The 71,919-nt window shown below is 40.2% G+C and overlaps 4 protein-coding genes across 4 annotated transcripts; all 4 read right to left on the reverse strand.

Moving 5' to 3' along the window:
• Positions 1-25,034: 25,034 nt before the first annotated feature.
• Positions 25,035-29,782, reverse strand: LOC148837673 (TOG array regulator of axonemal microtubules protein 1-like). The gene is made up of 7 exons (XM_088911130.1): positions 29,671-29,782; positions 27,364-27,487; positions 27,101-27,206; positions 26,718-26,953; positions 25,995-26,129; positions 25,834-25,886; positions 25,035-25,191 (listed from the first exon to the last, which is right to left on the reverse strand). Exons 1-6 carry the CDS (start codon positions 29,780-29,782, stop codon positions 25,841-25,843), a joined length of 759 nt encoding a protein of 252 aa, XP_088767256.1. The 3' UTR covers positions 25,035-25,191; positions 25,834-25,840.
• On the reverse strand, positions 27,481-39,324 carry LOC148837674 (uncharacterized). The gene is made up of 5 exons (XM_088911365.1): positions 39,261-39,324; positions 31,567-31,669; positions 31,076-31,176; positions 29,675-30,706; positions 27,481-27,859 (listed from the first exon to the last, which is right to left on the reverse strand). Exons 1-4 carry the CDS (start codon positions 39,280-39,282, stop codon positions 30,492-30,494), a joined length of 441 nt encoding a protein of 146 aa, XP_088767491.1. The 5' UTR covers positions 39,283-39,324; the 3' UTR covers positions 27,481-27,859; positions 29,675-30,491.
• A 1,994-nt stretch (positions 39,325-41,318) lies between these two features.
• Positions 41,319-44,400, reverse strand: LOC148837675 (uncharacterized). The gene is made up of 3 exons (XM_088911132.1): positions 43,578-44,400; positions 42,921-43,089; positions 41,319-41,451 (listed from the first exon to the last, which is right to left on the reverse strand). Exons 1-3 carry the CDS (start codon positions 44,398-44,400, stop codon positions 41,319-41,321), a joined length of 1,125 nt encoding a protein of 374 aa, XP_088767258.1.
• Positions 44,401-61,004: 16,604 nt separating this feature from the next.
• On the reverse strand, positions 61,005-62,888 carry LOC148837676 (TOG array regulator of axonemal microtubules protein 1-like). The gene is made up of 5 exons (XM_088911133.1): positions 62,753-62,888; positions 62,425-62,548; positions 62,162-62,267; positions 61,779-62,014; positions 61,005-61,185 (listed from the first exon to the last, which is right to left on the reverse strand). The coding sequence occupies exons 1-5, from the start codon at positions 62,886-62,888 to the stop codon at positions 61,005-61,007; spliced, it is 783 nt and encodes a 260-aa protein (XP_088767259.1).
• Between the last annotated feature and the right edge of the window lie 9,031 nt (positions 62,889-71,919).

The following is a 71,919-nucleotide window of genomic DNA, read 5'->3' on the forward strand; positions in this document are numbered from 1 at the left end:
GATCTGAAAACAGACTACAAGGTGAGACTACTAGAAAGCCTTATCATGCACTGTTCATAATCTGGTAGAGAGGACAAAAACTTGGCAATATCAGAAGAAAAGACAGTGTGATTAGGGAATTAATTTCTTGGGACCATAAAACATAAGAAAGAAAAAAGGTATTTTGAAGTCATAAAGAAATTCAGTAGAGATACGGATTGTGTGTATTTCATGACATGGGTGACATTTTCTAGAAGAACTGGCACAAGAAGAACTAGACAGAACTGTTTTGAACTGCTAGATGTTTAGTATAGTGTTCTGTGACAGTCTTGTGGGAAAGACGTATTCTCTTAATACGATGTGTGGTTTTGGTGTAAAAAACAGCTCCTGGAAATGTACTCAGCAGTGCAGAAACAGACTTACAGTAGGTGAATGAAGTAAGTGTTGGCTTTAAAAAAACGTTTCTGTTGCTCCGTTCCCCGGCCATTGCTTGCGACTCCCATCTCTTACCGGCGGTCGCTTCGGTTCACCACGTGCTGGAAAGCGTCGCTACACCCCCATGCCCTCCCACGAGTTTTTACAAATCTTGAACTGTACAAATTTACATCTTTATTGATATACACATCGATTTTTATCAAACGAATTAGTTGCTTTCAGGATAGTAAAATGGGAGCTCTTTTTGGACTTTGCGCTCTCGTGCTTCCTCCTATGAGACGCGATCTGCGAAAATGACGTTCAGGCTAATTGAAAACAAATGCTCGGGTGAAAAAAATATTTTACCCGAAGATTATACAGTATTAATACAAATTAAAATAAATCTGCAACCTGGGAATCTGGAAAATGCAATTCCAATTACAAGATCCGACCTCGTTCATCTTTTTTGTGGAGTTAAGAGTCGCGTTTTTAGACGAAGAAGGTGGAGGAGCTGCCACTGCGATGAATGTTTCAGTGAGGAGGAGTGGGAGATTTTCTTTTTTGTATTGCTTCTTGACTAAAAAAAAGATGCAAATCTGTTATTTCAGCGTAGCACTATCAATGCTCCACCATCGTAATTATTCCCGTACTGCCCGTTCCACCGCTTCGGAAACGTTAGGTTTGAGCAACTTGCTCATCAACACATGACACTGTGCTCACTCATGTCTCCCACCGCAACAGAATGACGCGTGAGGACTCCTCAGCTTTTGAGGCGAGTACGGTTGCAAGCTGACCCTTGTGACCCACAAAGTTCCGCATTTTAACATAAAAGTGTCTCCTGTTGGAAGAGGTACTGATGTTTGCAGCCCTAGCAACACTGCATGTTAAAATATGTCCCGTTCAATTCAGTTCAACCATGATCTAAGACTCCACTGTGGAAGTAAGACTGAAAGAAAAAGGCGCTAGCTTTCTTGGGGTAGTTTTCAATGCTTCTGCATTTTAAATTTTTATTGATGTGTGTAAAATGTTACTTTGTTCAGTACATCTTCATTTATCCATAACAATCACCTATCCTACTCTTAGTCAGAGGTTTTGTACATACAGTAGGTTTTGTTTAGCGTGCTTCCAAGGTCATATCCTGCAGCAAAATGGATGACAACACATGAAAGGAAATGCAGGTTTATTCAACACCTTCTTAAAAGACAAAGCCCATTTTGTATTTTGTATGAGCCTGGTGCTTTCAAGAGTGAAACAGTTTCTTGTACTCCTTGGTTCAAACTGTTTGGCTGAAGGCTGAGAAGGGTGTTCTGATCATGGGCAGTCATGGCTTCGTAGCTGGACAGTTCCAGTGTGAAGGTGGCAGTGCTAGATGTCAAAGAGCGAAGGACGGTGGAGTAACCCTGTGAGAAAGATGAACAAAAGAAAAGTCATTTTTGTAAAGAAATGCTCACTTCCATCACACTCCATTGTTTCCTGATGAATATTTTGTTAAACAGGATTTTAAACAACAAAGCCCATATTGTAATGAAACCTGAAGGACAGACAAGCTTAAATGTTCTATAAAACATATAAACATTTATTCTGTCACTAAAAACCCTGTCTTTTGCCCCATCTATTCATTGATAAATTTGAATAGATTAAGACTAAATGCAGCAATAAACATTTAATATAGCATTTGATATTTGAGTTGTATTTTTAAATCAAATTGAAAGAAACCAAACTGATTTTATTGTTAGCATATTGGTTTAACAAAGCCAATTGTAAAAAACAGCACAACACTTCTTCTAACCTCTATGTATTGTGCCCTGGGCTACTCAGAACATTTAACAATTGCATCTTTAACTTCTGTCTTGCAATAAGCAATGACTTTTCTTTCTACATATATTTTTCTTATGTTTTCTTTTATCGGTTTATTCATTTTGGGGACTACTTTCTAGAAATCAGCCTTCCATCATGAGCGCTTGCTTCCAGTGCACTTAGTCAACAGCTCACATCCTGCTTTTTGTGAACTTTCTGATTTTGTTCTCTGTGGAAGTCTAACAGACACAAAGGTGGGAGAGTTGGTAAAGGTGGAAGTTGGCACCAGGATAGACAAACGGGCTGGGTGATCATGTACATGAAGCATACGGAATACAATACGTCCATCAATCAGTCAAGCAACATCACTGGGAGCCTCAAGCTCCAGCCCATCTGCATTTAATTAAGGGTGTACCAGAACAGGCCTGCCACAGTACTTTCATTTTTCATCTTTCACACAATTCAGTAATTGCTTTAATTCATTCACTGATTATGAATAACAGACATTTAAAAAAATAAAGTCGTTTTTAATTAGTGAGCGATACCTTTAAATACATTGGAAGCTAAACATATTCCAGATTAGTACTATAAATGTAAAAAGAATAACCTAAAATAAGCATTGGTAGAAATGTATTACAATATTTAATACTCTATAACTTTCTAGAGCACATACTACATGTAATATTCATTTTAATAAAATAAACAGTCTGACTATTAATGATGTATATTGTCCCCATTAAGTGTTTGTGAATGTAGATTGTGATTTTATACATTTTAGACCTACATTTTCAATTTAAAGGAAATGAAATGTTTCCGTTTTAAAATTAGAGCTGTACTGTAAAATACAGGACCGCAGACCACAGACAGTACCTTTTGCTCAAAGTCGGTGCTTCAGGGAAGACAGCAACCGCTTTCCAAAGTGTCTGAAATGACAAATCTTTGCATGAGACTCATTGCACTGGGGAGTTGCAAAGCTGGCTCCTTGAAGGAAATCACCATCTTACCCGTCTAGGAAAAGCGCGAGCTTGTACCTGGTTTCCTGGGAGGCGTCTTGTGCCAGCCGAGTGGCAGCAGGCAGGATGCGGTCGGTGAGGTCCCTGGGGAGGTTACGTGCGCCCATCCTCTCCACCAGGTCTGCCAGGTGATGTGCCATACATGCCCTCACTCTGGAGTTCAGGTGACTGTGCACACAGAACATTGTATTGTATATTACTGAGCTGTTACTTTGATTGAAACCATATCAGCTTGTCACCTAACCATTGGCAATGTGGACCTCATTTTCAAAATGAATGGATATTAGCATTGTAGTAAACATTCTTTATTACATGCTTTGATTTAAAGCTCCGTGAAACGTAAATGACCCTTCACAGCTCCTGGAGTCAGACCCTAAGATTCTGGGTGTTATTCTATTCTGTATATTTCTGCCCTCACCTCAGACCTCCATTCAGCAGTGAGTTCACTGCACGAGCAGGGGTACAGCTCTGCACCATGCAGTCCAGTGTGCTGTCTACACCTTGTCGGATGAAGGTGTTGGATTCTCCGGCTTTGTGTAGCAGCACCTTGACTGTGTTGCCCAGTTCCGGGTCCATCCCTCTCTGCACGTAGGTGAACATGTCTCCCAGACACACCACTGCCATCCTAGACACAGCTGATCGCAAGTTCTTCACCTGGGGAAAGGCAAACCACCGTCAGCACTGCAGAGCCTCGTCTGTGCCTCTCTCTTGAACCATTCTATATAAATGGTTCAGAATGGATACAAAAACAGTGAAAAACAATCATAAAAATGAACAATTAATATTTTGGAGAGCTCACACCTCCTGCACGAGCGCCAGGGAGACATCGTGCAGTCTGCTGATCAGGATGGCAGGGTGGTGCTGGGACAGACGCCTTATGAAGGTCAGTCCTTCAACCTTCCTCTCCCTGAATTCAGTGAAAGGAAAGAAATATATCAACCTGGGCAAGGAAAGAGGTCTAACTGTATAGAGCTATGGGCAACAAGGTCTGTATTTTCACTAGTCAGAACTGTATTCATAGAAAACGGAATAGTTGGATGCTGATTGTACTGCTCTATGCCTACCAGTCATCAGAGGCCAGAAACTGAAGGCTCTGGGTGAGGGCCAGCTCAGGCCTGGAGAAGCATTTCAGCCCAGGGTTCTCTGGAGCATTTCTCCTCTTCCCTTCAAGGGCAGGGGACAGCTCATCTAAAGGTCACAACAGAGTGGGGAAATGTTCTGTGATCAGTTTGGTCACCACTGATTTGACTAAAGCAGATCGTGAAAGGCTTCTGCCTCGGGGCATCAGTAAAAAAGCTCTAGAAGAAGGAATAAAACCTGACCTTGAAAGAAAGTGGTGGAAGAAAGTGAGAAAGAAAATCAGTGCACATGTGTGGGAGATGCTGATCTGACCTGCGATATGGGGGGTACTCTTCAGAGGCGGAAAAGAGATGTTATCCCTCTCCTCTGCAGTTCCATCCCCCCCTATCATGCGCAGGTGTTTTTTAACACCCCCAATGCTCCTCCACTGGTCCTGGACGTGCCCCATCTTGTGTGTCTGTAATAACAGACAAGCACAAGTTAACCCTGGGGAATCCTGGCCCAGCTCAGTTTTGAGACCAGCTGGACCAGTCTTGGTAAACGTTTTTACTTTGAGTCCTCTGAAATATTTACTGTAGGACCCCATGACATAAATTGTTTCACAGCACTGAATAGTGATTCATAGTATTCATATACATTTACTTCTACTTGCTCCACCTAAAAAAACAGTACTGATATATTGTCAGTATCAATGTCAGTGCCAGTATTAGCAAATTAGAAACAGAAATTGCAATTGTGTAGCCAGCAACAAAATCACCCTGGGAACAGGATAGTGACAGGATAGGATAGGATAGTGTTTAGAGTAATCAGCTGCTCAGATCTCAGCTAAAACTAAATTGCAAATTACCTACCTAGAATAATTTCGTTTAACCCATCTGGTTATTAGGCAGCCTCCTGGCCATAAGACAAGCAGTCTCGAACCCCAGTCATTTGAGTGAACCGAGGGGTAGCTGCAAGGTGGAGATGGGGCGTAGGAGGAATGCTTGAGATAAATGCGAAGGGAGGTGTTGGAGTTCAGTATACTGTATGTAGCTAGTTTTATAATGCTGGTGATTAGGAACTGCTGTGTGAGATTGACTTGTCGTTGTTATCCCTCCCGAACGTCAATTAATATCTTCCATAGTTTGCTATATCTGGCAAGCCTTTTTGATTTTATTTTGAGTTTCCTCTATATTTTGCTGCTGTAACATAACTTACAGCCATATGACAGCAACTCTATAATGCTGCTGATGTGCCTTGCCATGCAAGGATTTGATAGGTGTTTTCTAAAAGCAAGCTAAAGGCTTTCACAAGTTATCCACCAGAGTCTACAAAAAATGTAAAAATGTTTTAATTGCTGAGATAAATAACTGCGCCTGATCATTGTAGGCAATCTGGCCGGTCCCAAAATGATCAAATCCCTCAAATACCAAATATACTATAGATGGAAAAAGAAACATATTAGTCCTGTATCATTGTTATTTCCTATATAGTGAACCCCTGAACACATTTTTTGCTGTTTGTCATTATTGGGTCAATTCATTTCCAGGCTGTATTTTTATATCTAAAATACTCTAATATTCTATTCCAGAATACTGTCTGTATAGGGCTTCAAATACTATAGTTGTGAATATTAGGTCAGTACGTAGACAGGACTTGATCATAATATACTGTAGTTATACTTGTGTGCTATGGCATTACAATATACAGAGTACATATGCTGATGGAGACATTATTACTAATCTTGATTGTTTTTGATGTCTAAATTGTGATGTCTTGATGTGAAGTGTTTATAAATAAATATACTGTAGAAGGTATTATAAAAAACTAGGACATTGGTGAAACACAAAAATGAAAGACCTACAGAGCATTTTCAAACTCAAAAGTTTTGTTTGTAAAAAACTCAAAACAAAAGCAAAGAGAAATAAAGGCCTCTTACTCACCTCCTCGACGTAGGGGTGACTGTTGTGTTGGACTGCCTGCCAATAGACTCGCGCCAGGGGCTCGACACTTGTGTTGCCAGTGCTGGCGCCTTGCCCAGGGCACGACATCAGGCTCTGCTGAGAAGCAACTCGAGTGGAGCTCCCCAACACTCCTATAGAGACAAAGTGACCAAAGCAATGGCCCTGAGACTTAGACCTGCACTGAGCTCATCAGAACATATGAACATATTTCAAAACCAATATTAATAACTGCATCGCCTGTTTTATTTTTAAAGTGTTAGGGAGTTGGAATATATGATTTAATTACATGGTCTGACAGGCATCACTGAAATGGACGCAACAATATTAAAATAATAATGTGATAATAGCCAAATTCGACTGAAAGCAACTCACCAAATTGAGGCTCAGAAATTACACCAACAAATTGTTATGACTTTAAAAACATCACATATCTGCCTATGTTACACATTTGTTGACACAGAGTCTATCACAGTCTATCATCATGATCCAGAGTCACATTGACTACATTAGATTAGTTAAAGCCTGCATTCCCATCTGATAGTATCATTCCTCTGTGGGCTATCACATAATGCATCACATAACGCATAATTTAACAAAGTATCAAGGCTTAATAGTTAATTTTCCTCTGTTTTTCCTCAGAAAATAATAATAGGAGAAGAAATCACATAGGTTGTGTTCATGCATGGGAATTTGGCCAATTGGAATGGGATGTCTGTGTTTTTAAATTATCCTTCAGAGCCAGTCCTTGTTATCATTAGTGACATCTTAACCAATGGTGCAACCGACTCACGTCTGGGGATTCTGGACACTCTGCGGGGCACTCGGCCCGGGGGTGTGGCAGCAGGAGGGGACACCACTATCAGCCTGTCCTCCTCAGGCTCACCAGGCCCATTAGAATAGTTCAGCCACTGCCCCACTACACTCACATCCAAGGTCACCCCTGCAAAACAAAGTCCGCATTTCTCAACACCCTTCACCTATCAAAACCCACAGCAGCAGACACACTGACACTCATGCCGAAGTACAAATGCCAAAATCAACTGAGAAGAAATATAGGCAGGTGTTATTCTTTATTTCTTTATCTCTAAATAAGACCCAGTAGGCAGCAATAATGAACAGCTACTGTGTTTTCTGTGGACAAAGACAGTTTTTTCACTCAAGAAAATGACTAGGAAATGCAGTAATCTAGTCTAGAAAAGAAAAAAACTGAAATAGACTGTGCCCCATTCAAAACCCAAGCTGTAATGTTTAATTACTGTTCAGTTTTGCCCAGTCTCACGGCTGGTTTCTCAGCACACACTCATACACACAAGCAAACACATTCAAACAAATGACAGGCCAGAAGCTCCAGCTGTCAGCACCTTGGTTGGGGCTGTCCTCCACTCTGGAAGCAGCCATCAGCTTTCTGGAGGGGATTCCAGCCAAGCGAGGCCTTGCTACTAAAGGAGGGGAGTTATCGGAACTGCAGGCAAGACACAGAGACATAGAGGAGAAAAGTGAAAAAAATAATAACAATCAGCACTGCTCTGACAGTTATCTTTACAGAGCTGGAACAGAGCTGTCAATTTTGTGATCCCCAACCCCACAGGCAAGAATGGTGTGATGTCCACCGCTCCCTCCACAAAAACATTGTAAATATATGACACTTTCTGTCAGTGAGGCATTAAAAAATCACCATGTTCACAGCCCTGCTATGGAGCATGTAAAAGCCACTAAAGATAAAGATGCTAGCATGATCCACAAGCAGACAACTTCATCATTCTGAATATGTTAACTAACTCACACCTGAAGAAGGCTCCACAGCCGAAACTTTGTGTTTTCTTTCTTCTCTTTTCAGCATGGAATAAACCTATTAGTTGTTCCTTTGAAGCCTACGCATGCTGACGCAGCTACCCACCTGAACTATGTTAACTGTTGCTTTTAGTATATTTTGTGTTTTTTTTGTTTCAGCTTTTTTTGTAGGTGTTGTTATTTGTAAAGGTGGCGTGTGTCTGTGGGCCATGAGCTGTTGTGGACTGACCCGGCTTTGATGCCATCGAGGAAGTTGTGTGGGGGTGAGCCGAGCAAGTCTTGCTCCTCTGCCACAGTGTACTGCAGGAACCTGAGGGAGTTCGGCCTCTGAAGAACACAAAAGACACAAGCCTTTAACATTCCTTCTCAGTTCCTTACCCAGCTGGGCTCTCACTGCCAGTGCATTCGCACAGCTTATTGTACTCTCTGTGCAAAGCAAAATAGAAAAGACTTGGGAATGAAACCTTGAAACCTTCTGAAGAACATAACCAAATAAAACTACACAAGCAAGCTCTTATCCCTTCCTTTTTCTGCACATTTAAATGATGATATGTGGGTTAGAAAGGCCCTGGTGTGTTCTGACCTCCTCATAGTCCACTGCCTCCTCTTCTCCATAAAGCTGCAGGTTACTTTCCATTGGGCGCTCCAAGGGGCGCCCTGTCTGGCCGGCCTTTCCGGAGTCCCTGGGCATGCCCTGGGCCCTGTCGGGCAAGGGCTTGGTGCCTCGAGAGATCGGGGGCACGGGTTTAATTCCATTGAAGACACAGCGGCAGGTTGTGGAGCACATCTGAGAGGCTCTGAGGAGCTCTGGGAAGGTCCTTCCCTGGGCTTCACCTGAAGAACACAGACAGGGCTGACACACACTGTCTGAACATGACGTTCTGAGAGGAAACTATATTTACACTTGACCTTTAAGAAGAATAAAGGGTGAGGACTGCTTGTCTATTGTGAAGACTGTAGTGGTTAGTCAGGATGGCAGTCTTCCTAACAAGTTGCCATTGTGGCTAAAACACTACATCAAGTCCCCTGCTCTTTCACCACATGGAAGTCAAGATTGTGCCAACCAACCTGACTGTAACCACTACAGCCTTCATTATAGGCAATCAGTCCTCAGTCTGATACTTAACAGTAATCAATAGTACTACTATCACCAAAATTGGAATCAAAACTGCAGTTGTCAAAAATTGTCCAAACTACCATTATCAATGTTCCTCAATTTTTATGATTACTTAATAAAAACTGAACAAGATGAAAGAAAGGAGAAAGAGAAGGAGTGGATGTGTATCCTTGCCTGCAGTGTTCTGGGAGCTGGGGCAGAGGGATCTGCACAGAAGACTGCTCTCCTTCCTGCCGGACCAGGTGCTGGACACACCAACATTGGGGTCTACATTCCTGCAAGCTGGCTGAGAGCACAGACCCCCAGCGGCTCCTGAGGCTGTGGGAAAGGTACGCTCTACACTGGGATGTCCGCAGAGAGGGCAGGAAGTCTTGGTAGGCACATCGACGCCACCATGGACGGAAGCTGTCAAAACCAGCCAAACCTAGCTCATTCCTTGGTTTTCCCAAACATTGAAAGATGTAAAGGATTAATATTATTTACTAGCATAGCATTATCATTACCAGCCCAAGCATCACTTGTATATCATTAGACATCAAGTATCAAGTATACCATTAGACAGCCCAAGCCTTAGCTGTTAACTAATGCATATGCGTGGAACTGTGTATCCAAAATCCATTGTGAGTTTTAATGCTACGACTAAAGTTGTGTTGAGAAATCAAAAATAACATTTAACAGCTCGTGAGATATCAACTGCTTTTTTATCTCTAACTCCATATAAGTCCAGTTACATCTATGAGCCAAAGGCTCAACCAAAGCACAGGCAATCTGGTGGGAAGAAATGTCAATTGCAGGAAGCAGCACTCCCCGAATCAGTTTCAGCTGTGACACTTGGGCTCCTCATCAAGGATTTGCTTTTTGCTTTGAACATTTCACAGCCTCTCACTTCTATGCGAAAAAAATGATTACCAAGATTTAATAACCCGCCTGAGAAATCGGGACTGCAGATCCCCTTTCAGGCCTGTCCCTCCTCTGTGAGCTCACCTCTCTCTCTGTCGGAAGGGTTGGTGGGGCTCAGGAACTGCATGTCCGAGTCCTCTCCACCACTGTTCTGTGACATCCTCAGGAGCCCTTTCTTCCCTGAAACCTGGGGCTGGTAAGGCTCTGGGATAACTGGGTGGGGGAAGCAGAGTTGCTGGGGTTAACAAAAAACTAGAACCACCTGTATTCTGCACAGGAATAATCAATGCATGTGTATTAGTAACTAACACTCAACAGGCACCATTTGTACTTTATTACCACTGCCGGTTGCAGACAAACCACATTTTTCCTCATTTATACTGACTAGGCTAGAACTGGTTGGCTTTCAGCAAGACATATAAGCCAGTATCTTGAGTTTGTGGTATCAATCTTTGACCTATGTGTCTCACCAGAAGAAACACAGCACTGGCACTATCCAAAGGGTAAGGTTGATATTTGGTCAGATTTAATGTTTACTCAGAACACTTTAAAGAGATATCAAATGCTTTTTTATCTTAAAGTCGTGTTCCATCTATGATCCAAAGGCTCATAGAGAAATGGGCCTGAGAAATTGGGACTGCAGATCCCCTTTCAGGCCTGACCCTGCTCTGTGAGCTCACCTCTCTCTCTGTCGGAAGGGTTGGTGGGGCTCAGGAACTGCATGTCCGAGTCCTCTCCACCACTGATCTGTGACATCCTCAGGAGCCCTTTCTTCCCTGAAACCTGGGGCTGGTAAGGCTCTGGGATAACTGGGTGGGGGAAGCAGAGTTGCTGGGGTTAACAAAAACAAAAACCACCTGTATTCTGGCCAGAATCTACTTCAAATGAGTTTGCTTACTCTGAAGGAGCTCCTTGGGATTTTCTCCATAAATCTGGAGATATCATCACCTTATGAGCTTTTGTCACCTGATGATCTACTGCCTTACAGAACCAAAACTTCACACCCAATACTCTAAAACTCTGTCACGCCATCTGTTGGTGTGTTGGTACAGCTGGAACTTTAATGTGTACAGTAATGTGAACTGGCATGGCCACACCTCAGAGTTCATTAAATCCTGGGTTGTGCTGCTATCTCTAGCGCGGCTTGATTTGTGCCCATTGTCTACAGATCAGTTCACAAGTCCTTGAGAGTTCTAAAGGTCTTTGAAACTGATTAGTTGTTATTAGTTATAATAACATTTCTTTTCAGTGCTGCTGGAGAATCGTGGATCATGGATAAAAAGGTAAGTTTATTTTTGTTTTGTACAGTTACAAAGGTGGGATGTCAGAAATAGTATCAAGTCTGTAATAAATTCCTCTTTACAGGCCATGAGAGAGTTTTTCTTACCAGTGAGCCTTTGTATGTAACTCTGGTACCAGTCCCTGTTATCATTAGTGACATCTTAACCAATGGTGCAGCCGACTCACATGTGGGGATTCTGGACACTCTGCGGGGCACTTGGCCCGAGGGTCTGCCAGCAGGAGGGGACACCACTATCAGCCTGTCCTCCTCAGGCTCAGCAGGACCGTTAGAATAGGTCAGTTGCTGTCCAACTACATTCACATCTGAGGTCACCCCTGCAAAACAAGGTCAAAAGTTCTGAACACCCTTCATGTCACCCTTTTCACCAATCTCACAACACCACAGCCCACAGCAGCAGACACACTGACACTCGCACCAACCTCAACACAAGGAGGGCAAATGCAAGAACTGACTGAGAAGCAAAATAGGCAAGTTCTTTATCTTCTTTATCTCATTAACTCTAAATGAGTCCGAGCAGACAGGAAGTTTCAACCACTAGTGTCCTGTACTGCTCAAACCTAGAGCTGTACTGATTAGGTTACTTTCACTTTTGCCCAGTCTCACAGATGATTTCTCAGCACACACTCATACACACAAGCAAACAAATGACAGGCCAGCAGCTCCAGCTGTCAGCACCTTGGTTGGGGCTGTACTCCACTCTGGAAGCAGCCGTCAGCTTTCTGGAGGGGACTCCAGTCAAGCGAGGCCTTGCTACTAAAGGAGGGGAGTTATCGGACCTGCAGGCAAGACACAAATGGAGACAGAGTGGAGAAAATTGAAAAAATGATAAACACTGTTCTGTCATCTTTACAGAGTTGGAGCAGTGTTGTCAACTCTGTTCACTCCCTTGCCAAGTTCACAGTCCTGCTTTAAAGCACATAAAACTGCAAAAGATGCCAGCTTGGACAACAACAAGGTAATTTTATCAACACTCTTCACTCCAGCCCCCACAAAAAAACAGAAAAGATGTTTCTAAAAGTAGAAGCCTACCTGTGCGGCAGTAAGCAAAAACAAAGTTACAAGTTTGGAAAACGAGCTTCAGTGCACTATTTATGAAAGGCACAACCGTCTTGAGCTGTAAGGGCAGCATTTTAATTGCTCTGAATGTGTCTGCAATGTGTACATTTCTGAGGGCCATGTGTCATGGACAGACCTGGGTTGGGCGTTCGGCGGCACAGGCTTGATTCCATTGGAGAAACAACGAGAACGCACAAGCGTGGCTTTAGTTAGCACAGGGCAATTCTCACGGGCTTCACCTAAAGGACAAAGTAGGAAAGGCATTCATAAAAAATAAAAAAAGCAACTAGATCACATTTATTTTCTAACCACTTTATTCAATTTAGTGTTGCAGATAGCACACCAGGAAGTGAGCCAAGAGTCCCAGTGCTGCAAGACAGCAATGCTCACCACTGTACCACCAGCTGGAAGGAAAACTAAAAGACACTCCAGAAGCAGTGTTGAGAAACATTGCTTTAATACTGATCAGTTTTGTAACTGATCAGGAAATAACAGTCTCAAAGAGGAATAATCTTACTCTCTAGCTTGCTGCCAAATTCAGAACAAGCTGCTGTTTTGCCATGACAGAGTTTGGGACAGGGGAGAAGAATTAGTATAAGCAGAGGGCACATGCATTGAAAAGCCAGGAATCAACACAACAGGTGACCACACAAACACTAATAATGGGAATCAGTGCACTTTGGCAAAGCGGGATAATCCCATCAAAGCTCTGTTAATTTAGTCTTGATTGCAATTTATCTTGATCACGTCCTCAGCTCTGACAGGGACAGCAGAAAATCTTTTTGTTCAGCAACTGCTAATCATGCAAGACCTCTCAACGTGCCTGGTGTTTCATGCATATAGCACTGCACACGCACAACCCACTTCACCTCCTCCAGCCCTGCCAACATACTGCATGTTACTGACACAGACTACTCCCTACCAGGAGCACATGTCTTTTTCCTCACACAAGGAGGGAAATGTACTTCACTTTCCTTTACCACACCATGGACAGAAATGTTTGGAATGATTTTGGTGGAGTTAATGTGAACCTAAATTACTCTTTTTTCTCTGGGTTCAGAATTAGCTAAAGAATTCAAAATAGACTGTACACACAGTGATAACTACAGTTCTCAACTCATCACTCATCTTGAAATTAATAGTCTAGGAAGCATAAATGAAGTACTTACCAATGCGTTTGGCACGTTTTGTATTTTTCTGACTTATATTTATTGTTCTGAACTGCAGGTCTTTCTCAGAGGAGCCACTCAGTTGGGGAGAGCGGGGATCTCTGTCCATCTGAGAGCAGGAACAATGAAGTTCTCAGTGCTTGTTAATGCTTAATGTATGATTTCCAGAAAAACAGCAGTTTTTGTAGCAAATGCATGTTTTACTAATTTACATATCTTATTGTTTCCATGTACTGTAATTGAATCTGAATATCCTTAAATATGTTATGTAGAAAGAGTGCAAGAGACATTTAAATCTGTAGATCATTTTTAGCTACCATGTTGACAGATAACTGATATAGTGATAATTTGTATTCAATTCAAGTACAGTTCTCAGCTCATCATTTCCACTTTCATTTCTTTGGAGAACATGAACCTGAGGACTCAAGAACAGTAGAAGCTTATGCAATCTCCTTCTCTTCCACAGAGTCCAAATAGCAAACTCCTGTTTATTTCAATAAAATGTCCAAATTCAGACAGTGATATCACTGGATCCAGTCTACTTACTTAGCACAGTTTTCGTTACAAACTATTCTGATTTACTTAATCAAAAATGACGAGTACTAAAACTGGCGCTCAATCAAAACTCCTTGAAGTGTTGTGATGTGTTATCTGTACTCAACTCAAGCATTACAACAGTAACATCGCATATTGACAGATGTAATGGAATGTATAAATCAAACATGAAAAATATGGGATTACAAACAATCAGACCTGTATGGACTGTCCTAAATCTCTTCTTAATGATTTTATAAACCAAAATGCAGCAAACTCTAAGGAGGCAGTTCTATTCTATAATTTACAACTGGAGACACAGTAATAGGGGGCTGTACTTACTGCTAACGTTGTCTATTTGCTGACTTGTACTTGCAGAGTTTATAAGCAGCATGTTTATCAAAGATGAGTGTTAATTCAAACTCAACTCCTTGATGATTTAAAAAAAATATTAAACATACAGATTGTAATCTGAAGAACAAGAGAAGCCACCCCTAACTGTATATAGATCCCATTTCTAGCTGCTACTTCAAGGAGCCCAGATTGGGCCTTAAGACACCTAACTAGGAATCCTGTTGAAAGCACCCACAGCTCTCCAAAGTAACAAGCAGCCCAGCCATTTTATTGAAGCATCAATACCACGGCATGTTTCAAGAATTCATTCTCTTTTAGTTTCAAGTTGTGGCTCTTTTGCTACAAAAAACTGGTTGACCCTATCTACACTCCTTGGTTTTTTATAAACTGGAATATCTCTCACTACTTTTGTTTTTGTTTTTTTTCATTTTTATGGATTCACCAATCCACTGAACTATAAAAGTCTGAATATTTAATTACCTAATGTAATTTTAGAGGTATGGTGAATAAAAATGAATGCAGTATTATAAATGAGATTTTACTAGTGTTGTAAACCTGATGTATAGTTTCAATGCTGAAGGGAGTAAGCTACACACTTCATGTTATACAGTGTACCCAAACATTCTGTTTGTAATTTTATTGTTCTAATTTGAACATTAAAGAATCAACATAAACACCCAGATGCCTATAGTACAATCCTGTCTGGCGATTGATATTGCCCATGTGATATGTATACCAAGGCATTAAAAATCTATCAAAAATAAGTATTGGAATCACTAGCATGATCAATTTTTATAGGATATAGGATATGTTTCTATTTCCTCCATGAACCATTTTGGACTTGTCTAATACTGGCAGATTAATTTCAAGATTTTTGAGTATGTATTTGAGATAGAGATGGTGGAAAAACAGTATATGTCGAAATATTTCAGAAATTCCAATAAAAACAAAAAGGCCTAATCAGTGTGATTAAATAATGACTATTTGAATGGAAGTGATGATAACTGTGAAGCTGCATTAACAGTATAATGTATAAAGCATATAACTGAGAGAACATGTGGAACAAACATCAGAAGACTCAAGGCCCTCCAGAAATGGAGTCTGACACTCCTGATTTAAAGAACTGTGCAAGTTACAAATTTAGTCTACAGTTTCAGTTCTTTTAAAGAGATTCTCAATTATTAATCTTTATTTTACATAGCAGTTTTCAGACAACATTGTTTCTTAGGAAAGTGCACATTCAGGAGAGATAATTTTACCAAATAAATCAATATACAGAAGACAATATAAAGAATGCTGTACGTCATAAGATCTATGTGACTGCCAGGGTCTTAGGGTCAGATCTGAAAACAGACTACAAGGTGAGACTACTAGAAAGCCTTATCATGCACTGTTCATAATCTGGTAGAGAGGACAAAAACTTGGCAATATCAGAAGAAAAGACAGTGTGATTAGGGAATTATTATTTTGGGACCATAAAACATAAGAAGGAAAAAAGGTATTTTGAAGTCATAAAGAAATTCAGTAGAGATACGGTTTGTGCATACAGAGTATGTATTTCATGACATGGGTGACGTTTTCTAGATGAACTGGCACAAAAAGAACTAGACAGAACTGGCTGCTGTTTTGAACTACTAGATGTTTAGTATAGTGTTCTGTGACAGTCTTGTGGGAAAGACTTATTTTCTTAATACGATGTGTGGTTTTGGTGTAAAAAAAACGGCTCCTGGAAATGTACTCAGCAGTGCAGAAACAGACTTACAGTAGGTGAGTGAAGTAAGCACACATCCAGAAGTAACAAGACCAGAGCTCGAATTCACACCCCACTCTTTACTCGTTATCGTTTTTGGATATGTTTGTATTTCCATTCATAAAAATATGAATGAAGATACTGCTTCGCTTTAAAAAAACGTTTCTGTTGCTCACTTCCCCGGCCAATGATGCGCTTGCGACTCCCATCTCTTACCGGCGGTCGCTTCGGTTCACCACGTGCTGGAAAGCGTCGCTACACCCCCATGCCCTCCCACGAGTTTTTACAAATCTTGAACTGTACAAATTTACATCTTTATTGATATACACATCGATTTTTATCAAATGAATTCGTTGCTTTCAGGATAGTAAAACGGGAGCTCATTCTGGCGCTCTCATGCTTCTTCCTATGCATACCTACTGCACAAAGTAGCGTGTAGAAGGGCACCGTTTGCACGACGTTTTACTGAAGCTGGTCTTAACGGAAAATCGACAGAGATTTCCGCTGACACCCAGTGTAAAAAAACAGTATTTTTTACCACTTTGGTTACACAGTGTAGAAAACAGCAGTCCAACTCAGAAAATAGACTTCGCCTGATCTTTACCAAGTTGCAGGGTTGCAGATGCGCAGTAACCGCACAAAAATAAAAGGCTGTCGCTGCCATGCAAGTTCTCTTTCTGCACCCTAGTTTACTGTTCTTGTGTTACACGCTCGTCATATTAATTAACTTTTAAAATATTATACCAGACTATTTCTAACTAATAGAAAAATAGTGAAACCCTAATGTTATACCAGATAAAGTCTCAGTGAAAGCAACTTCTCTTAAAGGTTACTGTAACTACTCCTAAAATCTATAGGTACCTTTCTGCTTTGCTGCGGTATTCCTAATCCGGGAAGGTTTTGCTGCAATAGCTTGCCACTCTCTTGACCATTACTACCGGGCGTACAATACGTTTTTTTATATATGCCCTGGCGAAGAGCATTAGCTAAAGTAATAACCTATGAAAAGCTACAATCATTTTAACCCCTTGAGCAATGCGTCACTCTCTCAGTAATAATGCGATTGTGAGTTCAGAGATGACACGCTGATTGCCGCGTGGCGCTTGACAGACTGAGCACGTGACCTACATGAGACACCATCTGTGAAAATGACGTTCAGGTTAATTGAAAACAAATGCTCGGCTGAAAAAATATTTTACCCGAAGATTTAACATTATTAATACAAATTAAAATAAATTTGCAACCTTGGAATTTGGAAAATGCAATTCCAATTACAAGATCCGACCTCGTTCATCTTTTTTGTAGAGTTAGAGTCGCGTTTTGAGATGAAGAAGGTGGAGGAGCTGCCACTGCGATGAATGTTGTGAGGAGGAGTGGGAGATTTTTTCTTTTTTGTATTGCTTCTTGACTAGAAAAAAAGTTGCAAATCGGTTATTTCGGCGTAGCACTATCAGTGCTCCACCATCGTAATTATTCCCGTACTGCCCGTTCCACCGCTTCGGAAACGTTAGGTTTGAGCAACTTGCTCATCAACACATGACACTGCTCACTCATGTCTCCCACCGCAACAGAATGACGCGTGAGGACTCCTCAGCTTTTGAGGCGAGTACGGTTGCAAGCTGACCCTTGTGACCCACAAAGTTCCGCATTTTAACATAAAAGTGTCTCCTGTTGGAAGAGGTACTGATGTTTGCTGCCCTGGCATCATTGCATGTTAAAATATGTCCCGTTAAACTCAGTTCAACCATGATCTCAGACTCCACTGTGGAAATAAGACTGAAAGAAGAAGGTGCTAGCTTTCTTGGGGTAGTTTTCAATGCTTCTGCATTTTACATTTTTATTGATGTGTGTAAAATGTTACTTTGTTCAGTACATCTTAATTTATCCATAACAATCACCTATCCTACTCTTCGTCAGAGGTTTTGTACATAATTTATTAAGAGAATGTTAGCTGGTAATTCCAAATTTTGAAGTCAGTTTAGTGTGTTTCCAAAGTTATATCCTGCAGCAACATGGATGACAACACATGAAAGGAAATGCAGGTCTTTTCAACCCCTTCTTAAAAGACAAAGCCCAATTTACATTTTGTATGAGCCTGGTGCTTTCAAGAGGGAAACAGTTTCTTGTACTCCTTGATTCAAACATGTTTGGCTGAAGGCTTCATGCCACTCCTGTCATTCGGCTGAGAAGGGTGTTCTGATCATGGGCAGTCATGGCTTCGTAGCTGGACAGTTCCGGTGTGAAGGTGGCAGTGCCAGTTGTCAGAGTGCTGAGTAACCCTGTGAGAAAGATGAACAAAAGAAAAGTCATTTTTGTAAAGAAATGCTCACTCCCATCACACTCCATTGTTTCCTGATGAATATTTTGTTAAACATGTTTTTAAACAACAAAGCCCATATAGTAATTAAACCTGAAGGACAGAAACTTAAATGTTCTTTAAAAAACAAACATTTATTCTGTCACTAAAAACCCTGTCTTTTGGCCCGTCTATTCATCGATAAATTTGAATAGATTAAAACTAAATGCAGCAATAAACATTTAATATAGCATTTGATATTTGAGTTGTATTTTTAAATCAAATTGAAAGAAACCAAACTGATTTTGTTGTTAGTATATTGGTTTAACAAAGCCAATTGTAAAAAACAGCACAACACTTCTTCTAACCTCTCTGTATTGTGCCCTGGGCTACTCAGAACATTTAACAATTGCATCTTTAACTTCTGTCTTGCAATAAGCAATGACTTTTCTTTCTACATATATTTCTCTCATGTTTTCTTTCAACGGTTTATTCATTTTCAGGACTACTTTCTAGAAATGAGCCTTCCATCATGAGCACTTGCTTCCAGTGCACTTAGTCGACAGCTCACACCCTGCTTTTTGTGAACTTTCAGATTTTGTTTTCTGCGGATTTCAAACAGGTTGAAGAAATTGTATTGTGCTGCATGAATATCCTAGTCTTCATCTTTTCCTTTTGAGTAAATGTTACCTTGTGCATACAGTGTGTTACGGATTCGGCCAGTGAAACCGAAACCAAGTAATGAACCCAAATACCATAGCCGAAGGAGAGAGCCGAGAGTCCAGGGGAAGCCAGTGATCCAAGCAGGGAGAGAGTAGCCAAAGCCAGACCATAATCCAAAACCGTAGACGAAGGAGAGAGCCGAGAGTCCAGGGGAAGCCAGAGAACCAAACTAGGAGAGAGCAACCGAAGCCGAGCCGTAATCCAAAAGACGTAGTAAAAGGGGAGAAACCAAAGTCGGAACCAGAACAGTACGAAGAGGTAGAAGGCGTAGCGAAACTAAGTAGCTCGAAAGGAAAACCAATACTGAGCGAGGAGGTAGGGAAAGACTAGTGCTTAAATACCAGATGAGACGGAGGTGTGGTGGTGAAAGCGTACACTGATAGGTGGACTAATGAACTAAGGCTACGCCTTCTTCTGCCTCTTTCGTTGCCGGGAGGCAGGGATCGTAACACAGTGAGACACAGGCTGAGACCATGGCCATTGATGTCCCAGGCTGTATGCTGACAGAGTAAACTGTAGTTACCACATCCTGCACTGGGAACCTCAGCAGTGGACCTGGAATTACATTGAATGGCATTGGAGAATCAGGAAATGGCTGCATATGTAGAAAGCACATGGACAAACATGTAAAATTGCAGCTTTTTAGAAGCTTTTTTCACAGTGCACCTACACATCCACATCATCATTTGATGATGATGATGTTATCCGGTCAGTCGGATCCGACTCTCGGCAATTCTATAGGCCATCTCTCGCCACCCTTTCCGGTCTTGGACTTTCCCTTTCAGCTGTTCTATACCTAAGCCAGTGTCCGTTTTGATGGCGTCGAGCCACCACGTTCTTTGGCGGCCTTGTCTTCTGGTTCCACTGACCATTCCAAGCATCATTGCTTTCTCCAATGAATCTGATCGCATCACGTGACCAACATAAGTGAGCCGGAGTCTGGTGATCTTTCCCTCAAGTGAAATTTCTGGCTTGATGCGCTCCAGAACCTCTTTATTGGTGACCCTTGCTGTCCATGGTATCCGTAACAGTCTTCTCCAGCACCAATAGCTCAAAAGCATCCATCCTCTTTCGGTCAGCTTTTTTCAGGGTCCAGCTTTCACACCCATACATCATCATTTAACACTACCTAATTCAAGCTGAGTAGTTCAAAACCTCTCTTCAACTGTGTATACACCATAAATATTAAATACTCCTTACCTTAGTTAATTAGACAGCATAACATATGAAAGTATAATTCTAAAGGACTTATAAAATGTACAGAATGTACATCACTATTTCAAACACGTCAGTAAAAATTGACACCGTAGCACCAGAACTTGATCTCCACTACTGACTCTTAAGAAGTTAAATGAAAAGTTGTTCAAAACAAAAGATATATGAACAACCAGAGTTTATGCAAACTATAGTGCTTAAAAATAATGCTTCAAGGTGAGCCTTCACATACATGACTTTATTATCGCAATATCAAAAGGGATAAACCTTTTTTGGACATTTTGTCATACTATAGTACACATCCTCTATGTAGGAAGCTATTCATGGTATCAGAATCTGAAACTGACCCAAATAATGGTGCTTCAATAACCAGAGAAAACTGCCTGTCACTGACAGCCCAAGTCCATTTAAGAGCCCTGTTACCTTGGAGATAAGCACTTTGTATTCCATTCTCCAGTGCCTCTTTCACGTCCAAAGGAAGCTGCTCTTCCACACTGTCCTCAAAGCTGATGGCAGGGGCAGCAGTGGAGCTACCCTCTGCGCAGGGGCTCCCTCCCAGCTCCACTGTCACCAGGTGTCTCTTGTCCCCAATGCTCCTGTCCAGTGTGTCTGACAGAGGAGAACAACGACACTCAGGAATAGTTTCAGAACAGCAGGCTCTGCAGCAGATTACGGTTTGCTATATTGCAGGAATGGGTCAAGCTTCTGTAGAGGGTAGGGAAATGAAAAAAAAACAAAAGCATTAGCTACTAACAGACACAGAAAGAAGAAGCAATCCATACTTTCATAAATATTGGCTGGAATGCACACCAGGCAGAAATGCTGACACGTGATTTGGGATACCTAAAAAAACTTCAGTCATTTTGCAGAGCACACATCCTATATCCTTTGTGACATGTTATCAATGATGAGTCCTCTAAGAAACTGATGAACACTGATACACAGTACAAGCAATTGTTACCTGTCAAAGTGAAGATATTACTGGCGTATTGTGCCGAGGTGTGAATGCGATACCTGTGGTGGAAACAGACTGCAAGATGGTTTCCCTGTAGGCCACCTGTAGAGGTCCAAGGTGAGTCTCAATGCCATATTCTCTTCTTATTCGATCATGAATGATCTCAATGTGTAGCTCCCCCATTCCACACAGTACAGTCTTTGAAAGAATAAGGCAAATTAATTTGACAAAACAGTAGAAATTATGAAGGTGCTGAATTACAACAGTTAGCTGTTCCAAGGTGCTATTACTTGTGTTGTAACAACTTTGGAGTCTGCAGGGCACTTGTGTCCTGCTAATGCCTTACTTGCTAATGCCTTAGCCCTTCCTTAACAACATCAAAAGACTATGGTCGAAAATTAGTTTATGTTAACTAAATAACTAGGCAAGAACTCCCATCTCTTTTCACTTATGGTCATAACTGGATCTTAATCCCACATAGGCTCACACAGATAATAAATTAATCCTTCTGCACATCCAATCACACATTATACAAGGATAGCATACACCCAATATGGTGCCGTGGCTCTGTGGCTAAGGATCTGGACCTGTGGCTGGAAGGTTGTCAGGTTGTATCCCACAACCGTTAGGGGAATCCTACTCCAACTATTACTTGGGCCCCTGAGTAAGGGCCCCTTAACCCCCACTGCTCCAGGGGTGCTTTATACTGTAAATGGCTGAGCCTGCGCTCTAGCCCCAAGCTCCTCTCCCAGTCCGTGTCTCATAGAGAGCAAGTTGGAGTATGCAAAAAGACAAATTCCTAATACAAGAAATTGAATATGGCCAATGAAGTGATCTTTTCTTCTAAATGGCCAACCATAACTGAGTTTCCTTGAGTGGAACATAAAACTGAGTTTGTTAGATGCCCATCTTTTACTGTATCATTGAATTCTGCATCAATTAATCATTCAGGTTTAACTGAGCTATAGAAAGACAGACAACTCCATAGTAGACATGTCAAAGGAAGGTGTGCACATTATCTTTACTCTTTTTCTACAAGCTGAAAACATGGGAAAGTACAAAAAAAGAAAATAACTGGCAATTACCACCTGCCTTAACTTCCAGGCTGGGGTCTTCCCTTTGCAGGCCAGTCAAGGCATGCTCCAAGTCTTCCAGAACAGCCAAAGCAAAGGCTTTTAGCTGGGTCTGAATACACCTTAAACCTAAACACTGCTCACTTTATTAGTAGAGGGCAACACTAAAAAAATGTATGTAAATTTGATTAAAAGAGAGCATTTAATGAAAGTCATTGCTGAGTATTTAGTGTCAGGGAACCAATCAGTAGAATAAGAGGATCCTTATGCATAACCACAAATCCTGTAGAATGTGAAGTAGCACAGGGACAATCCAAAACACATAATCCAGGGACTTGGTCAATTGGAGAAGCACTGAGTCCAGTAACCAGGGAAATCCCAGAATGACAATCCAAAAAACAAAATCCAAAGAGCATGGTCAAAAAGGCAGGAGCAAAGATTAGGAACCAGGAGATCAATCAAAAAATGTAGAAACACACAAGAGGATTCTTTCAGAGGCTTCTCAATAGGGAGCATAAATTGGCGTGAGGGAACTTTAAATACTGAAGGGAAAGGGACGTGGTTGGATAATTGGTCTGGGAGTGAGAATTTATGGAACCTGGTGCATGTGGGAATGTGATGGGTTCAATTAGGAATGAGATTGTGAAACAGTGTGTTTGGGAATGTAATGGCCTTTGCGAGGGAGAGTGTGGGGTGTGACGTTTAGCATGTCCTCTTTTTGAGACCTAAAACATCGGTCTGACTGGGATTTATTAAATTCCCAAAATTGTCCGGGATTTTGTTTTGCTTGTTACTTTGACTGTAAAATAAACATAGGTCTACATTTTTTCATTCGTTCCATGGATTAGATGGAAGATGTTTTGAACTTACACGCAGCATAGCTTGAAAAGGTTTTTTTTGTGTGTGGCTGTTTTTATGGCCATGAGAAATAGCAATGTTTAATTTGTTTCATTATATTTCAAAATGTTTTGTTAAAATTTATAATTTTTGCCACCAATGAGGACTTCTCCTAAGTTATGATGTCTTCATTTTTTCCTCAGATGTTAAGACTTCTGTTGTGTTAAAATGAAAAAAAAACTTTACATTTAAAATAGGGCTATATTTTAGTTTTTTCCATGTTTGCCAATATGGAAGAGAAATAGCAACCCTGCAACTGTTCCATAGTTCAGTAAGAAGTTTAAAAATAACCAGAGAGTTTAAATTGATTTCTTGATAAGAAAAAGTAATAAAGATTCATTACATTGGAGGCATGTGTCAAGTGTCGATTCATTAAAAAAATTTAAAACTTTTACAACCCAAAGCAAGGCTGGGAAAGGTCAGAGGACTGGCCTCGTGTGTAAAACACTTAGTTGCAGCATTGTGGGTATTGTGGTTTAAATGCTATTGGCTTGTGGAACAGCATCCCACTGCATAGTGCCACATTAAAGAAAACCAAGAAAAAAAGAGATTCACACCACAAAGCTGTGTCTGTCTGTCAGCAGTATTGTATACAATATATAGTTGACCCTTACCTGAATGAAAACAGGACATAAAGAAAGGGTTTCAGAAATCAATCAAAGCTTTATTCCCTGCTTACAGGCTAGATAACTGGAGACTACTTTGAGTTTGTTTCTATGCTGTTCTGACTTCCTGTGGTCATATGCGGGTTGTTTGCACGAACCCATATTGAGCAGTATTTCTCGCAGTGTGAACGTATGTACACAGCGGTCCCACAGTTTTCCAGTTAGTTACACACTATGGTAACAGTCAGGTATACCTTAAAACTCTGGGCTTTATTCGATAAAATACATGTACATTCAATGCAAAATGCAAGGGTTTGATAAGTGATATCAAAGCAAACGTTTGCTTTGAGGGCAATTTTGACAAATTCTCCCTCAGGGCAATGCAGTGTATATAACCCAAGCTATGGATCTGCGTTAGGGTTAGGGTTCAGATCGCTTCAGAGTTTCCACAATCTTCCACTCATTTACATGCAAAATATCCTTCACTCAATCAAAATATACGTCTGAAGGGACCATGCATCCAAGCCCAACTGAAGAGAACAAACTGTATCAACAATGGTAAGATTCTGTTTTTGGACAAGTATACTGTTATTGGAAATTTTGTGTTGAATGGTGTTTACACAAGAGATCTATTGAATCAGTCAAAAGAAAATAGCCAGATACTTTCTGGGATTGAAAGGAATATCCTATGCTGACAGGTTAAAAGAACTCTCGGAAGGACCCATTCAAGTATTCCAAATCCTCAAAGGCATTGATAGACAGAGTTAACTCCATAGACATCTTCATAATAAACAGCAAATCAAACTTGGGAGTAAAAGTAGAAACTAAAAAGGAAGTGCAACTTCAACTTCAGCAACTTAACTTCATAGACTGTCGTTAGTGGCAGAAATTAGTTCTAGAAATAACTATAGCATTACAATACATACAGTACAGAAAGAGTGGGGAATAAATGTAAGTACAGCAATACCACTGCATTTATGTTTCCATGATGTGCTTGAACAAGTACTGAGCCAACATTCTAAGGCACATGAGCCACAGGCAATACATAAAGAATGGAGAAGCAAGGTCAATTATGATTTCAAAATAACGACTTTATTAAGCACTTGAAACCACCAAGAAACAGCAGAGAATAGTTTAAACACAAATAACCCAAGTTCTGTCTGTTTCTGATGTCTTCACTGTGATGTTTCATTCTCCACCATTAAGTCTCTTCTTCCACTTGGAAGTCTAACAGACACAAAGGTGGGAGAGTTGGTAAAGGTGGAAGTTGGCACCAGGATAGACAAACGGGCTGGGTGATCATGTACATGAAGCATACGGAATACAATACGTCCATCAGTCAAGCAACATCACTGGGAGCCTCAAGCTCCAGCCCATCTGAATTTAATTAAGGGTGTACCAGAACAGGCCTGCCACAGTACTTTCATTTTTCATCTTTCACACAATTCAGTAATTACTTTAATTCATTCATTGATTATGAATAACATACATTTACAAAAATAAAGTAGTTTTTAATTAGTGAGTGATACCTTTAAATACATTGGAAGCTAAACATATTCCAGATTAGTTTTTTGTGCTAAGTACTATAAATGTAAAAAGAATAACCTAAAAAATGCATTGGTAGAAATGTATTACAATATTTAATAATCTGTAAGGTTCTAGAGCACATACTACATCGAATATTCATTTTAACAAAATAAACACTCCGGCTGTTAATGATTTATATTGTCCCCTATTAAGTGTTTGTGAATGTAGATTGTGATTTTATACATTTTAGACCTACATTTTCAATTTAAAGGAAATGTAATGTTTCAGTTTGAAAATTAGAGCTGTACTGTAAAATACAGGACCGCAGACCACAGACAGTACCTTTTGCTCAAAGTCGGTGCTTCAGGGAAGACAGCAACCGCTGTCCAAAGTGTCTGAAATGACAAATCTTTGCATGAGACTCATTGCACCACGGAGTTGCAAAGCTGGCTCCTTGAAGGAAATCACCATCTTACCCGTCTAGGAAAAGCGCGAGCTTGTACCTGGTTTCCTGGGAGGCGTCTTGTGCCAGCCGAGTGGCAGCAGGCAGGATGCGGTTGGTGAGGTCCCTGGGGAGGTTACGTGCGCCCATCCTCTCCACCAGGTCTGCCAGGTGATGTGCCATACATGCCCTCACTCTGGAGTTTAGGTGTATTGTATATTACTGAGCTGTTACTTTGATTGAAACCATATCAGCTTGTCGTCTAACCATTGGCAATGTGGACCTCATTTTCCAATGCTTAACCAGGTTGCTTTTTAAATTATAAAAGTTTGTATTACGCTGTCTAATGTTGTTTTTACATTTTTGTTATGTATGTTAGCATTGTATGGCAGCATGGTGGCGCAGTGGTTAGCATTGCTGCCACGCAGTGTCCAATGGGTTCAATTTTCGGACCTGGGGTGCTATCTGCTTGTGTGTTCTCATGTGTTTCTGGTGTGAGTGCGCACGTGTCCGTGTCTGTGTGTCTGTCCTGTGACAGACTGCTGACAAGTCCAAGGTTTGGCCTGATTTACACCCGCTGTTTGCAGAAATAGGCTCCAGCTACCCCATGACCCTAAACTGGAGAAATTGGTTAGAAAATGAATGGATATTAGTATTGTAGTAAATATTCTTTATTACATGCTTTGATTTAAAGCTCCGTGAAACGTAAATGACCCTTCACAGCTCCTGGAGTCAGACCCTAAGATTCTGGGTGTTATTCTATTCTGTATATTTCTGCCCTCACCTCAGACCTCCATTCAGCAGTGCGTTGATTGCACAAGCAGGGGTACAGCTCTGCACCATGCAGTCCAGTGTGCTGTCTACACCTTGTCGGATGAAGGTGTTGGATTCTCCGGCTTTGTGTAGCAGCACCTTGACTGTGTTGCCCAGTTCCGGGTCCATCCCTCTCTGCAGGCAGGTGAACATGTCTCCCAGACACACCACTGCCATCCTAGACACAGCTGATCGCAAGTTCTTCACCTGGGGAAAGGCAAACCACCGTCAACACTGCAGGGCCTCGTCTGTGCCCCTCTCTTGAACCATTCTATATAAATGGTTCAGAATGGATACAAAAAGAGTGAAAAGCAATCATACAAATTAACAATTAATATTTTGGAGAGATCACACCTCCTGCACGACCGCCTGGGAGACATTGTGAAGTCTGCTCATCAGGATGGCGGGGTGGTGCTGGGACAGACGCCTTATGAAGGTCAGTCCGTCAACCTTCCTCTCCCTGAATTCAGTGAAATGAAAGAAATATATCAACCAGGACAAGGAAAGAGATCTAACTGTATAGAGCTATGGGCAACAAGGTCTGTATTTTCACTAGTCAGAACTGTATTCATAGAAAACGGAATAGTTGGATGCTGATTGTACTGCTTTATGCCTACCAGTCGTCAGAGGCCAGAAACTGAAGGCTCTGGGTGAGGGCCAGCTCAGGCCTAGAGAAGCACTGCAGCCCAAGGTGCTCTGGACCATTTCTCCTCTTCCCTTTAAGGGCAGGGGACAGCTCATCTAAAGGTCACAACAGAGTGGGGAAATGTTCTGTGATCAGTTTGGTCACCACTGATTTGACTAAAGCAGATCGTGAAAGGCTTCTGCCTCGGGGCATCAGTAAAAAAGCTCTAGAAGAAGGAAAAAAACCTGACCTTGAAAGAAAGTGGTGGAAGAAAGTGAGAAAGAAAATCAGTGCACATGTGTGGGAGATGCTGATCTGACCTGTGATATGGGGGGTACTGTTCAGAGGCGGAAAAGAGATGTTATCCCTCTCCTCTGCAGATCCATCCGCTCTATCATGCGCAGGCGTTTCTTAACACTCCCCATGCTCCTTCACTGGTCCTGGACGTGCCCCATCTTGTGGGCTGTTACTGGTAGCTTTGCTTTCTCCTTTAATAACAGACAAGTACAAGTTAACCCTAGGGAATCCTGGCCCAGCTCAGTTTTAAGACCAGCTGGACCAGTCTTGGTAAAAGTTTTTACTTTGAGTCCTCTGAAATATTTACTGTAGGACCCGAAGACATCAATTGTTTCACAACATTGAATAGTGATTCATAGTATTCATACACATATACATTTACTTGTACTTGCTCCACCTAAAAAAACAGTACTGATATATTGTCAGTATCAATGTCAGTGCCAGTATTAGCAAATTAGAAACAGAAATTACACTTATGTAGCCAGCAACAAAATCACTCTGGGAATAGGATAGTGATAGGATAAGATAGTGTTTAGGGTAATCAGCTTCTCAGATCTCAGCTAAAACTAAATTGCACAAGAATATATCATCTGTAGCATAAACAACTTGGATTGTAAAAAAGAATTCATACAAATTGACAGAACAGATATGATTTAATTTTCTTTTCTAAAAAGAGAAGAACAAAACATTTTTGTAACTACTTGTCACCCTCAGGACTTGGTTGCTGTTGTGTGTATTTTTGGGGGAGTACAGTATAAAAACATTTTCACATACACATACAGTATATTCAGAGTCTAATCCCAATCATTAAAGACACAAACACAATGTAAAAATATTTCCATAAATTCTATATATTTTTTCTACTGCGTTTTATAATTATTATTATTGGATGCCATTAGAGTTGTGATCATAACATTTATTTCACTAGGGACAACAACATCCAAGAACTGAATGTTTTGTGAATGCTAGCAATACCTACCTAGAAAAATTTGGTTTAACCCATCTGGTTAATAGGCAGCCTCCTGGCCATGAGACAAGCAGTCTCGAACCCCAGTCATTTGAGTGAACCGAGGGGTAGCTGCAAGGTGGAGATGGGGCGTAGGAGGAATGCTAGAGATAAATGCGAAGGGAGGTGTTGGAGTTCGGTATACTGTATGTAGCTAGTTTTATAATGCTGGTTATTAGGAACAGCTGTGTGAGATTGACTTGTCGTTGTTATCCCTCCCGAACGTCAATTAATATCTTCCATAGTTTGCTATATCTGGCAAGCCTTTTTGCATTTTATTTCGAGTTTCCTCTATATTTTGCTGCTGTAACATAACTTAGTACAGTACATAGATGAAAGTGCCATGCAAGGGATTTGATAGGTGTTTTCTAAAAGCAAGCTAAAGGATTTCACAAGTTATCCACCAGAGTCTACAAAAAATGTAAAAATGTTTTAATTTCTGAGATAAATAACTGCGCCTGATCATTGTCAGCAATCTAGCCGGTCCCAAAATGATCAAATCCCTCAAATACCAAATATACTATAGATGGAAAAAGAAACATATTAGTCCTGTATCATTGTTATTTCCTATATAGTGAACCCCTGAACACATTTTTGCTGTTTGTTATTATTGGGTCAATTCATTTCAAGGCTGTATTTTTTAGATCTAAAACACTCTAATATTCTATTCCAGAATACTGTCTGTATAGGGCTTCAAATACTATAGTTGTGAATATTAGGTCAGTACATAGACAGGACTTGATCATAATATACTGTAGTTACACTTGTGTGCTATGGCATTACAGTATACAGAGTACATATGCTAATAGAGACATTATTACTAATCTTGATTGTTTTTGATGTCTAAATTATTTTTGATGTCTTGATGTGAAGTGTTTATAAATAAATATAGAAGGTATTATAAAAAACTAGGACATTGGTGAAACACAAAAATTAAAGACCTAGAGAGCATTTTCAAACTCAAAACAAAAGCAAAGAGAAATAAAGGCCTCTTACTCACCTCCTCGACGTAGGGGTGACTGTTGTGTTGGACTGCCTGCCCATAGATTCGCGCCAGGGGCTCGACACTTGTTTTGCCAATGCTGGTGCCTTGCCCAGGGCACGACATCAGGCTCTGCTGAGAAGCAACTCGAGTGGAGCTCCCCAGCACTCCTATAGAGACAAAGTGACCAAAGCAATGGCCCTGAGACTTAGACCTGCACTGAGCTCATGAGAACATACGAACACATGAATCAGTTAGAACCAAGAAGAGGCCATTTGGCAGATTTAGCCTATTTGGTAATTAGTGGCTCATTGATTTGAGAATCTTCTCCAGAAACCAGGGTACTGGATTGGATCTGACAATATACGTAGCTGGTTAGCTTGTTCCAGACTCCTACAACCTTTTGCATAAAGATGGGCCTCCTGTTCTTGGTTTTAAATGCACTTCCATGTAGCTGCCATTTCTCTCCTTTGGTTCAGTTGATGAACTCCATCCTATTCAAAGACAACTGCAGCACAGCCCATCACACTGATTTGCAAGATGCAACACTGACAGACTCTAAATCTTAATCGCTTCATACTTAACCTTACAAACAGATTTTCTGTCCCAGTTTCAAACAAATCTCATGGAGAAAATACATAGGAGCCTTTTTAAGAAAAACACCCTACCTCTGTGGGAAAAGGAGATACCTGAATTAAAGAAATAAAAGCAGAAATGTTTGAGTTAAACTTTAATAAATAAAAAGCAACACAGTAGAAGCAAGTCATGTCATAAGCAATAACAATAACAAGAACTAATGTTTGACCAATTGGAATGGGATGTCTGTGTTTTTAAATTATCCTTCAGAGCCAGTCCTTGTTATCATTAGTGACATCTTAACCAATGGTGCAGCCGACTCACGTCTGGGGATTCTGGACACCCTGCGGGGCACACGGCTTGGGGGTCTGGCAGCAGGAGGGGACACCACTATTAGTCTGTCCTCCTCAGGCTCAGCAGGTCCGTTACTATAGGTCAGTTGTTGTCCCACTACACTCACATCCGAGGTCACCCCTGCAAAACAAGGTCAATATTTCTCAACACCCTTCAGACCTGTCATCCTTTTCACCTATCTTACAACACCACAGCCCACAGCAGCAGACACACTGACACTCGCACCAACCTCAACACAAGGAGGGCAAATGCAAGAACTGACTGAGAAGAATAATCGGCAAGGTCTTTATCTTCTTTATCTCTTTAACTCTAAATGAGTCCCAGCAGACAGGAAGTTTCAATCTCTTCTGTGCTATACTGTTCAAACCTAGAGCTACTAGGTTACTTTCAGTTTTGCCCAGTCTCACGTCTGGTTTCTCAGCACACACTCATACACACAAGCAAACTCATTCAAACAAATGACAGGCCAGCAGCTCCAGCTGTCAGCACCTTGGTTGGGGCTGTCCTCCACTCTGGAAGCTGCCATCAGCTTTCTGGAGGGGACTCCAGCCAAGCGAGGTCTTGCTACTAAAGGAGGGGAGTTATCGGACCTGTAGGCAAGACACAAATGGAGACACAGTGGAGAAAAGTGAAAAAATGATAAACACTGCTCTGTCATCTTGACAGAGTTGGAGCAGTGTTGTCAACTCTGTTCACTCCCTTGCCAAGTTCACAGTCCTGCTTTGAAGCACATAAAACCACAAAAGCTACCTTTATCAACACTCTTCAATCCAGCCCCCACAAAAAACAGAAAAGATGTTCAAAAGTAGGAGGCTACCTGTGTGGCAGTAAGCAGAAACAAAGTTACAAGTTTGGAAAACGAGCTTCAGTGCACTGTTTATGAAAGCCACAACCGTCTTGAGCTGTAAGGGCAGCATTTTAATTGCTCTGAATGTGTCTGCAATGTGTGCATTTCTGAGGGCCGTGTGTCATGGACAGACCTGGGTTGGGTGTTCGGCGGCACAGGCTTGATTCCATTGGAGAAACAGCGAGAACACACAAGCGTGGCTTTAGTTAGCACAGGGCAATTCTCACGGGCTTCACCTGAAGGACACAGTAGGAAAGGCATTCATAAAAAATAAAAAAAGCAACTAGATCACATTTATTTTCTAACCACTTTATTTAATTTAGTGTCTAAATCTACACACTTATCTAGGAACCCCACCGCAATAGTGATCTACATATAGTTATTCCTAATTACTGTATATCCCAATGCAGACTTGATCAGTTATTTGGAACTCAACTATGGAAGAACCCTGGAAAATTCTACTGAATTTTCTACAGATTTTAACTCAGTAAAAACTCATCCCCAGTACTGGAATACCCCCATGCCAGCTGAGCTCTTGATTAAGCTAATTCAAAAGTAGTTGGATAGCATCAATGCTCAGTTTTTGAGTTTCACACCTCCCTTCTTTCAAGTAATGGACTGAATGAAGTGATTGGACCTTTTGAGATTAAATTCCCATTGCAGTCTATGATACAATGATTGAAATCACCTGGTTTAAGTCTTTGACAAAGTGGCATCACCAAATACTAATTAACATCATACCATCATTTTTTCTCCTGTTAAGAGATGCTTAGACACAAATAAGGCAACTACCACTTAATAAGCAAACTGAGGGCAAAGTAGGTGGAATTTTATTTGTCAGTTTCTTTTGCATAACATGTCCATAGCAGAGTCTTTGAAACCAAAGTCTAAAAGTAGAAACAGGTTGAAAAGGTCAAATCATCAAATAAAAAGAATCATTCAGCCTCAATCATTTAGAGATCAGCCAGAAGGAAAAGTAAAAGACACTCCAGAAGTAGGGTTGAGAAGCATTGCCCTAATAGACTGATCAGTAAATATTAGTCTCTGAAGAGGAACAATCTTACTCTCTAGCTTGATGGCAGGATCAGAACAAGCTGCTGTTTTGCCATGAGAGGGTTTGGGACAGGGGAGAAGAAATAGAAGCAGCAGAGGACAGATGCATTGAAAAGCCAGGAATCAACACAACAGGTGACCACACAAGCACCAATAATGGGAAGCAGTGCACTTTGGCAAAGCAGGTTAATCCCATCAAAGCTCTGTTAATAAAGTCCTGATTCCAATCTTGATCATGTCCTCAGCTCTGACAGGGACAGCAGAAAATCTTTTTGTATAGCAACTGCTAATCATGCAGGAGCTCTCAACGTGCCTGGTGTTTCATGCATATAGCACTGCACACGCACAACCCACTTCACCTCCTCCAGCCCTGCCAACATACTGCATGTTACTGACACAGACTACTCCCTACCAGGAGCACATGTCTTTTTCCTCACACAAGGAGGGAAATGTACTTCACTTTCCTTTACCACACCATGGACAGAAATGTTTGGAATGATTTTGGTGCAGTTAATGTGAACCTAAATTACTCTTTTTTCTCTGGGTTTCTCTGGGTTCTTTCTTTATCTTCATTGATATACACATCGATTTTTATCAAACGAATTCGTTGCATTCAGGATAGTAAAACGGGAGCTCATTCTGGCGTTCTCATGCTTCTTCCTATGCATACCTTCTGCACAAAGTAGCGTGTAGAAGGGCACCGTTTGCACAACGTTTTTCTGAAGCTGGTCTTAACGGAAAATCGACAGAGATTTCTGCTGACACCCAATGTAAAAAACAGTATTTTTTACCACTTTGGTTACACAGTGTAGAAAACTGGAGTCTAATTTAGAAAATAGACTTCGCCTGATCTTTACCAGGTTGCAGGGTTGCAGATGCGCAGTAACCGCACAAAAATAAAACTCTGTTGCTGCCATGCATGTTTTTTTCGGCACCCTACATTAGTGAAAGTAATAACCTATGAGAAACTACGATCATTTTAACCCCTTGAGCAATGTGTCACTCTCTCAGTAATAATGCAATTGTGAGTTCAGAGATGACACGCTGATTGCCGCGTGTCATCTTTACAGATTGAGCACGTGACCTACATGAGACGCGATCTGTGAAAATGACGTTCAGGTTAATTGAAAACAAATGCTCGGGTGAAAAAAATATTTTACCCGAAGATTATACATTATTAATACAAATTAAAATAAATTTGCAACCTGGGAATTTGGAAAATGCAATTCCAATTACAGATCCGACCTCGTTCATCTTTTTTGTGGAGTTCGAGTCGCGTTTTGAGATGAAGAAGGTGGAGGAGCTGCCACTGCGATGAATGTCTCAGTGAGGAGGAGTGTATTGCTTCTTGACTAAAAAAAAGTTGCAAATCTGTTATTTCGGCGTAACACTATCGATGCTCCACCATCGTGATTATTCCCGTACTGCCCGTTCCACCCCTTAACGTAATGAATGTAAGTTAAGGTTTACGTGGACTAAAAGAAACAACTAATACATTTTGGCTTTATTTGTTAATATGCCTGTGATTTTAAAGCCCATGGCAAGAGTTTGAAAGTTAAATCAGGTTCTTTCGAACTGTTGCTTGTCGGGCAATAAAACCCTAACCCTAGCTTCGGATTTTGCTAGTTAGGGTTAGGGTTCAAATATTTCTCAAAGACATTTTTCTCAATATTCCACTCATTTGACTGGAAAATTTGTTTCTCTGAATCAAACTATTACTCTGAAAAGACAATACAACACTGCCAAAACCAAAAGAGTGTGTCAGGAATGGTCAAATTCATTGTTGAAAGGTATTCTTTCATTGGAAATTTCGTATTGAACGGAGTGCTGAATGAATGTACATTTAGGCTTAAGTGGCCTAAAAGTCTGAAACAACTAATACATTTTGGCTTTATTTGTTAATATGCCTGTGATTTTAAAGCCCATGGCAAGAGTTTGAAAGTTAAAACAGGTTCTTTCGAACTGTTGCTTGTCGGGCAATTCAGACAGCATTCCTTTTTGGGGCAAAGCACTGTATACAGCCATATAGGTCAGAAAAAAATGTTTAGAAAACACTGAAAGAACTATATTCCTAAGTATGCTTTCAGCCCTAAAACACAGCCATGCCATCAGAAACTATCTACATTGTATGGGAATAAAACCCTCACCCTAGTGTCACGCTGGGGCTGACTGCGGAGGATTGGGATCCACTGCCGTGCTCTAGGAAGGGATACTTAGCTTGGGGTTTTGCTAGTCAGGGTTAGAGGTCAAATATTTATCAAAGGGTTTTCACAATATTCCACTCAAAGAACTATCTTCCTACAGATGCAGCCATTCAAAGCGAGCAGATTATACCGCGGTAAAACGCGGTGGGAGTGTCCGGGTATAACACGGGTTACCGTATAATACTGCAAGTAAGATAATAGTATCCGGAATTACCGCCAGGTGGAGCTAATAAAGCTCAACCTCTCATGTACAGCGTTTGAGCTTTCGCCATCAAAGTCTTTACAGAAGATATTACTCATAGTATTAATAATGAATGACCTTGGACAAGCTGTAAACTCCAAGTATTACCCTGGTCCACGTTCTTTGTAAATCTAAAGACTATTTTTTCATTGACAAAAAATAACGCCACAGCATTTCATTGATCCAATCACACATTTGTTTCCAATCATACAAAGTAATTCTTGAGAATCTCCGATTCACCATGCCTTTCGCATGCTCATAAAAGATATTAATTTAGGAACAAACATATTACTGTCTGTAAACTGTACTGTATATGGATGGTCTTGGTATTTTAAAGAAAAAATGCACACCAGTATTCCATTTCTCCCTAAACATTTTAAGCATCAAAGTCTTACATGTGGTTATTTTGGAAACGTTTTTACTTGCTCCTTGCTCCTTCTGACCATGTTACTGTACGTTTATACAGTATTCAGTACTTTGTGAGAAAAGTGATAGTTTTAAGCTTTTCTGTGAATACGCTCGATACCAGAGTAAACAGAAGCATACTTTTAGAATTTGATTTATAGGGAATATAATATGGAATCACATATCTAAAGAAATTAATAACAATATAATTATATTCATGTACTGTAGCACAGTAGTATATACACATATCTATTGATGTGTACGGCTGTTTCACCACTTGTTATGTGACTGTATCAGTAGCGTGATGGTTTAAGTGCCTGACTTATAAGCAAAAGGTTGGGTTTTCAAACCCAGCTATTACAATGAGTTTTCTTTTAACAAACATTTCCTTGAAAAACTTAAATAGCAATATTATGGACACTCTATTGACTTTTTTATATTTCTAAATATCACAACATGTTTGAATCTAAGTCATTTATTAACAACAACGGATAGTTTCAGACTGTTACCGATATCATTATCATCAATATGTGAAAAAAGTGAATCCTGTTTTTTTATGGTCTGTAGCTCAAATCCTGCTTAACTAAAAATTAGACACAAGAAGAGTATTATTGGACAATGCTGTGAGGCTAAAGAAATCAATAATGATATTAATTCAAAGATCTAAATATATTTAACACATACTCCTGACATTAGAGAGTGTGTCTGCTCGCCTGCACGGTGACGTCACCATCTTTCACGTCACACCGTCTCTGTGGTGTGACGCAGTGGTGGCCGGGCACGGTGCGGTGTGCTGGCAGCTGTGTGGTGTGACACAGTGGTGGCCGGGCACGGTGCAGTCTGCTGGCAGCTGTGTGGTGTGACACAGTGGTGGCCGGGCACGGTGCGGTGTACTGGCAACTGTGTGGTGTGACGCAGTGGTGGCCGGGCGCGGTGAGGTGCGGGAGAAGGGGTGTGTGCGGGTGGGTTTGTGGGGGTATGTGCAGATGGGGCTGTGGGGCCTGGCGGGTCCTGGCTGTGGTCTGACCAAAAACTAAAAATAAGACAATCGACAGACATTCCCATTATAGACATATCATAAAACATTGACATGTTGTGAATGTCTGTCGATTGTACCTGTGTCTTATTTTTAGTTTTTGTTTTGTTTCATGTTAATTTTATAAGGGAGAGTGTCATAGTGAAGACTCCCTTACCCCCATTTTCTCTTAAAACAGAAAAATGTTTTAAGCATTTCTGGGAATTCTGAAAAATGTATCAAGAAGGACTTTTGGAAACTGCAGGTCTGCCTTGGAAAATGAATTTGATTCTTAATTTCCCTTTGTTCTTGATTAAAATCGCAAACGTGTGTTTCATAAAATACTTTTATTTTTCACAATCTGGCAATGCCAGACGGAATCCACATTCACCGCGGCCAAACTGCCTTGCAGATCAGAACATCAAGGAAGAAAACAATTATTACACCCGGCTTTTCAACGTAATTGCTTTAACTTGCTAATGCGTTACTGTAACAGTCCGGGTGTGGCAAGCTTCTAATTTCCCCCAACTTAGGCGACAGGAATAAAGCTTTGTTTGATTTCTGAAACCCTTTCTTTATGTCCTCAGTTTTCTTTTGACATTTCATTTAACATTTATTCGTTTGTTTTGTGGTCTGGGTAATTGGAGGCTACGGTGTTATGCTTCCTATAGAGATATACGGGTTTTTAGCACGAAGCCATATTGAGCAGTATTTCTCGCGTTAAGAAAGTTAGGTGTTAGCATAAACTATTAGTAATCAATAATTACAATAATCAATAATAGTAATCAATAATATTAAATTTAGCACTGTAAGTGCTAATAATAAATTCTATTCTACTCTGACAACATAGGGGGGAGGAAAAATGCCCGTGGTCTTTTCACTGATAAACTTGTTAACAAAAACTACAGTATGCTTAAGAGTTGTTCAACCATTTTTTTTCAGCAAAGTGCTAGAGCACCACAATTCATACTCAACCACATCACAGATCACAGATCAGTCCCAGTGTGTGAGATCCTGCTGTTTGATCTGTGCTTGATCTTTGATCTGAACCACTTCTAACCATTGACACATTTAGCCAATTTCCGCCTGGAATTTCCTCCCCCTTAAACATTTGTTATATCTCTGCAGCAGAACATAGCAAGATCCTGGTTCAGGTCTTAAATTGAAACGAACCCCCTTGGCTTTGAGTGTGAACAAATTTCTTATATTTCTTAATGTGTCCACTCTGCAGACAAACATATGAAAAAAAACAAAACAAAAAACAGCAGGCAAAAATGTTTTTTTGGTATTCAGAGGTCAGAATTTTCAATTCTAGGCCTGTCAGGGTCCTGGGAATGATTTGAAAACCTTGTTCTAGGTGACTACTAGCTTGGATAAAAATCTGGGACAAATTGATCAATTAGAAAAAATTCTACATCATGTTTTGAGAAGACTGGACCTGGAATTAAATTTCACGCCTATAATAAAAAATCATAAAAATATTGAAAATAATAAGAATAAAAACCATTGCAATTGCTATAAAAACCTTTAGACACTGCTAAAGAGCCTTTATCTGCTGTTATGCAATGAAAAAAAACCTCAGAGTTGCCTTCCGGTGTGAAAAAAAGGAGCACTGAGAAGAAACTGATAAAAAACTGATTGATTACCCCTTCTGAGTCAATGATTGACAGCTAAAAGGCAGGTGGAATGCAAACTGAGGCTTCTAGAGGAAGTCTTACCCCCTGAGGCCTCTGAATGGCTGAATATACAATGAATGACAGCGCTTTTTACCAATCAGATCGCCTTATTTCTCGCGGTCCTTCTTCACACATTTACTACAAAGTCAATAACGTTCAATAGCCTCCAGGTTTGGAGATGAGCTAGTCTGGGTTATTTTGGATATACATCATGCTTCAGAATAAGGTAAAAACATGGGATATATATATATATTTTGCTGGTTTAAGCTTTTGCAGTTTTGTTGGTTAAAAGGTATGATATTGACATGCTGTGCTGGCCGGGTGTTTTTATTGAGGTTCTGCTAGTTCTTTAATTTACTGGTTTATTGCACAATAGTGTCATATCTGTGGAAACAAACTTTATGGTTTTGTTGTGATGATATTGGAGAATACGTGCATATGAGAAACTTTGTGGAGCGGTTTGAAAAAATCTTGCGTTTATCTTTAAAAAAAAAAGAAACGACACGAGTGGTCACCGGTGACCACGATCCGAGAGCTTCTCTCTGTAAATATATTAATATCGAGTGGTATTAAACTTTTTTGTATAGATGTAGCCTGGCAAAGAATAATTAGCACAGGCCACAAATATAATTTTGGGGTTCTTTATTTCTAGGTGAGTATGTAGTCTGATCTGTTCTTAGTTTTAAAAAATAAAAATAAAAGAAATTACATATAACGATATTTGTATATACACAAAATGCGGCAGTGGTTCTTTCACGCAGAGGGGGAAACAAAGAAAACGTTTAGTTTTACAGTTTTTTACATTCCATCTGACCGTTACAGAAACGCGTCTACACTGAACAACAACAAAATAAATACATGACGTCACAGCTGAAGTTTAAACAACTCGCCACGCAGCGCGCGCAGAAATAAGCCGCTCACAGGCTGCGCAGGTCACCTCACTGAGATCTACATTACGACAATAATTAGTATAATACTTACAATTGCGTACACTTCACAAACGGTGCTAAACATAAGTCTCTGTAAAGAATGAAGGAACAGAAAATACAAGGAGCATGTGAAACCCATTACTTACAAATCAATAAACAAATATCCCTAGCCCGAGAAGTTGTCTAAAAACTGGCTACCGCCTCAGTGTACTCCGTTAAAATCTAATATCCATCTTGCTAATCTTGTCTCAATCCTATGAAATACTCATTTAGGGTGTAAATAGGGAAACAACACCGTATTTACCGTTACAACTCTCTGTAGTCATTTCGGGTTCTTTTTAACGGTAACTCACTGCCTCTTAGTCCCTACTGCCCATGCGCAGAACGCTAAACTCAACTGACAGGAGCCGCGAGCTAAGAGGGAGCGCCATCTAGTGGATTTGGCACAACAGGCCGCTATTCACCACAGGGTCACATAGATGACACTTTTCTAAACTGTCTTTAAAAATAAAAGCGATTACAATTGGCACGCCTGTAGCTTTTTCACGATAACTCCTAGAGTTACGAAAACACTTGTGTGCGTACAAAATACATGTGGCTGTTTTCACGGCCTTCACGATGTCGTTTTTAAGCCATTTTTTGACCACGCTAGAATATTCTTCTGTCCATATCTTTGGAAGGGAAACACAGAAAGCCTTCAAACCAAATGCATTTTAAAGACGACGACATGTGAAAATGTTCACAGCCTCCACATAAAACTATCAGTGAGCTAATTCTCTTTTTTTAAACCTCCGGTTTTTCATCGATGCACTGTAAAAAACATCCCGTAAAATTTACGGTAAAAAAACTGGCAGCTGTGGTTGCCAGAAATCTACCGTAAAAAAATACGGTTGAAATGTTCTTCTGTTTACGGTATACTTAAAAGTGAACTGTAAAATTTACGGTAAAAACTGGCAGCTGTGGTTGCCAGAAAAAAGTACTTGTGTAAAAGAAATGTAAATTGAACAAGACACCCAGAATTGGTATGAAAAGCAAATACACTTTTTATTTAAATACCACAAACATAGTGAATACATACTTTGGCCAACCATATTCTTCTCCTTAAAACAGCAGTAAAAGAAGTGCTCCATGTCGGCTTCAACTTGCAGAACAAACATTTGGAATAATTACAATTTTTACCAGAAAGCAACACATTCAATAACCTGAACAAGACAGCACACCATTCTACTAACAGAATGGATTAATCATGAACCAAATGCTTGGAAAGCATAAACATACAGCTTTTTACAATCTCAGATGCACAAAACAAAACTTCCAGTAGGAAAACTTAAATGTATAAATTGAAAGGACATGAAAAGCATAACCATATGAACATTATCTTTCTCAGATATAAAATCACTTAAAATAAAAAAAATTGCTGATAATTTACTCCATTCAAGATGTACAAAACCTTCTTTCTTCATCAGAAGAGAAATTAACATTTTTTTAGGATTAATCTCCAACCTCCAATGCAAGTGAATGGTCATCAGTTTTTAGTCATCCAAAAGGCTCCTTTAGGCAGTATCAAAATAATCCACACAAGTCCAGTCGAGCAATGAACGTCTTCTAAAATGAATCAATACATTTGTGTGAGAAATAAAATGACTCAAACTTTATTAACTAAAAATTTGCTCAATGAAAACACTGATGTCTCACTTCTACTGGTTGGTGTGATTAAGTAGGATTCAGTGGCATTTTCCCCATTAATCTTTGTTTCACACATCACTTCAGAAGACGTTCATTGGTGGGCTGAAATGTGGATTACTGTGTGGATTATTTTGATAGTGCCTAAACGATCCAAAATTGATGCCCATTCACTTGCATTGGAGGTGGGAGATCATTCCTAAAAAACTTTTCATTTTTGTTCTGATGAAGTAAGCAAGTCATGTACATCCTGGATGGCCTGTGGGTGAGTAAATCATCAGTAATTTAAATATGAGTGAACTACTCTTTTAACACACTCTAGAAATTCCTTCTTTTTCCAACAGAAGGTTAAACAAGGAAATCCAAGAAAAAAAGTTTTTGTAGAGACAGTGTTAAAACATCTAAATATTAATGAAAAAGTGACATTTTATTTTAGGTACACATAATGTTTTGTTGGCTGCTCAAATCATTACTGGTATAGTACCATACGTACCATAAGTACAAAACAGTATTTAAGCCAAAAAATAGCTTTCTAAGAGGACAGGACTCACATTTAAGTCGTTTTCGACATTTAAAGTTCAAGCATCTTCCAGTGTAAATCCAGATAACACAAAGTTGTAAAGCATTATCAGTGCCAACGTAATCTTCAGACATCTGTCAAAAAAGGTTTTGTCCATCCTTAATCTGCTCTCCATTCGTGATCAGCAAGGTCTGCTATGAGTGCAGGGACTCGGGGGTTCACTTGGAGCTGTTTTTTGTTTTTCCTCAATTCAACTTTGGTGCCCTTCTCTGGGTTTATGCTGAAGAAGCACCTTAAAAAGAGAATTTAATAACTGAATTTGTTGCTCACAAATATACACTGATTAAAGGGTTAGTTCACCCAAAAATGAAAATTCTGTCATCATTTACTTACCCTCAAGTTGTTCCAAACCTGTATGAGTTTCTTTCTTCTGTTAAACATAAAAGACATTTCGAAGAATGTGGGTAACCAAACAGTTACTGGTGCCCATTGAGTAATTTCGAAGAATGTGGGTAACCAAACAGTTACTGTTGCCCATTGAGTGAAAAATGACTATGGAAGTCAGTGGGGACTAGATAATGTCTGGTTACCCATATTTTTCCAAATATCTTCTTTTGTGTTCAGCAGAACCACTTGAGGGTGAGTAAATAATGACAGAATTTTCATTTTTGGGTGAACTATACCTTTAACCACAACAAAACGTTTGTGTACTCTTTAGAGAGTACCACTGCAAAGGAAGTCATTTATTAGTCAACTTTTATGGAAATCAGCATTGCAACATTCTTTAAAATATATATCATTTGTGATCTGCAGAAGTCAGTCAGAATGGATTTAGAATGTCATTATTTTCTCACCATCTAGTCAATGTTCCATTTTTTGGTGAAGATTTCAACAATTTCTGTAACACTTTACAATGAGGTATCATATGTTTACATTAGTTAACTACTTTAGTAAAAGGGTTAGTTCATGAAAATTCTGTCATTAATTACTCACCCTCATGTCGTTCCAAACCCGTAAGACATTTGTTCACCTTCAGAACACAAATGAAGATCTCAGTTTTATGAAGCAACATGAGTGCTTTGTTTGGGGAAAAAACAATTTACCACTTTATTTACAAAAATATTGATCTGTAACACTTGTTCACGAGAGCATCACGACGCGTGTGTTGTATTGATGCGAGAGCAGACATTGTGTGAACGTGCTTTGGATAATATTTTTTGTAAATAAAGTAGTAAATTATGCTCTTTTGCACAAACAAAGCACTTGCGACGCTTCATAAATTAAAGGTTAATCCACTGGAGTCACAAGGATTACTTTAATGATGTCTTTACTAGCTTTCTGGATCTTGAAAGTGTTAGTTGCGTAGGCTGTCAATGGAGGGACAGAAAGCTCTCAGGTTTCATTAAAAATATCTCCATTTGTGTTCCGAAGTTGAACGAAAGTCTTACTGGTTTGGAACGACATGAGGGTGAGTAATTAATGACAGAATTTACATTTTTGGGTGAACTAACCCTTTAACATGAACCAAGAATGAACAATACTTCTACAGCATTTATTAATCTTAGTTACTTTCAACATTAGTTAATGCACTGTGAACTAACATGAACAACCAATGAACGACTGTATTTCTTACAAAAACAAAGATTAAATACTGTTACAAATGTTAGTTCATGTTAGTTAATACATTACCTAATGTTAACAAATGAGACCTTACTGTAAAGTGTTACCACTTTCATGTAAAAGAAATGGTTTAATGCCTACCTTTGCATGAACTCCAGAGTAGAACCCAGTTCCGAAGGGTAATGAATGTTAAAACAGTAGTAACTGCCAAACATCATGCACATTGCTGAGATGAATGTAGAAATGTGCTGAGTTGTAATCTTTTGGTCGATGCTCAGCATGAATAGTTTTGATGTGTAGCAGGAAGAGCCTACAGACATAAACAAACAATAAAATGCCTTTGGTTTTAATATATTTTGGAGCTTTAATCTCAGTGTGCTGACATTCACAACCAGCCATTCTGACAATGTAACCGTGAATGACCTGTAACAGTAACCTTCCCTATTAAAGGTATAGTTCACCCAAAAATGAAAATTCTGTTATCATTTACTCACCCTCAAGTGGTTCCACACCTGTATAAATTTCTTTGTTCTGCTGAACACAAAGGAAGATATTTTGAAGAATGTTTGTAACCAAACAGTTTTGGGGCACCATTGAATTCCACAGTATTTTTTTTCCTTACTATGGAAGTCAATGGTGCCCCACAAATATCTTCCTTTGTGTTCAGCAGAACAAAGAAATGTATACAGGTTTGGAACAAATTAAGCTTGAGTAAATGACAGAATTTTCATTTTTGGGTGAACTATCCCTTTAAATTTTAAAATATGACACTAAATGTTATTCATTCAAACTTCCCACAGACAATGATGCAGGGTGTTGCTGGTAACTTGTCTACCTCCACATCGTCGACAAGGCAAGACTCTTCCACATGATGAAACATCACCTCTTCCTTTTCATCAAAGTAGGTAAGCAGAAGAAGCACCACATCTTTCAAATCTTCACTGCATCCCTCAGTTTGACACCTCATAACTTCTAGTTTTGCAGCAGTTTGCAGTACTTTTGTCTTCTTTTCTGCACCAACTGTTTTAAGAAAGTTTAGGAGCCACTGTCCCTTTTTATCCAAGCTTTTAAGGAACATCTCCTTCAGATCAATTCCGGTTAGCTGCTTGCAGTGTACACACGTCCCAACCTCTTGAAATAGAAAAGGCCAGTTCTCACAAAGCTGTTGCATGCTTGCTCCGTTGTTTATGTCTTTGCGTTGAGAGTAGTATGTTGCTTTCAGAAGGTTGCTAACTTCCCCTGGGTCAACATTTGTTGTTTTAGACATGATCTTCATCCGTTCTTGTTTATGCAACTGGCTCTCTTTAGTTTCATTGTGCGGCATACATTTTAAATCCCAATTCACACAGCCATAAGTGTCTTGAACCGCTGCCTTTTTTTCAGCAGGAATCTCCTCTGTGTCAGAGTCTTCTGTTCTGTTGCGTTTTCTGATTTTCGGTACGTTGGGTCTCTTCACATTTTCTATGCGATTCTGAATCTGCTTGACCAGCGAGTGATACCCTGAACCAACTATATCACCTTCGATAACATCCTGCAAGGATGCAGGGTATTTGGCCACCATCTTTTTGGCAATGGCTGTAGAGCTTTGTTTACTGGGACAGTCACATACAGATGCAGCCATTCAAAGTGTGCGGCACAAACACGTACCGCGGGCATTTATCTACGTCATCGCGCGTCATACCGCGGTAAGTGATTGGTTGACCGAGAGGGGCACTAGTGGTGCGTTGGTCGGTCGTAGAAAGATTTAAATGTCTTTACCGCAAGTAAAATAATAGTATCCGGAATTTCCGCAAGGTGGAGCTAATAAAGCTCAACCTCTCTTGTTTGAGCTGTCACCATCAAAGTCTTTACCGAAGATATTACTAATAGTATTTATAATGAATGACCTTGGACAAGCTGTAAACTCAAAGTATTGCCCTGGTCCACATTCTTTTTTTCATTGACCGTCTTTGTAAAAGTAACACCACAGCATTCCGTTGATCCAATCACGCATTTGTTTCCAATCATGCAAAGTACAGTAATTTTTGAGATTCTCCGATTCACCATGCCTTTCACATGCTCATAAAAGATATTGATTTAGGAACATAAACATATTACTGTATGCAAACTGTACTGTATGCAGTATGTATATGTATATTTAATGTCTTTACTGTGCCCGTATTGAATATTTATATGGGATTTTACCACTGAAGGGAAATCTTAGTACAGTAGCTGAGCATGAAAAGAATAGGACCATAATGCGTGTGAAGGCCATAAACAATATTAATTTTGGAACATAAACATACAGTATTACAGTGTGTAAACTGTATATGGCTGGTCTCGGTACTTTAAAGAAAAAATTCACACCAGTATTCCATTTCTCCCTAAACATTTTAAGCATCGAAGTCTTTAACATGTGAAATAACGTGTACAAAAAGTGGTAGTTTTAAGCTTTTCTGCGAATACGCTTGATACCGGAGCAAACAAGCATACTTTTAGAATTTGATTAATAGGGAATCGCGTATCTAAAGAAATTAATAACGATATAATTATATTCATGTACTACACACAATAGTACATGCTGTACAATGTCTCTTGACATAGTATGTGTAGGGCTGTTTCACCACTCCTCACGTGACCTTGCGAGTAGCGCTGTGGTCTAAGTGCCAAACTTGTAAGTGAGAGGTCGGTTGTTCAAATCCAGCCAGCGCCATGACTTTTCTTTTAACAAACATTTCTTTGAAAAAATCATTTCTCCCTAAACATAATTCTCTTTGTTATATTTGAGGAAAAAAATAATTTATTCAGTTGGAATTAGCAAGCTAATTCCAACAAAGCAAGCTCTCATAATAAGAATAAACAGCCATCTGAGGATAGTAAATTAAATGCATGTATTATATAAAAATCTATCTACTTCCTTTTCTTGTTACAATGGAATATTTCCACCCTTTAGTAATGGATAAGAGCTGTTACAATTGCTGTTAAAAGCCACACCTTCATGCATATTGCGTGCAGAATATCTTTCCCTGAACTGATAATAGCGTTGATTGATGTGGTATTTATGGATATCTATAAATATTGAGAACAAGTGACCATGCCAATTTCACCAAGCAAAGCGAAATATACTGTAGTATAAACTGAGTCGTTTCCGTTTAGGATAGCGACCAGAGTCCCTTATCATAAAATGGGATTTCTAACCATTACCAATTCTGAATACTGTAAGTTTTTACTAGAACCTATTAGTCCTACTGTACCAATATAGAAAAGCACATATTAAATTTGGGAAATTTGGTTTCAAAAGTCCTCATATCAACGATGCCTGTAGTGTTTTCCTCTACAGTATGCTAATCTACTGTAGTGCATTCGCCCCGGGCAGCGGCCGAAGAGCGCCCAGCTGGGGTACGCGGTGAGGGGCAGGACAGGAGTGGAAGTGGTCAGGGCGGAGTATAGGAAGGCCGCTGACCAGTGCAGCTGTCCCACAGTGAAACGGGGGTACAGTCTGGGGAGATCGCCCGTTTTCCATGTAAATAGTTCCCTGGTTTTGCACCCCTGGGTATTTATCCCTCTCTCTCTCGCTCACCCTCTCTCTCTTTCTCTCTCTCAATTTCAATTCAATTCAAGGTGCTTTATTAGCATGACCGATGGGTACAATCAGTGTTGCCAAAGCAAATAAAATAATGAGATTCACATGAAACAAAACAAAAAATAAAAGTAATATCAAATCTACAGACATATTACAGACATTTACAACAAAGACATGATAAAATATTGACATATACTGTAGACAGAGGGAGTATTATTGGGAGACAGGCTCACTGTTCCTCAGGCTGTGACAGGAGATCACGTACTGGGCTGCCAGTTCCACTGAGTTCCCTCCTCCCCCTCCCAGTAGGATTGGGACCCGTTGTGATTCTGGCAGGTGTGGGAACTCTGGGATTAGATTTCTGAATTTAGGGAAGAATGTTTCTCTAATCCCAGAGTATCTGTCACAGTGCAGTAGGAAGTGCACCTCTGTCTCTGGTTCTCCCTGCTGGCATGGGAGCACAGCCTGTCCCCTCTGGGCAGCCAGGTCTGCCTGTGTCGCCCAGTTTCTATAGCCAGGCTGTGGTCACTGAGCCTGTACTTCATCAGAGTCTGTTTCTTTTTGTTGTTTCTTATCTTGGTCAAATATTCGGCTAGTGTGTATTGTCTGTTTAGGGTTCTGTAGCATTCCACATGGCTGGGCAGCTTGTTCCCCCCTCCCGCCCCTCTCTGTGTACAGTAGAGCCTCCTGCCCTGACTGGTAGAGCTCAAACAGCTGTGTCTGCAGAGAATCCAGGGTATCAGCTTCAACCACACGGCTGGGCAGCTTGTTCCCCCCTCCCGCCCCTCTCTGTGTACAGTAGAGCCTCCTGTCCTGACTGGTGGAGCTCATACAGCTGTGTCTGGAGAGAATCCAGCTTATGAGCACTCTGCGATTAAATTAATTCATTACATTATCATTCCCACTGTGCATAACAAGGAAGATTAATAAACATAAGGTTGTTTAATGACAATCTATTGTGTATCTCATGGCTAAATAGTCAAGTCTAGCCAAAAGAGAAAACATTGACTTTATTTAAACCTAAGCGAAAGTATTAATGGTTTTTAATTACCATACTTTTATGGAACATGACTTTGCCAAAATGTATTTAAAAATAAAAACAATTGCAATTGGCACACCTGTAGCTTTTTCGCACGCCTGTAGCCTGTAGCTGAATAGACAGTGAAAACATTTGTCTGTCTTTCCGTGTGGGGAAGGGGGACTGTCTTTGATTGGAAAGCACGACTATTCTACTCTGAGAATGCCAGTTGTCTTTTCACTGATAAACTTGTGTTAACAGAAACCACAGTATGCTTAAGAGTTGTCAGACCGGTTTTTATTTATTTTTTGGCGCAGGTCAGGTCTGTTTTTTTCTGTAAAACCATAACTCTGGTCTTGTCCAGATTGACTGGATAAGTAATTCAAGTGTTTTTTAACTTCCTGAAAAACAAGTAATAATTTAACAATATATGTAAATGTTTTATGATATGTCGCTGTTGGAGGGGTGGGAGGGGAGAACAAGCTGCCTAGCCATGTGGTTGAAGCTGATACCCTGGATTCTCTCCAGACACAGCTGAATGAGCTCCACCAGTCAGGACAGGAGGCTCTACTGTACACAGAGAGGGGCGGGAGGGGGGAACAAGCTGCCCAGCCGTGTGGAATGCTACAAAAACCTAAACAGACCAATTACGTTTGCATACTGTAATACTGTATGTTTATGTTCCAAAATTAATATTGTTTATGGCCTTCACACGCATTATGCTCCTATTCTTTTATGCTCAGCTACTAAGATTTGCCTTCAGTGGTAAAATCCCATATAAATATTCAATACTTAAACGGGCACAGTAAAGACATTAAATATACATATGCATGCTGTATACAGTACAGTTTGCATACAGTAATATGTTTATGTTCCTAAATCAATATCTTTTATGAGCATGTGAAAGGCATGGTGAATCGGAGATTCTCAAAAATTACTGTACTTTGCATGATTGGAAACAAATGCGTGATTGGATCAACGGAATGCTGTGGTGTTACTTTTACAAAGACGGTCAATGAAAAAAAGAATGTGGACCAGGGCAATACTTTGAGTTTACAGCTTGTCTAAGGTCATTCATTATAAATACTATTAGTAATATCTTCGGTAAAGACTTTGATGGCGACAGCTCAAACATGAGAGGTTGAGCTTTATTAGCTCCACCTTGCGGAAATTCCAGATACTATTATTTTACTTGCGGTAACATGCGGTATCATGCGGTACTATGTGAGAATATACGGTAACTTGCGTTGCACCGCAAAATAATGCCGTATCGCCCGCTTGTTTTGAATGGCTGCATCTGTACCTTCATCATTTCAGACACGACAATTCTGACCATATCTCGTCGCAATCTTGGACTTGGTCTTTTCTTCCTTTCTAAACATTGAGTCAATGCTTCTGGAAACTTCTGCCATAGAATCTTAAAATTGTCGGCCCAGTCTGAAGCAACTCTGGAAGCCTTGCCACATGATGGGGATGACGAACATAAAGATGAAAGTGTGCCACTGCTGCTCTCTCTAGAACTTGACAAGCTATCAGCACTTTGTTCTTAAAAGACAAAGAGGTAAAAAATGACATTTATTTGATCACTTATGAAACCAGATTATTTAAGAACACTTTTACATTTTTATACATTATGAAATCGTAAGATGAAATGTACTTACTGATCTGGCTCCAGGCAGATACAAGTTTTCTGGCCTGAATGGGTCGTAATACTGGCAGGAGATCTGCTTCCTGAACATATTGAAAATCTTCAGGTGATGGTACTCCAAGTGAGTTCAGTGTCTCCACAACTGATTGCAGCACCGAGGATGAAAGATCTTTGAGTAACTCAGTAATTGCACTGGTTACATTGCTTTGCTCTGACTCATCCATGACTAAAACGGAGAAAAATCATCAATTTGGTGTCTTTAAAATTTATTAAAAGGTATAGTTGACCCAAAACTGAAATTTGTCATCATTTACACACCATCAAGCTGTACAAACCTGTATGAGTTTCTTTCTTCTGTTGAACACAAAAGAAAATATTTTGAAGAATGTAACCAAACAGTTACTGGTGCCCATTGACTTTCATAGTATTTTTTTCATACTACGTTTGGTTACACACATTCTTCAAAATATCTTCTTTTATGTTCAATAGAAGAAAGAAACTCATACAGGTTTGTAACAGCTTGATGGTGTGTAAATGATGACAGAAATTTCATTTTGTGGGGTGTGTTCAGCTGTGCAAACAACAAACAGTGAAATATTATGATGCAAAAAATATCACATTTTGGTTTGTATTATTTTAGTTTTAGCATCGATTATCAATACAATCCAATGTTACAAGACTTGTATTGACCTAATAAGACACTACGCTGTGTTTCAGTGGAACTAACCTACATTCTTGCAAAATGTAGGATGTCGATGGGTAAACGTCAGGCAAGTTCTCAATGTTCAGACACTGAACCCTTTCGCTGGTGTTTCTTAGCGAGTACAAATGATGCTCAGGAAGAAAATCGGCTATGAACACCCTGGTCAGCAAATCAACACGCTCCTCTGTGATAAACATGAGCAAAAGTTCACCAAACTCCACTGTCTCATCATTTCTAATGACAACCAGTTGGCCCTTTTTGAATACAGTTCCTTTATACTGTATTTCCACAGAAACCCTTGTTGCTGTTTCACTGAAGCTGAACTGACTGACTGCATCTTTGACAGTTTCACTGTAAAGCACAGAATAAAATGGAGAACTATCTTTCATTTGCAAAAATTCCAATTTTGAATGGCCTGACCTGCCAGCTTAGGTCCATGTGAACTGACCTCACAAGGTTTTGTGAAAGCATCAGAGCCATTATATTTGAACTGCCTGATTTGATGGTTACGAATTGGGTAGGTGAACCACTTCTTCTTAAAGTACTTGATGTAAAGACCAACATCATACGACTTCAAAAATATCGTGACCAAGGCAAGATGGCAAGCCAGGTTGGCACACTTTAATGTTCTTCAAAGAGTTGAAAACTGAATCGAACTTTATGCCTTGAACTTCTGTTGCATTTCAGTCTGTAATTGGTTAACAGCAGCACTGTAGCCCTCAACAGTGCGTAGCGGACCACATAAATTTGGGTCAACACTCTGGAATTCATCTTTAGTAATTAGACAGTACCTGCAAAAATAGCTGGACTGACTAAAATTTTCAGTGAATCCGCCAGTGCAGTGGGATCCCAAATTGTCTCCAGCAATGCAGTCAAGAGTGCCTTTTATAACAGATTGATGTGACAAAGTAATTCCATTTTCCTCAAGGTCTTTCAGGTCTGCTACTAGCTCTGAGAAAACACTTTCATGGCCGAAGTCTTTAAAGTCTTCCTCTCTGCACAACATAACCAGCTGCATATGTTCTGTGTTTGACCTGAGATGAGCTGGCAAATTAACAAGAGAGAGGTATACAGCCAAACTTTTGTGTTTCTTTCGTGCAGACCCTAAAGTGTTAACCACCTCAACAGCATCCTGATAGAGCAGTAGCTGGAGGCTTGGGTTGTCTTGAGAGAAATCTCTGCACTTCAGTATTTGGCCATCTGTGCAATCACAAAGGACATCAGTAGTGTTTTTTTTCAGGCAGGTGCATCGAAATGCAATTCCTCCCAACATCTGAATTTAACAGACACTTCAATGTCTCTTTCACAGGTACATAGTATGCAAATTGCTCTGTCCGATTCTCATCTCTACCTAAAAGTATTCTTTTTGGTTCAACATATTTGAATACTTTTTTAAAGGTCCGACTCCTTGAATACTCTGTTCGCATCGGTCCCTTATGACACATAGAAAACAAGTCTGATTCCTTCACAGTAGCAAAGTTTTTAGAAATAGTCTCCTTGGGTAACGACAAATTCTGCAAAAGTGAATGTAGCTTACTAAAAGTATATGTCTGTCCCAATTCATGAATATTTTGCATCTCATCTACAATATTCTGTATTGTAGAAGCTGGGAGAAGAAACTGTCCTTGTAATCTCAGATAAAATAGGCTAACATTTCTCAAATACAAATCGTCAAAATTTTGAAACGAGCCCATTTCACTTTCTTCTGACTCACCTGTATTTGCATCCAGGTCAGCAGGACATTGCTCAGTTGAAACAGACGGTATCTCTGATGCAGAATGCCGATGTGAATCACTAATGCTGTTAACTGAACAGTTCCTGTGCTTCCTAGTAGGGCTGGGCGATATGGCCAAAAACATTATCACGAAAAAAATGTTTATATCAGTCGATATCGATAATTATCACGATAAATGTTAAATCATTATTTTGATTAAGTTTAAAGGCAGATTTTTTCTCCTGAGTGAAAGTTGAAGAAACCAGACAGTTAATTGGTAAATTAAACAACTCTTTATTTTAAGAACACAACAAACACTTTCTAAACAGCAGAAACATTAAACAAATCTGAGGTAGAGAGTATTCACGTCTTTTTTATGTCAAAATATGCATGAGTAAAATTTACAAAATAAATATCTTAATAGAAAAATTAAATACTGCAGTGAGATAAATAGAAGATGGCTCAGACAGACTGCAAAGTTTAAAGTGCTTTAAAGGATAATATCAATAAAAAAAAATAGACAAAGAAATGTTCATTCTGGTCAGCATGCCAAACCTTTTGTATAGACTGTACAAACACCTACAACATTTTATAGGTGTTTTAGCTGACAATGTAAGCAAAATAAATAGACAAAAGAAAAATCTCAAGTGCGGTCATTATTTTCTGTTCAAGTTTTAAACAAGCAAAGCCATTACCCTACAAGTTACGGGCAAGAAAGACAAGTCTGTCTACAGTCTCAGGTTTTAAAGCTGCCCTATGACAGGTCACAATGTTCCCTCCTGTGCTAAGAATCCTCTCAGAGGGGGAGCTGGTGGCAGGGATGCACAAGTAGCGCCTTGCTAGTTGGCTCACTCTTGGAAAGTTTTTGTCATACACCTTCCACCAATCCAGGGGTCCCATGCTAATGGGAAGCATGTCTTTTGCAAAGCAATATGCAACTGCATTTGTGATGTCTTCATGTCTTTTCGTTTTTTTGTCGTAAGGCACGTTGCTCGAAAATGATGCTACTATGGTTTGCTGCTGTGTAGTCGCACTGAATACTGGCCTGGTGCTTATAGATGGTCCCCTTCCACTAACAACACTAGTTTGTGACTGTAATTTTTTACTTTCTGCGTGTTCTAATGGGTGATGTTGTTTTAAATGGTGAAATAGGTTCGTGGTGTTGCCTGTCTTTGCTGGCACGGATCTGCGGCACAGTTTGCAGTGCACGCTGCTCTGTTTTATGTCTGATCGTAAAAAGCCAAAATATCTCCAAATTCCCGAAGTTGAATGACCTTTTCTGTCAACGATGTCACAGTCCTTCGAGCTGGTTGTTGGCAGCACTACATTTGCTTCAGTGTCGCTCATTTCTCCACTCTAACTCCAATCCTGTCAGCCACCACCGTGTGGGTCAACAACACCACGTTAGCTGCCCGCTCTGCAACACACACGCGCACTCGTGCAGTATCTTGTGCGCATGCGCAAAGCATAAACATATATATCGAACATTTATTGAACTTTTGTTAAAATTATATCGAGGAAAATTATATCGCGATAATTATCATTATCAAATTATCGCCCAGCATTACTTCCTAGACATATGAGAGGTAAAAGAGGACTTGATTTGAAAAGCACTTTTGCACCTTCTCACTGGACAGTTAACTGCACAACCTTCCTTCATATGGTTCTTTAAGTGAGCAACAAGACTGGGTACATCCCGGCACTGATGACCACATAGTGAAATACTGCATGTCAAGGCTGTATCAACCACTGCATGTGCAGTCACAGCAGTGGTAGAGCTGTTATGGCGCTGATAAAAATGACTCTTAAATGCTTCGTATTTGGAAAACGACTGTTTGCAATCAACTGCGACACATTTGAAAATGGTGCGAGGTTCGTTGCGATGCAGTCTGCAGTGCAGAACATATTCCCTCAGACTTTGTAGTGTTAAACTACAAAAGCAGCAAGTGCACATGTTAATGCATATTCAAAACTTACTCGTACTGAACTCAACCAATAACTAATGCGAGATATCGTTTAAACATGAAGTTCGCCTCGCCATGGTTACAGCACGACAGACTGCTAAACTGCGTTACAAACGTTTCAAATCAAAGAAATAGGAGCGAATTCGTTAATTTCCAATGTGTAAGGTTATATATTAAAAGGATAAAACGTTACCATCTAGACAGCCAACAGGTCCACGTCATGTGAGTTACTATGACATTAAAGATATGAAAATAAAATAAACGCTTTACAACACAAAAGCTGTATTCAAATAACTAAAACAATTATTGAACTTTAACTTTACAGAATGTGTTTATTTGTGCTCACCAGACAGATTTCGTGTGAAAACAAAATGTAATTTCAGCAGCTCGCCGTGGTCGGTGTGTTGCTCGCTTATGTCCGTTCCAGAAAAACGTCTTGAGCGCTGATTGGACAAGTCAAAAGTCAATAACTTTAAAACATAAAATGCTTGTTAAAAATATGATTTATTTATATTATGCAGCGTCATGGCACATATTGAACAACTTAAAGCCAATAAAAAATAAAGACTGAGCTTCAAAAAATAAAATTATGCTTTTTAACATATTATTTTATTAATATGATGCGTATGGCCAATAAAATAAAGACTGGACTTTAAAACATGTCACACATTGCATTTTATATCAATTTAATAATAATTCCATGACACTGCATTAGTTTTTATTTGTAAAGACTTTGGAGTCATCACTTCTAATAACAAATCATTACTTATAATCATAAACACTCTTCAAGTTAAGTCCTCTCTGAATCTAAAGGAGTCATTGAAATCTAAATGATCATGTAATCTAATTAATGGGAGAGACCAGGGCAGGCCTAAAATGGTTTATTTTCATAAAGGTACACACATATTCTTGTTGACCATATTGTGATTTATTGTTAAAAAACACAAGGGGAAAAAAACAGTTCTAACAGCATGCATCTGTAGTAAACACAGTGATTTACTGTTTAGTGTTTTTGTGTACGTTACTGTTGTTTTAAGGGTTTTTGTGGTAAAATAATGCAGTTTTTACAAAGCAATAATGCAAAAAGTATCAAATTTTCTTGTATTTTACATTAACAGTGTTTAACTGTTAATTAAATGGTAATTTCATGTTTTATAATTTACAGTTTTTTACCTTCGCTACTTTACAGTCTTTCACCGTTAGAACTACGGACATTTTTTACAGTGTGTGTAATTACGCACTAACTGGAACCCGGGGGGGACCGCTGTGTACACATGTTTACCACGCGAGAAATACTGCTCAATACGGCTTCGTGCAAAAAACCCATATATCACCATAGGAAGCATAACAGCGTAGCCTTCGATTACCCAGACCACAAAACAAAGGAATAAAGCTTTGTTTGATTTCTGAAACCCTTTCTTTATGTCCTGTTTTCATCCAGGTAAGGGTCAACTATATACACAATACTGCTGACCGCAGGAAAATTCCTATTCTTTACTCAGCAGCGTCTTAAAACCAGCACCCATGGTGTTCAAACTGATTTTTTTTACACAGAAAACTGACAGCTTTGCGTTGTGAATCTGTTTTGCTAAGAAAACACGTGAGTGGGGGAGGTGGACTTGCCCTTATTCTAGCTGTGAAACCGGTTTCTTTATGAGGGAGAGGGAGATGATACCCTTTGCACATTAATGTAGAGCATTCAGGCTCACGTGAATTTGCGGCCTACACTAAAACCTGCGGTACCGCTGTGTACATACAGTATGAACATGTTGTGATATTTAGAAATATAAAAAGTCAATATAATGCCAATATTATTTGCTATTTTAGTTTTTCAAAGAAATGTTTATTTGTTAAAAGAAAACTGATGGCGACAGCTGGGTTTGAACACTCGACCTCAGGATTACAAGTCAGTCACTTAAGCGATCACACCACCGAGGCAGTCATGTGACAAGCACATCTCAATGGAAAGTCTTATACTACTGTTTGTGCAACAGTACATGAATATAGTTATACCGTTGTTCATTTCTTTAGATACGCGATTCCATATTATATTCCCTATTAATCAAATTCTAAAGGTATGCTTCTGTTTACTCCAATATCAAGGGTATTCGCAGAAAAGCTTAAAACTATCACTTTTCTCACAAAGTACTGAATACTGTATAAACGTACAGTAACATGGTCAGAAGTAGCAAGGAGCACGTAAAAATGTATCCGAAATAACCACATGTAAGACTTTGATGCTTAAAATGTTTAGGGAGAAATGGAATACTGGTGTGTATTTTTTCTTTAAAGTACCAAGACCAGCAATATACAGTTTACATAATATGTTTATGTTCCTAAACTAATATCGTTTATGACCTTTAGATGTGTTATGCTCCTATTCTTTTTATGCTCACCTACTAAAATTTCCCTTTAGTAGTAAAATTCCATATAAATACTCAATACTAAGCGGATTAAAACATGCACAGTAAAGAGATTAAATCTTTTCACGACCAACCAACGCACCACGAGTGCCCCTGTCGGTCATTTTGGCCAGCCAATCACGTACCGCGGTATGATGCGCTATGACATAATGATTTGCCCGCAGTACAGGTTTGTACCACGCACTTTGAATGGCTGCATCTCTATGCAAGAAAAAAAAAAGTCAAAAGAACATTAAAATATCACATTTACTTCATTTCTCTTCTCTCCTAAAACACAGCCATGCCACCAAACCTCCTCTATGTTTTCTAATAATACTAATCCTAACCCTAGCTAAGGGTTTGGGTAATTAGGGTTAGGGTTCAGATTTTCTTCAATGCAACCCAACACTCATTTAAGCAGAAAATATAACTCAGGGCATGAAAGTATTAGTCTGAAAAGACTCAGCAACCTTGCCACAACAAATAAAATGTATCAACTGTGGTACAATTCCATTTTTGACAATTATTCTTCGATTGGAAATTGTGTGGAATCATACTCTCCATGAGCATGGTATCAGCGTTAAATAGGTTAAGAGTCAGGAAAACCAAATACATATTAGCTACACCTGTTAAAATACCAGTGCATTCAATGCCAAATACAATAGTTTGAAAGGTTTAACCACTTTCTTTCAAACTTTTGCTGTTAGGGAAAATTACACAAGGTTCCCATTGAGGGCAATGCAGTGTATAGAGCAATAAATGCAAGAAAAAAAAAGTGCAGGTAACATTGAAATATCACTTTTCCTAAATTTCCTTTCTGTCCTGAAGCACAGCTATGCCATCAAACATCCTCTATGTTTTCTAAAATCCTAATCCTAACCCTAGCTAAGGGTTTTGGCAAGTTAGGGTTAAGGGTCAGATTTTCTCCATAGAATTCATGCAACCTTCCACTCATTTGAGCAGAAAATAGATCTCAGGGCATCAAAATATTAGCTTGAATAGAATGAGCAACCTTGCAAAACCAAAGAAAATGTCTTAACTATGGTACAATTGTATTTTTTGACAAGGATTCTGTTATTGAAAGTTTAGTGTTGAATGATGTTCACAATGAGCGTGGTTTCAGGGTTAACAGTCAGGAATGCCCAATAAATGTTAACTATCTGTTAAAATTCCAGTGCATCAAATGCCAAATGCAAAAGTTTGAAAGGTTTAACCACTTTCTTTCAAACTTTAGCTGTTAGGGCCAATTACACAAGGTCCCCATTGAGGGCAATGCAGTGAATAGAGCCATATATGCAATAAAAAGTGAAGGTAACATTGAAATATCACTTTTCCTAAATTTCCTTTCTGTCCTAAAACACAGCTATGCTATCCAACATCCTCTATGTTTTCTAAAACTGTTTCAATTAATCATTCAGGTTTAACTGAGCTATAGAAAGACAGACAACTCCACAGTAGACGTATCAAAGGAAGGTGTGCACATTATCTTTACTCTTTTTATTCAAGCTGAAAACATGGGAAGTATTACAAAAATCTGGCCATTATCACCTGTCATGAGTCAGCAACTGTCCTAATTTTCAGGCTGGGGTCTTCCCTTTGCAGACCAGTCAGGGCATGCTCCAAGTCTTCCAGAACAGCCAAAACAAAGGCTTTTAGCTGTGTCTGAATGCACCTTAAACCTAAAACACTGCTCACTTTATTAGTCAAGGGCAACATTAAAAAAATCTTGTCAATTTGATTAAAAGAGAGCATTTAATGAAAGTCATTGCTGAGTATTTAGTGTCAGGGAACCAATCAGTAGAATAAGAGGATCCTTATGCATAACCACAAATCCTGTAGAATGTGAAGTAGCAGAGGGACAATCCAAAACACATAATCCAGGGACTTGGTCAATTGGAGAAGCACTGAGTCCAGTAACCAGAGAAATCCCAGAAAGACAATCCAAAAAACATAATCCAAAGAGCATGGTCAAAAAGGCAGGAGCAAAGATTAGGAACCAGGAGATCAATCAAAAAAATTGACAGACAGACACAGACAGACAGACACAGACAGACACAGACAGACACAGACAGACACAGACAGACACAGACAGACACAGACACAGACACAGACACACAAGAATACTTTTGGAGGCTTCTCAATAGCAAACAAAAATTTGTCTGTGAGGGAACTTTAAATACTAAAGGGAAAGGGACGTGGTTGGATAATTGGTCTGAGAGTGATAATTTATGGAACCTGGTGCATGTGGGAATGTGATGGGTTCAATTAGAAATGAGATTGTGAAACAGTGGGTTTGGGAATGTAATGGCCTTTGCGAGGGAGAGTGTGGGGTGTGACATTTAGCATGTCCTCTTTTTGAGACTTAAAACATCGGTCTGACTGGGATTTATTAAATTCCAAAAATTGTCTGGGATTTTGTTTTGCTTGTTACTCAGACTGTGTAAACAAACATAGGTCTACATATTTTCATTCGTTCCATGGATTAGCGGTAGATGTTTTGAACTTACACGCAGCGTAGCCTGAAAAGGGTTTTTTGTGTGTGTGTGGCTGTTTTTATGGCCATGAGAAATAGCAATGTTTAATTTGTTTAATTATATTTCAAAATGTTTCCTTAAAATTGATCATTTTTGCCACCAATGAGGACTTCTCCTAAATTATGATGTCTTCATTTTTTCCTCAGATGTTAAGACTTCTGTTGTGTTAAAATGAAAAAAAAACTTTACATTTAAAATAGGGCTATATTTTAGTTTTTTCCATGTTTGCCAATATGGAAGAGAAATAGCAACCCTGCAACTATTCCATAGTTTAGTAAGAAGTTTAAAAATAACTAGAGAGTTTAAATTGATTTTTTGATAAGAAAAAGTAATAAAGATTCATTACATTGGAGGCATGTGTCAAGTGTCGATTCACAACCCAAAGCAAGGCTGGGAAAGGTCAGAGGACTGGCCTCGTGTGTAAAACACTTAGTTGCAGCATTGTGGGTATTGTGGTTTAAATGTTATTGGCTTGTGAACAGCATCCCACTGCATAGTGCCACATTAAATAAAACCAAGAAAAAAAGAGATTCACACCACAAGGCTGTGTCTGTCTGTCAGCAGTATTGTGTACAGTACTGTATATAGTTGAGCCTTACCTGAATGAAAACAGGACATAAAGAAAGGGTTTCAGAAATCAAACAAAGCTTTATTCCCTGCTTACAGGCTAGATAACTGGAGACTACTTTGAGTTTGTTTCGATGCTGTTCTGACTTCCTGTGGTCATATGCGGGTTGTTTGCACGAACCCATATTGAGCAGTATTTCTCGCAGTGTGAACGTGTGTACACAGCGGTCCCGCAGTGTTCCAGTTAGTTACACACTATGGTAACAGTCAGGTATACCTTAAAACTCTGGGCTTTATTCGATAAAATACATGTACATTCAATGCAAAATGCAAGAGTTTGATAAACGTTTGCTTTGAGGGCAATTTTGGCAACATTCTCCCTCAGGGCAATGCAGTGTATATAACCCTAGCTGTGGATTTGCTTTAGGGTTAGGGTTCAGATCGTGCAAAATATCCTTCACTCAATCAAAATATAAGTCTGAAGGGACCACGCATCCAAGCCAAACTGAAGAGAACATACTGTGGTAAGATTCTGTGTTTGGACAAGTATACTGTTATTGGAAATTTTGTGTTGAATGGTGTTTACACAAGACATCTATTGAATCAGTCAAAAGAAAATAGCCAGATACTTTCTGGGATTGAAAGGAATATCCTATGCTGACAGGTTAAAAGAACTCTCGGAAGGACCCATTCAAGTATTCCAAATCCTCAAAGGCATTGATAGACAGAGTTAACTCCATAGACATCTTCATAATAAACAGTAAATCAAACTTGGGAGTACAAGTAGAAATGAAAAAGGAAGTGCATCTAAAACCATGAAGTAAAGAACAAGCTACAGTACTTCAGTGTTGCTGAAGCTGATAGCCTGCAACAAATATTTGGATGAGATCCTTGTATCATTTAGGTGCAATCTACAAAATGACCTCTTCACATTGGGAGACCTTATGTTCTTAATATTTTAACTAAAAAATAACAACATCTAGTTAACTTCATACACTGTCTTTAGAGGCAGAAATTAGTTCTAGAAATAACTATAGCACTACAATACATACAGTACAGAAAGAGTGGAGAAATAAATGCAGTGGTATTGCTGTACTTGCATTTAGTTTCCATGATGCGCTTGAACAAGCACTGAGCCAACATTCTAAGGCATATGAGCCACGGGCAATACATAAAGAATGAAGAAGCAAGGTCAATTATGATTTCAAAATTACAACTTTATTAAGCACTTGAAACCACCAAGAAACAGCAGAGAATAGTTTAAACACAAATAACCCAAGTTCTGTGTCTGTTTCTGATGTTTTCACTGTGATGTTTCATTCTCCACCATTAAGTCTCTTCTTCCACTTGGAAGTCTAACAGACACAAAGGTGGGAGAGTTGGTAGAGGTGAAAGTTGGCACCAGGATAGACAGATGGACTGGGTGATCATCTGCATGAAGCATACGGAATACAATACGTCCATCAGTCAAGCAACATCACTGGGAGCCTCAAGCTCCAGCCCATCTGCATTTAATTAAGGGTGTACCAGAACAGGCCTGCCACAGTACTTTCATTTTTCATCTTTCACACAATTCAGTAATTGCTTTAATTCATTCATTGATTATGAATAACATACATTTACAAAAATAAAGTAGTTTTTAATTAGTGAGTGATACCTTTAAATACATTGGAAGCTAAACATATTCCAGATTAGTACTATAAATGTAAAAAGAATAACCTAAAATATGCATTGGTAGAAATGTATTACAACATTTAATACTCTATAACTTTCTAGAGCACATACTACATGTAATATTCATTTTAACAAAATAAACAGTCTGACTATTAATGATGTATATTATCCCCTATTAAGTGTTTGTGAATGTAGATTGTGATTTTATACATTTTAGACCTACATTTTCAATTTAAAGGAAATGAAATGTTTCAGTTTGAAAATTAGAGCTGTACTGTAAAATACAGGACCTCAGACCACAGACAGTACCTTTTGCTCAAAGTCGGTGCTTCAGGGAAGACAGCAACCGCTGTCCAAAGTGTCTGAAATGACAAATCTTTGCATGAGACTCATTGCACTGGGGAGTTGCAAAGCTGGCTCCTTGAAGGAAATCACCATCTTACCCGTCTAGGAAAAGCGCAAGCTTGTACCTGGTTTCCTGCGAGGCGTCTTGTGCCAGCCGAGTGGCAGCAGGCAGGATGCGGTTGGTGAGATCCCTGGGGAGGTTACGTGCGCCCATCCTCTTCACCAGGTCTGCCAGGTGATGTGCCATACACGCCCTTACTCTGGAGTTCAGGTGACTGTGCACACAGAACATTGTATTGTATATTACTGAGCTGTTACTTTGATTGAAGCCATATCAGCTTGTTGTCTAACCATTGGCACTGTGGACCTCATTTTCCAATGCTTAACCAGATTGCTTTTAAAATGATAAAAGTTTGTATTTCACCGTCTAATGTTGTTTTTATATTTGTTTTAAGTACTGTATGTTAGCATTGTATGGCAGCATGGTGGCACAGTGGTTAGCATTGCTGCCACGCAGTGTCCAATGGGTTCAATTTTCGGACCTGGGGTGCTATCTGCTTGTGTGTTCTCATGTGTTTCTGGTGTGAGTGTGCACGTGTCCGTGTCTGTGTGTCTGTCCTGTGACAGACTGGTGACAAGTCCAAGGTTTGGCCTGATTTACACCCGCTGTTTGCAGAAATAGGCTCCAGCTACCCTATTAAACTGGAGAAAGTGGTTAGAAAATGAATGGATATTAGCATTGTAGTAAACATTCTTTGTTACATGCTTTGATTTCAAGCTCCATGAAATGTAAATGACCCTTCACAGCTCCTGGAGTGAGACCCTAAGATTCTGGGTGTTATTCTTTTCTGTATATTTCTGCCCTCACCTCAGACCTCCATTCAGCAGTGTATTGATTGCACGAGCAGGAGTACAGCTCTGCACCATGCAGTCCAGTGTGCTGTCTACACCTTGTCGGATGAAGGTGTTGGATTCTCCGGCTTTGTGCAGCAGCACCTTAACTGTGTTGCCCAGTTCCGGGTCCATCCCTCTCTGCAGGAAGGTGAACATGTCTCCCAGACACACCACTGCCGTCCTAGAGACAGCTGATCGCAAGTTCTTCACCTAGAGAAAGGCAAACCACTGTCAGCACTGCAGAGCCTCGTCTGTGCCCCTCTCTTGAACCGTTCTCTATAAATGGTTCAGAATGGATACAAAAACAGTGAAAAGCAATCATACAAATGAACAATTAATATTTTGGAGAGATCACACCTCCTGCACGAGTGCCAGGGAGACATCATGCAGTCTGCTGATCAGGATGGTGGGGTGATGCTGGGACAGATGCCTTATGAAGGTCAGTCCGTCAACCTTCCTCTCCCTGAATTCAGTGAAAGGAAAGAAATATATCAACCAGGACAAGGAAAGAGATCTAACTGTATAGAGCTATGGGCAACAAGGTCTGTATTTTCACTAGTCAGAACTGTATTCATAGAAAACGGAACAGTTGGATGCTGATTGTACTGCTTTATGCCTACCAGTCGTCAGAGGCCAGAAACTGAAGGCTCTGGGTGAGGGCCAGCTCAGGCCTAGAGAAGCACTGCAGCCCAGGGTGCTCTGGAGCATTTCTCCTCTTCCCTTTAAGGGCAGGGGACAGCTCATCTAAAGGTCACAACAGAGTGGGGAAACGTTCTGTGATCAGTTTGGTCACCACTGATTTGACTAAAGTAGATCGTGAAAGGCTTCTGTCTCGGGGCATCAGTAAAAAAGCTCTAGAAGAAGGAAAAAAACCTGACCTTGAAAGAAAGTGGTGGAAGAAAGTGAGAAAGAAAATCAGTGCACATGTGTGGGAGATGCTGATCTGACCTGTGATATGGGGGGTACTGTTCAGAGGTGGAAAAGAGATGTTATCCCTCTCCTCTGCAGATCCATCCCCCCCTATCATGCGCAGGCGTTTCTTAACACTCATCACGCTCCTCTTCTGGTCCTGGACGTGCCCCATCTTGTGGGCTGTTACTGGTAGCTTTGCTTTCTGCTGTAATAACAGACAAGCACAAGTTAACCCTGGGGAATCCTGGCCCGGCTCAGTTTTGAGACCAGCTGGACCAGTCCTGGTAAAAGTTTTTACTTTGAGTCCTCTGAAATATTTACTGTAGGACCCCAAGACATCAATTGTTTCACAGCATTGACTAGTGATTCATAGTATTCATATACTTTTATTTGTACTTGCTCCACCTAAAAAAAACAATACTGATGTGTTGTCAGTATCAATGTCAGTGCCAGTATTAGCAAATTAGAAACAGAAATTACAATTGTGTAGCCAGCAACAAAATCACCCTGGGAACAGGATAGTGATAGGATAGGATAGTGTTTAGAGTAATCAGCTGCTCAGATCTCAGCTAAAACTAAATTGCACAAGAATATATCATCTGTAGCATAAACACCTAGGATTGTAAAAAAAAAAGAATTCATACAAATTAACAGAACAGATCTGATTTAATTTACTTTTCTAAAAAGAGAAGAATAAAACATTTTGTAACTACTTGTCACCCTCAGGACTTGGTTGCTGTTGTTTGTATTTTTGGGGAAGTACAGTATAAAAACATTTTCATATACACATACAGTATATTCAGAGTCTAATCCCAATCATTAAAGACACAAACACAATATAAAAACACTTCCATAAATTCTATATATTTTTTCTACTGCGTCTTATAATTATTATTATTGGATGCCGTTAGAGTTGTATTCATAACGTTTATTTAATTAGGGACATCCAAGAACTGAATGTTTTGTGAATGCTTGCAATACCTACTGAAGTAGGATACAAGATGTGAAGACGAGGTTAATTTTAAGTCCTTTCTGCATGAAGATGTACTTCTAAGGCTGGAGTTAACGGCAGGAAGGGGGTTAACTGATAGGGATTCCAGATGCTTGCTAGGAAACTCCCTGGGGACTTAATCCCTGACCATTTGGCCAAAAGGCTGTAAACTGGCCAAATACGTGACCTCCCCCCTTTACCATAATAACAAGTGACGTCAGAAGCGGCAAGGAAGGGCTATATAAACTAAAAGTTTGTACCCGTTTTTGTTGTTTTAAAGGGAATATGAGAGAAGTAGAAGATATATATGTATGTTTTTATGTGTTTTCCTTGTTTGTGAACATATATACACGCACAACACTAACATAAACACACCTCATGATAAAAGAGCACAGCACTAAGTAGCAGGATTTAAAGGACGCTGAGATCCGAGAATAGCTCTGACTGGAGCTCAGTGCTTAAGTCCACCCCGGGGCAAAAGCAGCAATGCTGGTGTTCTGGGGATGGTGAATTACTGATCCAGGAAGGGAGTTTTCGAGGTCTCGTTTCTTGCCTGTGAACAGTGCTGTGTAAGTCCTCTCTAAAGACTCTGAGAGACATTTAGATCTGAAGGTAACAGACGCCCGTAGTTGAATAAGTGCAGGAATGCACAGGATTTCCAAGTGAAAGCATCCCCCTACTGTATGAGCTGTTACCTCACACACGACGAAGTAACTCTTAAAGAAACCGAACATGTGTGCTAACTGGGTGTTTGAGAAAGTAGTGTAAGTGTCCGATTATATATCGGGAAAAGTGCAAGTTGACGGAAAAGGAGGAAAAATACAAGAAGAAGCTGAGTTTGTCAGAAAGAGTTTGGGGCGAAGATGCCTGTAAAGAAAGCATATAAGTATTGGCAAAAGCACAAGGATGTAGCTGCCACCCTGGTGCACAGCCGGCACCAGTGGTGGCAGATACATGAGAGAAAAAAAGAGAAATTGGAATGTGTTTACTAAAAAGTGTGTTTACGGGAGAAAAAAAACCCCAAAAGAAATAAATGAAAGAAAAGATACTTTACTCGCTACAAAGAGTTAAAACAAAAGCGAAAAGAGCCTGTGCAGGAGGATCGAAAGCTGAAAAAGGGGTAAAGACTGTCAGATGGTGTTTGGTCTGAGCAGGACTGTCGGAAAGTGTCTGAGCAGTGGTAAAAAAAAATAAACATGGATAATAAGTGATGTCGAGTTTATGAGAAGTTACGCTGTTAAAAGGAAAAAGGATACATGTTGAAGTGAAACAAAATACAGCGCATTGTAGTACGAAGAGAAAAATATATTCTTGATCTGTATGTGTGTTTTATGAATTTGTGTGCCGGCATGTACAGTACGTATGTGTGTGTGTGTAAAAGACCACAGTGCGTACTAAATGGCGGTGCGAGTGTGTTTAGCCAGCCGGACTGGCTAGAGACATAACTAAAGAGACTTGACGAAAATCAACTTGAAGAGATTGGAAAATATAAGAGCGTCTGAAACGTATAAGTACAGTACAGGTGGACTTAAAGGAGTTAGATAAACAGCTTTTGTATTTATGTACAATTCGTTGTAAGAGTTGAAACAGCAGTTGAATTTATTTGAATGGCTTGAAACCAGATACTGCAGAAAGTGCATGTAGGATAAAGGAAGCAAGGACCTGCCCTGTGGTTCAACTGACAGGGAAGAACAGTGAAAAATGTATCACCCAGCTAAGAGCTTTGTCTGGGGAGAATAAACAGTCTTGTGAGGGATCTGTTTACCTAAAGATTAGATCCTGTAAATCCCTCATAGCCTCCCTAAGTCTGTCCCAGTCCAGTGTGTAGAAGGGGTTAAACCTAAAGTGTACTGTTAATGGTGTGTTGGTTTCTCTGTTATGGGATACTGGAGCACTACTGTCATGCTTGTCTCACTTCACAGTGTGCTATAGAATAATGTATATGGGGAGACGGCAGGAGGCCACAGGAGTATTGGGGCAGTGAGTTTTACTTGCTGAGTACCAGATTTTAACATTGATTCTACCATTTACGTGCACTTATCACGCGAATGTGGGTGGTTCTATCCCAGATCTGTTGGGTTGGGATGTTATGCAGCATTACAAGGAATGACTATCCAGAACACGGTATCACGTGGCTTCAACTGACTGTGATCACTCAGTATGTTGATGGTATTCTGAGTGCTTCCCCTGATGAGGAAACCCACAAGTCTGAGTTGCTTCAGGTTTAGAGTGTCTAATATTTAGCAGTTATGATTAGGCCCTTTTGTGTCTAGCATTGTGTAATTTTAACAGGGCCTGGGTGCAATGTTTTTATGGGGTGAGCACAACTTTTAACAGATCTACTTAAGGGGGGAGTGCAGTACAAGGACAAGATTGCCTTGGTTCCAGCAGCAAAAGCCGCCTGTAATAATTTGAAACAAGCTCTCTTACAGGTGCTGAGACTGGGGTTTCCTCAGATGGACCAACCATTCCTTTGTATGTAAGTGTGGAAAATGGGTTCTGGGCAGCTGTGCTGACGCAGGAGCATGGAGGTAGGCACCATCCGGTGGGATACTATTATACCATTAGATGCTGTAGCCAAAGGGTGGAGGACCGTGAAAATTTAAGAAAATGTAATACTGTTTACTGATGGGTCTGGCGCATGAGGGAGAACAGAGAACAGGCAGAGCTGTTGCAACAGAATTCATGGTGCTAATGACCGGAAAATGCCCCTCCACTGCCTCAGCGCAGCAAGCCAGTTTAGAGCACTGATGGAAGATTGTAAAAAGAAAGATGTTAAAGGGTTACTGTATATGTATATAATCTATGTATTTGTTGCATGTAGGCCACAATTCTGGATGGCTATGGAAAAATAGGATTCTCTCACCACGGCAGTGACTCCAGTTAAGAATACTGGGTTTGTCTCTGAACTCATTTGTAGTTTTACAGCTGCCGACTGAAGTAGCTGTACTAAGGTGTAAATAACACAATCAATAATCCTGAGTCTGAGTCTGAGACCCCTGTGAAACCTCTATTGGGGAAAAGGGAGAATTCAGGTTGAGGCCTCTAATAGATGTGGTTAGAAAAAATGTGAAAAGAATGTGGGGTTGCATGATGATGGGATGTGGGGCCGTCAGCACGCCAGATGCCCTGCATGCCCTCACAGCCTAATGCCATTTTGTAGCCAGAAATTCATGCTGGCGGATACCCAGGTGTATGACAAAGATGATCCCGTGGTGCGGACTGCCCTGCCCCTTGGATGCTGATCTAGGGGCATACTACACTGGGAAGGTGTGCCAGGTTGTAATCGCCTCACTAGGGGTGAGGTGGAAGTTACATTGCCCCCATCACCCACAGTCTAAAAGACCAACTAGGGAAATATCAACTGAAGGAACACCGTGGGTAGATGCTCTACCTGCGGTCCTGTGCAGTTTGCGGGCTGGAGCAAACGGAATTGTGAGACTGAGCCCATTTGAGATCATCACGGGCAGCCAAAGAAACTCCCTGGAGGGCCAAGTTTGGCTAACGGACTGTTGAATTTACTAACTCTCTATTACAGTATTGTAGGTTTGTTAACTGAAGCAGTGCACAGGGCTCGTGAACAGGTGCTGGACGCTTGGGGACCTCCAGTAGAGGGAAGACATGACCGGATACCTGGCGAGTGGGTGTGGGTGAAGAAGAGATACCCTGCCAGACGTTGCAACCCTGCTGGGAGGGACCATATCAAGTGCCACTAACTACTGACTCTGCCATCTGAGTGACAGGATGAGATCGCTGGATCCACGCATTTGCACTGTCACCGAGCCACTGCACCAGAGACTGAGTGAACAGAAAGAATAATGTTGTTACCGTTTCTGTGTCTGATGCTTCGTAAGGTGGACCAACAGTGTGCTTGTTAGGCCTGAGGAGCATTACTGGGGAATATGGTATCAATGCATTCCTGGTGTTGTCATATCTATCAGCCAAAAATGATAATCAGAGTTGGGTCAATATTGCTATTCCAAGATCCTGACGATAGATCTCCACATGGCTGAGGTCTGCGTTTGGGTCCTGGGGTAGGACTTTATTTATTTGTAGGATTAGGATTGTTTTATATGTATAATTGTAACTATCACTTGTACAAAAACATCAATCACATCTTGTTGTAACCGTGGAACGCACAATGTCATGGTAATGCATGCCTGTACATCTAGAAAGGAAAGATCTGCCCTGACATTGTATGTGTAAAAAATAGGCAGTACTGACGTATGCCATATTTTATAAGGGGGGAATGAAGTAAGAAACAAGATGTGAAGACGAGGTTAATTTTAAGTCCTTTCTGCATGAAGATTAGACTTCTAAGGCTGGAGTTTATGGCAGGAAGGGGGTTAACTGATAAGGATTCCAGATGCTTGCTAGGAAACTCCCTGGGGACTTAATCCCTGACCATTTGGCCAAAAGGCTGTAAACTGGCCAAACACGTGACCTCCCCCCTTTACCATAATAACGAGTGACGTCAGAAGCGGCAAGGAAGGGCTATATAAACTAAAAGTTTGTACCGGCACTTGGAACAATACTTCAGTTTTGTTGTTTCTTGCGGGAAACAAGACTTCGGCTTTATTGTTCCTTGCATGCGATAAACTCTTCTGTTTAACTTCATCTCGGGATCCAGAACCTTATTCTTTCTGTTACAACACTACCTAGAAAAATTTGGTTTAACCCATTTGGTTTGTAGGCAGCCAGCCTCCTGGCCAAAAGACAAGCAGTCTCGAACCCTAGTCATTTGAGTGAACCGAGGGGTAGCTGCAAGGTGGAGATGGGGCGTAGGAGGAATGCTTGAGATAAATGCAAAGGGGGGTGTTGGAGTTCAGTATACTGTATGCAGCTAGTTTTATAATGCTGGTGATTAGGAAGAGCTGTGTGAGATTGACATGTCATTGTTATCCCTCCCAAATGTCAGTTAATATCTTCCATAGTTTGTTATATCAGGCAAGCCTTTTTGCATTTTATTTTGAGTTTCCTCTATATTTTGCTGCTGTAGCATAACTTACAGCCATATGACAGCAACTCTATAATGCTGCTGATAAAAGCTAAGTACAGTACATAGATGAAAGTGCCATGAAAGGGATTTGATAGGTGTTTTCTAAAAGCAAGCTAAAGGCTTTCACAAGTTATCCACCAGAGTCTACAAAAATGTAAAAATGTTTTAATTTCTGAGATAAATAACTGCGCCTGATCATTATAAGCAGTCTGGCTGGTCCCAAAATGATCAAATCCCTCAAATACCAAATATACTGTAGATGAAAATAGAACATACTGTATTAGTCCTGTTTCATTGTTATTTCCTATATACTGAACCCCTGAACAGATTTTAGCTGTTTGTTATTATTGGGTCATTTCATTTCAAGGCTGTATTTTTTATAGTTAAACCACTCTAATATTCTATTCCAGAATACTGTCTGTTTAGGGCTTCAAATACTATAGTTGTGAATATTAGGCCCATATATAGACAGGACTTGATCCTAATATACTGTAGTTACACTTGTGTGCTATGGCATTGAAGCTACGGCATCATGTGCTTTGAAGAATTAGTAATGTAAGTTAATTTAGAACTGATAGGCACACATTTTCCTATTCAATACTGATTAACATTGCTTTTCATTATAATGTCACATTTCTTTCAGGTTTTAACAAGTTCTTTGAAAAATCCTTAACAAATAAATACATTTTACAGTCACTGCCTGTGAAAACTGCCTAATACAGCATTAGAACAGAAGAAGATGCTTGGAATAAAAGTTAAATTAATATAAAATACAGTTATATACTGTATACAGAGTACATATGCTGATGAAGACATTACTAATTATGTTTGATGGTTCTTGATGTCTAAATTGTTTTTGATGTCTTGATGTGAAGCTAAAAGCTTTGGCAGAACAAAATGAAGTTATATATACTGAAAAAGCAAAAGCAAAAGAAGAAATAGAACGCCTCAAGAACGAATTAGGGAAATGCAGTAATGTGAATGTAACACCTAAATTATATCCAGATCTGAGACCTTTAAAAGACAAAAATGAGGACTGGGACAGATATCCCGACTGGCCGTATCCAGAAGGGGGGTCGGATTGGGAAGACACTTCATATGATAGAGATAGAGACGGGTCCTGGCAACCCCCAGGTCATAACGTTTTTACAGGGAAAAGACAAGAGTCTCCAAGCCCAGTTAGGGGTATAAGCAGGGCTGAGAGATCTAGTCCTATTGGGCTAGGATGCCCTGCAGCATTTATAAGGAATTTCTGTATGAAATAGCATTTATGTGAACTACCTCAATAGAGCTATGTGATATTGTGATTGTTTTACCTAATGAGGGAATCCATAAGGCCAGGCTACTCCAAGTATTAGATCTTCGGACGGAAAAAAGGGTATAAAACCAACTACATGATAAAGCCAGGGTGAATGCCTTCTCAGAACGAGCTCGCCCGGTGACGAACTGGCTTAAGGGGGGCAGTGCAGTCTAAAGACAAAATTGCCTTGACCCCTGCAGTAGAAACCGTTTTTAATGTTTTGAAACAAGCTTTTTTGCAGGCACTGGCCCTGGACTGGATTCCCTCAGACGGATCATCTGTATGTAATCTGTGTGTGAGTGAAAGAAATGGGTTGTGAGCTGCTGTGCTGGCGCAGGAGCATGGAGGTAGGCAGCGTCTGGTGGGTTATTATTCAGGACCCCTCGATGCGGTGGCCAAGGGGCCATGTTTATGTGTTGTGCCTGTATAAACTGTGAATAATCTGGTGTAGAACCAGCAGACCTAATGAAAAGATTTAATTGAAACATTTTGGATGTCGGTGGAGGAATAGGGATTTCCTCAACACGGCAGGGACTCCAGTTAAGAATGCTGGGTTTGTCTCTGAACTGTTAGACGCTTTGCAGCTACTGACTAAAGTAGCTGTGGTAAAGTGTAAATCACATAATAAAGAAATGTTTCCAGTAACTCGTGGGAACAACTTTGCAGATGCAGCTGTCAGGTGAGCAGTCCTGGTAGAGCAGGAGTCTGAGACCTCTGTGAAACCTCTGCTGGTGAAAAGGGGACAGCTACAGGACATTCAGGCTGAGGCCTCTAAAGCAGAGAAATGGACATGGTTAGAAAAGAATGTGGGGCTGCATGATGATTGGGTATGGTGCTGCCAGCACACTGGACGCCCTGCATGCCCTCACAGCCTAATGCCCTTTGTAGCCCGACAAATGCACTCTGTCGGACACCCGGGTGTGAGTCAAATGGTGTGCTGGTTACCCAAAACTGGGTGGGGACCTGGTTTGAAGCAGTAGCCACTTCTGTGGTATCTCGATGTGATGCTTATCAAAGGAACTCAACTACAGTTCAGGTGCGGGTGCAACAGCTCAAAAGGCCTGCTCCTGAGGAACCTTTCATGCACTGGCAAATTGACAATTGTAAAGGGAAACCTGGGCTCTTATAATCTGTTTTCCCGGTGGGCAGTGCCCTGCCGCTTGTATTATGATGAAGGGACGCACTTCACAGGGAAAGTGTCAGGCTGTGGCTGCATTGTTTGGGGTGAGATGGACTGAGATCACCCTCAGTCTGCTGGAACAGTGGAACAAAGGAACAGAACTCTGAAAGATCGACGAAACATCAGACTGAAGGAACACCATGGGTAGATGTTCTGCCTGTGGTCCTGTGTAGCCTGCGGGCTGGATCAAACAGAACTGTGTAACAGAGCCTGTTTGATATCATCACGGGCCAACCAACGAACCTTCCGGGAGGGCCAAATCTGGCTAATGGATCATTGAATTTGCTAATTCTCTATTGTAGTATTGTAGATTGTTAATTGAAGCAGTGCATGGGGCTGGTGAACAGGTGCTGGACGTTTGGGGACCTCCAGTAGAGGGAAGACACGACCTGATGCCTGGCGAGTGGGTGTGGGTGAGGAAGATATACCCTGCCAGATGTTGCAACCCCGCTGGGGAGGGACCATATCAAGTGCAACTGACAACCGACTCTGCCATCTACACGTCGCACTGCCACCGAGCCACTGCACCAGAGACTGAGTGAACATGAATTATTATGCTGTGACTGTTTCTGTGTTTGATGGGCTTCCTGAGGGGGGCCGACAGTGCGCCTGTTAAGTGTAAGGAGTTTTACTTTGATAAATGGGGATATGGAATCAATACTTTATCAATCAGCCACAAATAATAATCAGAGCTCATGTTGGGTTTGTAATGCTATAAAAGATGCTCATGGGA

The sequence above is a fragment of the Atractosteus spatula genome, chromosome 3 (assembly GCF_055471065.1).
Source record: "Atractosteus spatula isolate fAtrSpa1 chromosome 3, fAtrSpa1.hap1, whole genome shotgun sequence".
Taxonomy (NCBI): Eukaryota; Metazoa; Chordata; class Actinopteri; order Semionotiformes; family Lepisosteidae; genus Atractosteus; species Atractosteus spatula.

What these genes read in the sequence shown, in the direction of transcription:
- LOC148837673 (XM_088911130.1), bottom strand. Translation starts at nt 29,782, where the DNA reads ATGTCGTGCCCTGGGCAAGGCACCAGCATTGGCAAAACAAGTGTCGAG. An exon ending in CCCAGGCGGTCGTGCAGGAG is followed by an intron (nt 26,954 to 27,100) that starts GTGTGATCTCTC and finishes GCCTTTCCCCAG; the next exon opens with GTGAAGAACTTGCGATCAGC. An exon ending in GACGCCTCCCAGGAAACCAG is followed by an intron (nt 25,887 to 25,994) that starts GTACAAGCTCGC and finishes TTGTCATTTCAG; the next exon opens with ACACTTTGGACAGCGGTTGC.
- LOC148837674 (XM_088911365.1), bottom strand. Translation starts at nt 39,282, where the DNA reads ATGACTACAGAGAGTTGTAACG. An exon ending in GACTACAGAGAGTTGTAACG is followed by an intron (nt 31,670 to 39,260) that starts GTAAATACGGTG and finishes TGTGTCCTTCAG; the next exon opens with GTGAAGCCCGTGAGAATTGC. An exon ending in GGAGGACAGCCCCAACCAAG is followed by an intron (nt 30,707 to 31,075) that starts GTGCTGACAGCT and finishes CTTGTTTTGCAG; the next exon opens with GGGTGACCTCGGATGTGAGT.
- LOC148837675 (XM_088911132.1), bottom strand. Translation starts at nt 44,400, where the DNA reads ATGGCTGCATCTGTATGTGACTGTCCCAGTAAACAAAGCTCTACAGCC. An exon ending in AACACCCTGCATCATTGTCT is followed by an intron (nt 43,090 to 43,577) that starts GTGGGAAGTTTG and finishes TTATGTCTGTAG; the next exon opens with GCTCTTCCTGCTACACATCA. An exon ending in ACTCTGGAGTTCATGCAAAG is followed by an intron (nt 41,452 to 42,920) that starts GTAGGCATTAAA and finishes TCTCTTTTTAAG; the next exon opens with GTGCTTCTTCAGCATAAACC.
- LOC148837676 (XM_088911133.1), bottom strand. Translation starts at nt 62,888, where the DNA reads ATGGGGCACGTCCAGGACCAGAAGAGGAGCGTGATGAGTGTTAAGAAA. An exon ending in TTTCTGGCCTCTGACGACTG is followed by an intron (nt 62,268 to 62,424) that starts GTAGGCATAAAG and finishes CACTGAATTCAG; the next exon opens with GGAGAGGAAGGTTGACGGAC. An exon ending in CCCTGGCACTCGTGCAGGAG is followed by an intron (nt 62,015 to 62,161) that starts GTGTGATCTCTC and finishes GCCTTTCTCTAG; the next exon opens with GTGAAGAACTTGCGATCAGC.